At 39.6% G+C, this 68,516-nt stretch overlaps 9 protein-coding genes across 17 annotated transcripts; 5 read left to right on the forward strand and 4 right to left on the reverse strand.

Moving 5' to 3' along the window:
• Window positions 1–1,394: 1,394 nt before the first annotated feature.
• LOC126794676 (alcohol dehydrogenase-like 3) lies at window positions 1,395–9,154 on the forward strand. The gene is made up of 9 exons (XM_050521443.1): window positions 1,395–1,540; window positions 1,766–1,815; window positions 1,927–2,270; window positions 7,457–7,539; window positions 8,007–8,082; window positions 8,203–8,264; window positions 8,473–8,568; window positions 8,660–8,821; window positions 8,910–9,154. Exons 1-9 carry the CDS (start codon window positions 1,439–1,441, stop codon window positions 9,018–9,020), a joined length of 1,086 nt encoding a protein of 361 aa, XP_050377400.1. The 5' UTR covers window positions 1,395–1,438; the 3' UTR covers window positions 9,021–9,154.
• A 533-nt stretch (window positions 9,155–9,687) lies between these two features.
• Window positions 9,688–14,107, reverse strand: LOC126794670 (polyadenylate-binding protein-interacting protein 11). Of its 2 annotated transcripts, XM_050521436.1 has the most exons (11): window positions 13,908–14,107; window positions 13,186–13,739; window positions 12,915–13,016; window positions 12,784–12,828; window positions 12,625–12,697; window positions 12,413–12,525; window positions 12,241–12,300; window positions 12,110–12,157; window positions 11,924–11,992; window positions 10,098–10,159; window positions 9,688–9,985 (listed from the first exon to the last, which is right to left on the reverse strand). In XM_050521436.1, exons 2-11 carry the CDS (start codon window positions 13,708–13,710, stop codon window positions 9,928–9,930), a joined length of 1,155 nt encoding a protein of 384 aa, XP_050377393.1. In that variant the 5' UTR covers window positions 13,711–13,739; window positions 13,908–14,107; the 3' UTR covers window positions 9,688–9,927. The 2 variants fall into 2 exon arrangements, with proteins under 2 accessions (XP_050377393.1, XP_050377392.1); XM_050521435.1 differs by lacking the exon at window positions 13,908–14,107 and having other exon boundaries at window positions 13,186–13,853.
• A 2,215-nt stretch (window positions 14,108–16,322) lies between these two features.
• Window positions 16,323–22,255, forward strand: LOC126794666 (uncharacterized). Of its 2 annotated transcripts, none has more exons than XM_050521428.1 (8): window positions 16,323–17,584; window positions 18,160–18,509; window positions 19,102–20,160; window positions 20,242–20,400; window positions 20,500–20,848; window positions 20,933–21,003; window positions 21,135–21,257; window positions 21,648–22,255. In XM_050521428.1, the coding sequence occupies exons 1-8, from the start codon at window positions 16,693–16,695 to the stop codon at window positions 21,996–21,998; spliced, it is 3,354 nt and encodes a 1,117-aa protein (XP_050377385.1). In that variant the 5' UTR covers window positions 16,323–16,692; the 3' UTR covers window positions 21,999–22,255. The 2 variants fall into 2 exon arrangements, with proteins under 2 accessions (XP_050377385.1, XP_050377386.1); XM_050521429.1 differs by having other exon boundaries at window positions 21,710–21,881.
• A 791-nt stretch (window positions 22,256–23,046) lies between these two features.
• Window positions 23,047–29,305, forward strand: LOC126794667 (ubiquitin carboxyl-terminal hydrolase 9-like). The gene is made up of 14 exons (XM_050521430.1): window positions 23,047–23,200; window positions 23,333–23,510; window positions 23,890–24,132; window positions 24,239–24,383; window positions 24,802–24,861; window positions 24,994–25,089; window positions 25,491–25,895; window positions 25,973–26,113; window positions 26,304–26,474; window positions 26,944–27,201; window positions 27,278–27,423; window positions 27,549–28,079; window positions 28,198–28,468; window positions 28,651–29,305. Exons 2-14 carry the CDS (start codon window positions 23,359–23,361, stop codon window positions 28,807–28,809), a joined length of 2,778 nt encoding a protein of 925 aa, XP_050377387.1. The 5' UTR covers window positions 23,047–23,200; window positions 23,333–23,358; the 3' UTR covers window positions 28,810–29,305.
• Window positions 29,306–29,578: 273 nt separating this feature from the next.
• Window positions 29,579–31,998, reverse strand: LOC126794668 (glucan endo-1,3-beta-glucosidase 11). Of its 6 annotated transcripts, none has more exons than XR_007672177.1 (4): window positions 31,648–31,985; window positions 30,406–31,541; window positions 29,797–29,966; window positions 29,579–29,668 (listed from the first exon to the last, which is right to left on the reverse strand). XR_007672177.1 is itself a non-coding variant. In XM_050521432.1 (3 exons), the coding sequence occupies exons 1-3, from the start codon at window positions 31,700–31,702 to the stop codon at window positions 29,898–29,900; spliced, it is 1,260 nt and encodes a 419-aa protein (XP_050377389.1). In that variant the 5' UTR covers window positions 31,703–31,985; the 3' UTR covers window positions 29,579–29,897. The 6 variants fall into 6 exon arrangements, 2 of the variants coding, with proteins under 2 accessions (XP_050377389.1, XP_050377388.1); XR_007672176.1 differs by having other exon boundaries at window positions 29,579–29,671; window positions 31,648–31,977; XR_007672175.1 differs by having other exon boundaries at window positions 29,797–31,541; window positions 31,648–31,998.
• Window positions 31,999–45,683: 13,685 nt separating this feature from the next.
• Window positions 45,684–47,186, forward strand: LOC126795114 (ATP synthase subunit O, mitochondrial-like). Its single transcript, XM_050521936.1, has 3 exons — window positions 45,684–46,162; window positions 46,265–46,377; window positions 46,924–47,186. The coding sequence occupies exons 1-3, from the start codon at window positions 45,718–45,720 to the stop codon at window positions 47,143–47,145; spliced, it is 780 nt and encodes a 259-aa protein (XP_050377893.1). The 5' UTR covers window positions 45,684–45,717; the 3' UTR covers window positions 47,146–47,186.
• A 757-nt stretch (window positions 47,187–47,943) lies between these two features.
• On the forward strand, window positions 47,944–51,988 carry LOC126793310 (granule-bound starch synthase 1, chloroplastic/amyloplastic-like). Of its 2 annotated transcripts, none has more exons than XM_050519782.1 (14): window positions 47,944–48,123; window positions 48,593–48,953; window positions 49,047–49,127; window positions 49,234–49,332; window positions 49,423–49,512; window positions 49,690–49,753; window positions 49,835–49,935; window positions 50,024–50,133; window positions 50,241–50,484; window positions 50,563–50,739; window positions 50,823–51,014; window positions 51,107–51,193; window positions 51,303–51,431; window positions 51,557–51,988. In XM_050519782.1, exons 2-14 carry the CDS (start codon window positions 48,609–48,611, stop codon window positions 51,671–51,673), a joined length of 1,836 nt encoding a protein of 611 aa, XP_050375739.1. In that variant the 5' UTR covers window positions 47,944–48,123; window positions 48,593–48,608; the 3' UTR covers window positions 51,674–51,988. The 2 variants fall into 2 exon arrangements, with proteins under 2 accessions (XP_050375739.1, XP_050375740.1); XM_050519783.1 differs by lacking the exon at window positions 47,944–48,123 and adding an exon at window positions 48,159–48,394.
• Window positions 51,989–53,332: 1,344 nt separating this feature from the next.
• LOC126793311 (uncharacterized) lies at window positions 53,333–54,048 on the reverse strand. Its single transcript, XM_050519784.1, has 2 exons — window positions 53,807–54,048; window positions 53,333–53,701 (listed from the first exon to the last, which is right to left on the reverse strand). The coding sequence occupies exons 1-2, from the start codon at window positions 53,894–53,896 to the stop codon at window positions 53,597–53,599; spliced, it is 195 nt and encodes a 64-aa protein (XP_050375741.1). The 5' UTR covers window positions 53,897–54,048; the 3' UTR covers window positions 53,333–53,596.
• Window positions 54,049–62,467: 8,419 nt separating this feature from the next.
• Window positions 62,468–65,886, reverse strand: LOC126794190 (uncharacterized). Its single transcript, XM_050520849.1, has 6 exons — window positions 64,932–65,886; window positions 64,579–64,741; window positions 64,269–64,445; window positions 64,085–64,168; window positions 63,475–63,556; window positions 62,468–63,256 (listed from the first exon to the last, which is right to left on the reverse strand). The coding sequence occupies exons 1-6, from the start codon at window positions 65,300–65,302 to the stop codon at window positions 62,814–62,816; spliced, it is 1,320 nt and encodes a 439-aa protein (XP_050376806.1). The 5' UTR covers window positions 65,303–65,886; the 3' UTR covers window positions 62,468–62,813.
• Between the last annotated feature and the right edge of the window lie 2,630 nt (window positions 65,887–68,516).

Consider the following 68,516-nt stretch of genomic DNA (forward strand, 5'->3'; position numbering starts at 1 on the left):
TTCCCCAGTGCACCTATAAATAGGCTATCCAAACTACCTAAAAGAGGTAATGTATTCTTAAATCCTTAACTCTCGAAATTATTCTGCTTTGGATATTAACTTAAGCTTCGGAGGGTCGAAGGCCAGCGTACTGTTGACCATTTGACTTTGACTTGTTGTGTACAGGTCTCACTGACCTGACACACTGGAATACAAGGCTACGAGAAGCTCGGTCCCCCAGATTTAGCTCCCGTAACAATCACCTTCTTAACCACTTCTCTCCTATATCCTTTCACAAGCTTGGTCTCATCTATATTTGATCAATCACAATTTGTTTTCAATTAATTGATCAAGTCCTATATATGAAGTGGATTCTTCCAAATAAGTGAAATAACATCCTTCAAACATGGTTAGTTTTTTTCTGCCTTCGTAATCATGGATCAAAGAAGGTGGGTATTGGTTTGGGTATAGGATGTTTAGGGTTTCGTTCTCTCTCACCTCCTCCTTGATTTAACAATATCGATCTATTCAATCTAATTATGGTTTCTTTACAATTTCTCTTCCCATTCCAAAATCTCAAAGAATTAGCATGTTTGTGAAAGACAAAAAGTAATAGATCGAAATTGCATGAAATGAAATTAGGGTTTTTATGTGAAGGGACTATAATTAATAGCATTGAAATTGGTGCAAGCATTCTTAAATTAGTACCGCTCTGGATGGCTTGGTTTACTACTGTAGTCTATTGATTCCACTTGATTAATATCGATCAGTTCTTGAACAAGGAGGTGGAATGGTTGAGAGAGGACGGGGAAGAAGAAAATGTATGACGAAGATGTCCAAGTTTACAAAGCCAACAAAATTAGGATTCAAAAAGATAAATGCAAGGGAAAAAAATTTGTAATTAGGAAAATAAAAATATAAAAACCCAGTAATTATGATACGATGACGTGGTCATGCCACATCAATTATCACCTAAAATGGGCTCAGGGTGGTCTCCCAAATTTTGGGCTACCTAGCATTACTCGTCCTATATATATAATGGCATCACGTACCCTTGCACATTCGTAGCTCTTATCTACCATACCGGTAAATGTTAATAGCCTTGCTGATAGATAGAGCTGCCCTCTTGAATCCAACAAAACCCTGAGGTTGCTTTTATTGCTATCTTCCTTGTATCTTTCCCCTTCTCGGTATATAAGCACTGTTCTGTACAAAGCATACAGAAAGCACATACCACTATACATTTCTCTACCATCACAAGCATGCGCTTAAGATTAAGCACACACCAACAGATCGAGAGATGGAGAAGACAACCGGAAAGGTCATCAGTTGCAGAGGTATGAGCTACGTCTCACTGTTTTGCATATATGTTTCATCAAATACTTTATGAACTTACTTGGTACAAACGGTGGTCGATCACGAAGCTGCTGTTGTTTGGGGTCCGGGGGAGCCTTTTGTGATGGAACAAGTTCGAGTCGACCCTCCGCAGAAAAAGGAGGTCCGAATCAAGATCCTCTACACCTCAATCTGCCACACTGATCTCAGTGCTTGGAAAGGAGAGGTATATATTGAGTATTGACACTAATATACTGTTCAATTCCATAAGTCAACTTGCCAGGGACCGGCATCATAACAAAGCTTATATGTTCTGAATATTAGCCCACACATTATGCATGAAGAACTTAACGTGAGCTCCAGATTAACAATCTAAGTATTCAACAACGAAAGCCGAACTGTGTTGGAAGATTCTTAACACTAGCTTTTATTTTCTTATGTTTTGTTGAAGAACGAAGCTCAGCGGGCCTTTCCTCGAATTCTAGGCCATGAAGCCGCGGGGTAACTAATCGTAGTAGCTAGTACTTGTTCTTGATAATTTACTGAAAGTTCTATATCGGTCTCAACACATCCGAAATTCACAGCCTTTAATTTTTCTTGATTGATGAGCAGAATTGTTGAGAGCGTTGGTGAAGGTGTAACAGACATGAAAGAAGGGGATCATGTGATTCCTATCTTCAACGGGGAGTGTGGTGACTGCAACAGCTGCAAGCATCAGAAGACTAATATCTGCAACAACTTTGGAGTAAACCCGATGAAGAAGGTGATGAACAGTGATGGTAAAACTAGGTTCTCCATAATAGCCAAGGATGGTAGTGATATAAAACCTATATACCATTTTCTCAACACATCAACCTTCAGCGAGTACACAGTTCTTGAGTCCGCCTGTGTTGTTAAGATCGACTCGGAAGCTCCTCTCAAGAAGATGACGTTGCTCAGCTGTGGCGTTTCAACTGGTATGTCTGCATCAAAATTAATGCTTCCATGTGTCAACTCTCATACCGTTCCGTTCAGTTATTAATAAGACATCCCCAAACAATGTCAGGCGTTATTGACAAATTCATACACTTGTTCTGCCCGTAACCATATGCTATGTTATGGGTTGTTTATGGTGCACAGATGCACCTAAAATCTTGAATTTACTTCACTGACTTCATACTTAAATGCCATATTGCATAGCATGCATGAATATATTATAAACTTTTATAATTTTGAGATATTATTTTTTTTATGATCTGATTTGGATCATTTTGGTGGTGATATTTGTCTTGTTGCAAAGAGCCATGCCAAGCACTATCCATAATGTATGGAAGGGCTGCTTGTTCAAAATGTTTATCTATATTATCTAATTAAAGAAAAGTTCAACGACAATTTGCATCTGACATCAGTGGTAATATACTGATCTTTCTCTTCAAATTGATGATTTACATATACAGATTCAATGATATATATAGACTAATTTAGACTATATATTAATCTCTCAACTAATCACTCCACTACCGATTGTTTCATCCACTATCTCTTCATTCACCTACTACCATCCACTCACACTCCCCCTCAAGTTGGCGCATACATATCAACCATGCCCAACTTGCCAAGTGAGTCATAAAAAGCTTTCTTAGGTACTCCTTTTGTGAGCATATCGGCAAGTTGTTCTTCTGTAGGAACAAAAAGAAAACTGATGATTTTCGCGTCTAGCTTCTCCTTTATAAAGTGACGATCAACCTCCACATGTTTTGTACGATCATGTTGTACAGGATTCTGTGAAATATCAATAGCTGCTTTGTTGTCACAGTACAGATGCATAACACATTTAGGTTTAATACCCAAATCTTGTAGCAAATTCATAATCCACAATAACTCGCACACTCCCTGAGCCATACCGATGTATTCTGCTTCAGCACTAGATCGAGCTACCACATTTTGTTTCTTACTCCTCCACGTAACAAGGTTACCTCCAACAAAGGTAAAATACCCTGATGTGGACCTCCGATCTGTAATATTTCCAGCCCAGTCTGCATCTGTGAAGCCATAAACATCAAAGATATTGTTGTGATTAGAAAACATTACTCCTCTCCCCGGAGCTGACTTCAAGTACCTCAAGATCCTTACAACAGCATCCATGTGGTCTTCATTGGGGTTATGCATGAACTAACTTACTACACTTACTGCATACGCAACATCTGGTCTGGTATGTGATAGATAAATCAGGCGCCCGACTAGCCTCTGATAACGAGGTTTGTCAGTAGGGACTTGATCTGGATACTCTGCTAACCGATGGTTCTGCTCAATAGGAGTATCAATGGGAGTGCAGTCCAACATACATGTCTCTGTTAGTAGATCAAGGATGTACTTCCTTTGACACAGATAGATACCATCACTACCCCGGGCAACTTCAATGCCTAAGAAGTACTTGAGTGTACCTAGGTCCTTCATCTCAAACTCTGTGGCAAGCTGTTTCTGTAATCTATCCACCTCAACAGTATCATTCTCAGTAACTACCATATCATCAACATATATAATTAGGGTTGTTACCTTCCTTTGTTGATGTTTGAGAAATAACGTGTGGTCTGAATTACTTTGTTTGTAGCCAATATTCCTCATGAATTATGAGAATCTTCCAAACCAAGCACGAGGTGACTGTTTAAGACCATACAAAGATTTTCTCAATCTGCATACGGAGTTACTTGGAGAAGCGGCCACATATCCAGGCGGAAGATCCATGTATACTTCCTCCGTTAGTTCTCCATGAAGGAATGCATTCTTAACATCAAATTGCCTAAGTGGCCAGTTCAAGTTAGAAGCGACAGAAAGCAATACCCGGATAGTGTTTATTTTTGCAACAGGGGAAAATGTCTCATCATAGTCTATGCCATATGTTTGGGTGAACCCCTTCGCTACTAAGCGTGCTTTATACCGGCTTACTGACCCATCTGGATTATGCTTCACTGTAAACACTCAACGACATCCTACTGTCTTCTTGCCATATGGTGGAGGTACAAGCTCCCAAGTATTGTTCTTTTGTAATGCTTCCATCTCTTCCTCCATTGCTTTCCTCCATTTTGGATCTCCCAATGCATCCTGCACTTTGTTAGGTACTGATACAGTAGATATTTGATTCACAAATGACTCATATGACTTAGATAATCTTTTGGTAGATATAAAATTCGCTACCGGATACTTGGTTGTAGTCTGAAGGGTAGGTTCATATCTTTTTGTTGGTTGACCCCGAGTAGACCTATTTGGCAAAACATATTGTCTACTATTATCTCTAATAGAATGACTAATCTCAGGTGAGTGATCTTCTGTACCAGGAGAGCATTGGTCAGGTGTAGAAACAGTAGTATGAGGGGCAGTTGTGTTTTCATCTGCTGGTTCCTGAATCTCTGGAGTGACTACACCGCCGGAATCTTCCGGTGGCGCTTGTGTAGCTGTTACATTGATAATCTCAACTAAACCTGTCACCATATCTATTGCCTTACTTGTCTCTCCCTCTCCAAGATACAGCTCTTCAAAATAGGAATTCTCCCCCTGAAGAGCAGTATCAGAATGGGCAAAATAACTCATGTCCTCGAAGAAAGTAACATCCATAGTGACATAATACTGCTTGGTAGGTGGATGATAGCACCGGTACCCTTTTTGATGGCCTTCATACCCAACAAACACACATTTAACTGCCCGGGCATCCAATTTAGACCGCTGATGTGGTGGAAGATGGACAAAAGCAACACAACCGAAAACACGGGCAGGAAGATTATGAAAAGAGGGTAATGAGACATGAGATGCAAGTACCTCATATGGAACTTTGCCTTGAAGGACACGAGAAGGGAGACGATTAATGAGGTAGGCAGAAGTGATGACAACATCACCCCAAAGATACTTAGGCATATGGGCACTAAAAAGAATACACCGAGCCATTTCAAGTAAGTGACGATTTTTCTTTTCAGAAACGCCATTCTGCTCAGGTGTGTAAGGACACGTTGTTTGATGAACAATTCCGTGTGAGTTAAAGAACTCCTGAAAGATATGATTCACTATTTTCCCCCATTATTAGAACGAAGAACTCTAATTGTGGCATTATATTGTGTTTGCACAGTGGTATAGAAGGCTTGAAAAGCCGGGAAAACCTCATTTTTAGTTTTAAGAAGAACAATCCACGAAAGACGGGTGCAATCATCAATAAATGACACATAGTACCGCATTCCTGACACAGTAGACTCTTTAGAAGGTCCCCAAACATCAGAATGAATTAATTCAAAAGGAAGAGTACTTTGATTAGATTTACTAGGGGAATAAGTAGACCGATGACTCTTGCCCAAAACACATGTTTCACAATGTAAAGAAGGCTCATCCACACTAAAAAACAAAGTAGGCATAGATTTCTTCATAATACTAAAAGATGGATGCCCTAAGCGACGGTGCCATAACCAAATTTCACTTAGCTTATCAGAAGTAGAGATTAGAGCGGTCCGAGATTGTGCCCCTGGTTTCTCCCCCGCATATATATGATCCAGATGAAACAACCGGCCCCTCAGATACCCCCGACCAATTAACTCTCCGGTGAGAAGATCCTGAAATATCACATACATAGGAAAAAATGTCACAGAACACTGAGCGTCAGTGTTTAATTGGGGAACAAATATCAAATGATGAGATAAAGCAGGGACATAGAGCACATTGTGAAGCTCTATAGTGGGAGTAATATGAACAGACCCTTTTCCTAAGACGGAGAATGCCTCACCATTAGCATTAGTAACATAGGGTACTGATGCAGGAGACAAAACGGTAAAATAAGATTTGTCATAAGTCATATGATCAGACGCACCAGAATCAATAATCCATGTATCAAAACCAACAAAGTGACAGATATTTAAAGTCATACCAATTTTACCACGACCAGCGATGGATGCGGTAGGGATGAACATTTTGTGACGAATCAGAAGTTATATAGCGAAAGCAATGGAGAAGAATATGTTGCTGGTGCACTTGCACTGACGGTGCGTATGCACTGACAGTAAGAAAAAAAAGGGCTGCTAATTATTGCTGGGCTGGGTCAGAGCATGCGGGCCGGGTCGGACCAAGCGGGCCGGGTCGGAGCAAGTGGACCGGGTCGGATCAAGTGGACCGGGTCGGATCAAGCGGGCCGGGTCGGGCCGTACTTGTTTCTGGGCTGGGCCGGGTCGTGTGTGGGCCGGGCCGGGTGAATGAAAGCGGGTCGGGTTGAGTGGCTGATTTAGGATTTAGGTCGGAGAGTTAATTGGGTATGAGGAGCGATTTGGGTATGAGGAGCGGAGAGGAGAGGGGCAATCTTGAGGAGCGGCGAGTGACGTCGGGAAGGGGGAGACAGCAGCGGCAACTGAGGAGCGGGCGAGCGACGTCGGGGCGGGGAGAGACAGCAGCAGCAGCGGCGGAGAGAGCACCGAAGAGAGGCTTGGCTCAGGTGAGCAACGACGGATTGTCGAGAGCACCGAGGAGAGGCAGCTCTTGGAAACTGAGAGAGCACGACCGGAGGAGCAGCGGTGACTGCGGGTTGATGAGGAGCAGCGGCGGAGCGACTTCGGAGGGACAGCGGGCGATTAGCTCCGGGAAAAGTCGACGGCGACGTCGAGCGGCGAGTCCGAGTGCGGAGCGGCCAAGCAGACGCAGCGGAGAGACGCCGGAGGTCGACCTGCCGGAAAAAAGGAAAAGGAAAGAACAGAGCAGGAGGCTCTGATACCAAGTGGTAATATACTAATCTTTCTCTTCAAATTGATGATTTACATATACAGATTCAATGGTATATATAGACTAATTTAGACTATATACTAATCTCTCAACTAATCACTCCACTACCGATTGTTTCCTCAACTATCTCTTCATTCACCTACTACCATCCACTCACAACATCGGTTATTGTCCCAAAATTAGAGGGGAAAAAATGCTCCTCCCTTCTCAGGTCACGGGAACATGAACATCAATATATAATATTAACGAACGAAGTTTATAAATTTTTTGCACTAGATACTTAGCGAACTTATGCAACTTACATTCTTGTATCAAACAGTCAGCTAATATATGAGATGTCGTCTCTATTAGATTTTAATAATTGCAAAGCATTTTCAAGCTTGTACATGTGAGAATTGAATCTTATTGTGATATGTAGGAGTTGGTGCTGCATGGAATGTTGCCAATGTTCAACCCGGCTCAACCGTCGCCGTTTTCGGTTTAGGCGCTGTCGGACTTGCTGTAAGTTCATTTTTACTCGTTGATTATTGGATATGATTTTCATGTACAAGCAAATACTAATGTTGTGACCGATAGATCATATATAACTTTGTTAAAGAGGAAATGTATAATATGCATTCCTTATATTTGGTGAAACTGAGTGCATGAGGTGCATGCCATTAAATTAATTAAATGACATATACGTTGTTAATTTAGAAGTTTTGAGTTAACATAATACGCCAGCAGGTGCTTATGTCATTCTTAACGATGAATATATAATTCATGATTAAAGATAGAATACGTTTATGTTCTCATTTCTTGGTGCAGACATCCTTGACATAAAAGTATATATATACAATTATGAGATCTAACACACTTACTCTATCATTATTTCCACTAAATTATCAAATGCACCAGTCTTAATCAACTGGGGTTTTCCTTTTATTATCCTGTCATTAAACTAAATGCAAGTTGCGAACTGGGAACAGGTTGCTCAAGGAGCACGAGTCAGGGGAGCATCTAAAATAATCGGGGTCGACATTAACCCTAATAAATTCACTAAAGGTATGTATTTGTTGTTGTTGTTGTTGTTGTTGTTGTTGTTGTTGTTTAACTTTGATAATCAAAGGTATATATTTGGATTTCATTATACTTGTTTGGTACTCATTTTTGATGTAAATGAAGGCCAAGCAATGGGAATCACCGATTTCATAAACCCTACCGACCCTGGGAAGCCTTTGCATGAGGTCAGTTCTGTTATAATTGATAATTAATATTTAATAATGAATACTAAACCTGCTACTCCAGATTACTTGGTCTTTCAACATTTTGTGTGAATTCTATTTATATAGATAATTATCTTCTTGTTCTTCCGGACTGCAAGATCATGTTTTTCTTGTAATATGTGATATATTAATTACAAGTTTAAAACCTCATGGCCCGACATCGTTGCAGAGAATCAGGGAAATAACAGAAGGAGGTGTGGACTATAGCTTTGAGTGTATCGGAAACTCCGACGTTCTCCGGGAAGCCTTTCTTTCCACTCGCGAGGTACATCCCTATCGTTCACAGTTGCATCAGTTTTGCCTTAGATATTGTACATCCCTATCCTTGCACTGTGTTTAAATTATTAGTGTTGTAGGGATGGGGCTTTACTGTGATATTGGGAATTCATGCAACCCCAAAAATGCTTCCTCTCCATCCAATGGATCTGTTCCTTGGTCGAGGAATTGTTGGATCTGTGTTTGGAGGCTTCAAAGGGAAAAGCCAACTCCCCAGTTTTGCTAAAGAATGTATGAGAGGGGTTAGTATATAACATTCTACTATGTCTCTCGGTTTAATACAGTACATTTGTTCATTTCCAGCTCTGAACACATTTTTGATCTCATCAGGTGGTCCATTTAGACGAGTTCATAACACATGAGCTTCCATTCGAAAAGATAAACGATGCATTTCAGTTGCTTGTTGAAGGCCAGCCACTGAGATGCGTTCTGCATCTGTGAGTATCTGTTTCACTTTCAGGGTCCCTGATTGCATTGCATGCAGTAGTTTCGGAACGAAAGCCTTGAATGGGTAAATTAAATCAAAAGGTTTTTCCCTTTGTGAAGATTATTCGTTTGAATTAACTCATTGTGATGTATTTTATGTTTTACGAGTGACAATGATGTATTATATTAATGGTTGTATAGTGAGCGGCTTCAAGCATTACTATTCAATCACGGTTATTCTATATCTTCAAGAAATTTATTTACTTGTTTATTGGGATTAACTTTGGGGGTAAAAGGGGGATCAGAAGAATGACAATAAGAACCTCATATCAGAACCAGGGTATGAGGCTGACAACAGAAGCATAGTGCTGAGTGCAGACCATACCTCTCTGCTTGTAACTTGAATTCCAGCCTGATGCTGACGACTAACCCTGCTGTATTTCCTTATTGGCCCTCTTAACATTCTTACTGAGATAGGACAAAATGGGGGCAGAACCTTTCAAGTTTAAACACGTCTAACAATAATGTGCAGCCCAAGGAGATGAATAGTAAAAATGAACAAGCTTAAGAAACCACTGATTAACGAAAGAACCATTAAATTAACTTACAAAAGTACTGTTAAATGGTCTTCATATGTCAGGAGCTACTTTGAAGAGTATAGTCTTTGGAAAAGACCACAACCCAAAATGGACATATTACATGAAATTAAGTGAAGCCTCAAGTTTTTGTCCAACTCTATATTTAAGAGGACAACATAAAACACCTCTAAAGAGAACAAAAGATCCAAAGCTATATCAAGCCGAGGACAGGTATAAGATAAACCAGGAACAACCAGAGGCACGGAGAACATCTTTACATAGTTGTGTGTATTTAAATATATTTAAACCGGAACTGTAGATCAGTCATGAATGCCAAAGATGAATCAATGTATGGGAAGGCGTGGAGCGCGCGGACGAACAGGTGTCTTGGATGGACTTACCCTGTTTATACAAGACACCAGAGATTAGTGAACCAAAATCAATCTAGAACTTCCATACTTTACTTCTAGTTCCATTGGGTGGATAGAAAGATAAACCAGCATGGACATCTAACCTGATTGGCAATGATCCCAAAACCACACCGCTACAATTGAGAGCAGCAATTGCACTTTCAGCCTGCAGGATGAAGCACATTACCATTATATTCAAATTGCAGCAACCAGCGCTATTTCTTATTAAGTAGATCAGTTATAATCAAACAACAACCCAATTACTAAACATAGATTGGTAGGCATTCCAGTGAAACATTTATGGCTTGTATACAAGATCCATGCCTACTTCTACAGTATATCGGGATGCGCCAAAAATATGTGTTTCCCGACTCTTCCATTGAAACTTCAGTTTACCATATTACAACTTTCCCATGGGTACATGGGTCAAATATTTCAACACATGCCTTCCATGTGGTAATCAAACCATCTGATAGAGAAATACTGCTTAAAGGCAGCAAAATTCTTCCCTTCCCCATGCCTACTGCCCCAAAAGAAACCCGAATTAGGAACAAAAGATTATTAGATTTCACTTCACCCAACAGATATTCTGTCATGGGGACGAACCAGTAATCAGACTTCCCTTGTTCCAGATGACCAATAATTTCCATCATATGAGGGCTTCTAATATTGACGGGGCCTAAGTGTTCGCATAAATACCAAGGGATCCACTGTTGGAACTAGGCTGGAAACTCTAACACTTACAAAATAAGGATATTCCATAACACAGGCCTCTTGACACTGGCTAATTACTACTACCATAATAATAGTATTTTCCATGATGCACAAGACATACTATCTAAAAAGAATGAGCCTTACATGACCTTAAAAGACTTGCCTTTAAAAGAAGATATCATCTGAGGTGTAGGGTATAACTATGATTTCTGTATACAACACATCCATGGACAGGGGAGGCATGGAAAACAAAGTGATACAATGCTTTCACTGCTGTACCAACTATAGCAAAACAACAGAAGAAGAATTGGAGAAAAAAAGTTGAAAACACTGAGTAGATAATCTTCTTGAGGTAAATAAAAATGGATCCTGACTAATTCATGGCAATTGAGAGCTATGAATTTTCAAGCACAATTCAACTGTTGGATACTCCTATGTTCGGAAATGGAGAAACAGCTATCAATCATATCAAGTATTGGGTGCTGTCTAAGGACATATTGCAGTAAAGCTAATTGATCTCTATTTGTTCCCAATGTACCCAAAAACTTAAACTATTAAGATGTTGGCCAAATTGTTCGTATAGTGTCTAAAGCTCCCCAATACATGCTGGCTTTTCTCCACCAAACTAAACTACCTGAAGTGTTTAAGTTCACCTACATTTGAAGGCTGCAGGTGCAGGCATTAGAATCTAGAATATTTTTCTCTGATTCCTTATTATAACTAGTTGATTCGTAAGAGTCGCTACAAGCCAAGCTGTTAAGCGATAGGACAACCATTACCTCACAGTTTATCAACCAATCACCTTTCATCTACAAGACTAGAGAGGCTGCCCATCTAAGTATCATAGATATCTGTTGCAGTATGGATAAATGAACCTCAAACTGAATATAGGCAGGCTTAAAATAGAGTTTCAAAGCAACCCTGCTCCCTCTATCAGTCCCAACACATTTCCTGAATTCCTTCATATAATCCACAATGTCTACCTATTACATAATAGCTTCAAAATTAACACAAAAATCCCATCACTGAAACATAATAGGCACACTTGTCAAGGGAAATACAAGAATGTCCTAAACATCAGTTTTTGCTTCATGTATTACTATAATCACATAATAGCTAGCATGAACTAGTTTGAAGAAAATATTGAAAATTAATTATAAGAAATAAAAAGAAATGCAGCAAATACAAATGCAAGATAAGAGGAAAAGATATATACCATCACAAACTCAACAAATGCAATACGGGTGGAGTGGTGATAGTCTCCCAGCAGCCTCAGACGATAAACCTGCAGCAAATGAGGATATCTCATTAATTGAGCCCAATATAGTAGCAGTAGCACTGTCACAAACCAAAAAAATAAAGGAAAAACACAACACTTCAAATTTCTCGTGAAATCACAAACCTCTCCACAAACTGATTCAAAAAAGAGCTTAACATCAGCTTGAGAAACCTGCACAAATAAAGCCGAATAACAGTTACTTAAGAATTCTAAAAACCTAAGGGCCAAAAAATGACAAATCGTTCTAATAGTACCTTTTTGTCAATGTTTGTACAGTATATAGTTCTTGCACACATCTCACGTTCATCTTCAGTCTAAACCAAAGTACAAAAAATACCCACGTTATTACGAAAGAAGCTATTGATTTTGAGGATACTTTCAAGTTCAGAGATCTGCAACTGTCTTAGAAAAAAGAGGACCACTTACCCGAGGCAAGAATGTTGGGTTAACAGGTGCGATAGCTGTCTTAGAAGGCAACACCCTTACTGGATAGAATCCAAGCATGGTCCCAGCAAGACTCAAAGCAGCTCTTGCACCTTCTGCTTACATAAGAACCATGAACCAAATCAATAACACAGTGCAATAGCAGATCCAACTACAGTTCCATATAATCTCAGCATATGGCCAACCCACACTACCTTCATCAGTGAACTCGATAAAGGCAAAACGGAGTACAGAATTCGGGTCACCACAAATTCGGCAGTCAACAACCTTCATTCACACAAAACACCACTTGCTTAAAACCATAAAACATGATCAGAAAATGAAAAAACCTCTCCGATAGAAAACCACATTACCTGCCCACAAGTAACAAACAGCGCTGCGAGCTGCTCCTCAGTGACCTGTGTTCCCCAAAACCCACCACATCAGTTCATATAAAAATCGTAATCAGTGATATCAAAAACTATAAAGAAAGTGACTTTTATACCTGTTGATCAATGTCAGAGACATACACAGTCCTCCGAATTCTATCTTCTCGCTGCGCTAGACTTGTCCTGCTGTTCATTCTCCTCTTTCCCTGATTATTTCTCTGATCAAACAACACCAGTGCCATCAAAATTTACTATAAAGAACTACAAGCACATAAAAATTCGGTCTTTTTTTCCCGCACTTGTGTGCACAAACACATAAAAATCTGATCTTTTCCGCAATTCACACAAGCAATGAAAACAGAAATGAAGAGTGAATGATGGACATACCCGCCGGCCGGGATAACCAACACCACCGTTAACTTGTCCGACTCGGTTGCCATTCTGCATCATCAGCGCCGTGAAGTCAACAAACCCGCCGTTGATTCCGTGGTGGTTGTTGCTAGCATGTGAGGGCGGCACAAACTCCTCCGCCATGGGGTTGAGCTTAGAGAAGAGCTCCCTCAGCTCCCTCATGTCCCGATTGAAGCTCTCCCCGGCCACGTCGTGGTGATCCCCGCCGCCGTTCATCTCGCCGTTGGATCGCTGATCGTAGCTCAGCTGACCGTTGCCGTTGCTTTTACCGTTACCGTTAGCCATGGCGTACTGCTGCTGCTGCTGCTGCAGCGCCGCCTCAATCTGCTGGCGTACTTGCTTGGCGGATGCCGACTGATCCTGATCGTCGGATGACGTCACGGCACCGGCAGCAGGCGGCGGTGGCTGGTGGTGGTGGTGGTGGTGCTCCGCCGCGGCGTTGGCGGAGGCGGACCCCACGGTCTTGGCAGCAGCATTCTCGAGATTCTCAACCACTGCCATAATTCCGGCTCTCTCTTTCCCCTTTGAGACTTTGAGAAATAAAAAATATACAGAATAAAAACTAAGAAAAATAAAAATTAAAGATGAAAGCTTTGATCGGCGATCGACTCGGCGATCGACAGCGGGACAGGGCCTAAGAACAATCGCAGCCTCGAGATCACTACGGAGAAAACGAAATGGGGAAAAAATATATATACCTGGAAAATAAAATGAAAAAAAGGCGAAGAAATTCAAGTTTCTCTCGTCTATCTATCTCAGTGTTTAGGGGTTTTTGTTTCTATCTGGTTTTATTTCTGTTGAGGGAGTGCTAGAGAGAGCTCAAGCTTCACATGACATGTCGATGAGAGATAGAGTAAGAAGAAGGGGTTTGGGGCTCAGAATCTCATTCAGTCGTGATGTACATGGGGGAATAAGAGATGGTGGCTTTCATGGTGATGACGATCATAGGCGTAGGTCGTATGGGAACACGTGGCGCGATGGAAATGGTGGATGAGGAGGAAGGGCAGGCGAAGATTGATTGCGTTGAGTTGAATAATCAATCTTTTTGACCTTTACCACATGGTAACTCTATCCCCCTCTCTCTCTCTCTCTCTCTCTCTCTCTCTCCCTCTCTCTCTCTCTCTCTCTGCGTCACTGCTTGGATTTTACCGGAAAGCAGGAGACGACTAGAACAGAGTAAACAGTGCTGCTGCTACGACTGGTCGAGGGGTCTTTCCGTCATTTTCTATTTTCACATGAATTATGTTACCTTATAGAAATGTATTTAACTACCTCGTAAGAATATGCTCCCTTTGGAAATGAATATAGGAATATTTGTTGGAAATTTGTTTTTGGTTTGCTATTGCGGTCTGCGGACTGGACGGGTGGTCATGGTCATTATTGTGACATGACTAATGGGGATTAGTATCAAAGGAAAGTATAGTTGTTATGGTGAAGTAAATGATGGTTATGAAAACCCTGATATGAAAAATATGTTATATTTATCAATTTTATTCTTATTATTGAATAAAATTTTGATGCTTGACCAATTGATGGTAACTTAATAACAGATATTGAAATGGTGGTGCTGGTAGGTGAGAGTTTTGTCATACTATGATATGACATTAATGCATTTCCATGTTGTTGGAGATTAGATGTAAACATGGGACCTTTGGCTCTGAATTTTGGTTGTTAGCTCAATTGGCCGTGTTTGGCAGACCGGACTAGACTGGATTAGTATCCAACACTGACTTGGATTAGATTGGAAACATATTGGATTTAGAAAGTTCCTATTTTACTGGGTGTATAGAGAACCAAATATGAAGTCCAACTTCATTTCATTATTTCTATAATTAAAAACAAAACTCGTCCTCGGTGACGGCGTCGATCTCAATGGAACTGGAGGAGGCGTAGTTGGAAGGGGGAGAGGAGTCCAGAGGACGGCATAGGAAGAGATATTGTTGGCTGAGACTAGAACAAATGGAATTAGTTCGGTGACGGAGGATTTGACCGTGAAGGCATAAAAGGTGGTGGTAGTAAGATGGATACAATGGTTGGGAGTGGATAAGTGGAAGTGGGGGCTCGGGATTGGGGAAGGTTAAGGGGTTGGGGTTACTGAGAGACAAGGTTGTGGTTCTAGCCTTTTTTTTTTTTTTGAATAATGAAGAAAGGCAAATCCCAAACTGAGCCAAAAAAAAAACTTGTACTCACTTGAAAAACTGGTTATGGCCTTCTTCTGAGTTGTAGTTTAGTTTGTGGGGACTAGCTACTTTGACTATTTATTTATGGTTGAGTCTTAATCTTGAGTGGACAACTTAAATCCTACCATTTTAGCAGGATTTCAAATGAAGGTATGACAAGATAAAACTTTTCCGACAACAAGGTACCTCAACCTCCAAAAAGACTGATTAGCCGGATTGAATTTATATTTGTCTATCCAGTCCCTATATCATGGCAAACAAACATGGCCAATAGGTATTGTCTTGTATAATATCATAATATGAGATACTCGACTAGCATGAGCATGATATCGCACAATTCAAACCTTTTATTAAAGCTTGTTACGCTAGCTACAAATTAAGCACAAATCTTTTACTCAATATTTCACTGAATTCTTATCATTTCAATGCGCAACCGTGTCTTCATTTTTAACGAAAGAGTAGCAATGTTTTCGCAACTTGAACAGAATGTGCACTTAACTGAACAAAATTATACAGTCCATAATGCAAAGAACTGCTTTTATTTGTCTATTTATTGTCTTAATTTAAATTTTGAGTTGAATGAAAATTTGATCTTCCAGAAAGGACCTCCTTGGTAAACTGTGGCCAATTGTCACTAAACGTTAAACTCAATTGGGTTGGACCTTGATTAATGGATAGATCGAAACTCAAAGCCCAATGAGCCTCAATTTAAGACCAAATTAGTCAACTAATTCCCTTTTGCTATTCCCTAGGCAACACCCAACCGACGTCGTTTTCAGTTCCCTCCAAAGTCTGAACGCGCTCCGGCTTGTCTTTTCACGCATCGCGATATTATCTTCGAGCCGAGCCGAACCGAACCGAACCTGCGCCGTAAGTTAAAGAAAACTTAACGGACGCCAAAACCAAAACAAAATGTGATCCCCCCCACTGCTTCTATCTCTTTCAGTTCCGCTGAATCCCCAAACTTCCCCAGCGCTCCGACCCCAAATTCTCCTCTTAAAAATCCCAAACTCTTCCTCTAAACGGCGCCGCTTGCCACCAAACGCCGGGCACCTCCAAGAGTCGATCTCCGCCACCGCTACAGAAGAGGTCAGAGGTTTCCGGATTCTCCAGGTACTTCAAATTCTAAATGGTTGGGAAGTCAATTCCGGTTTATTTAAGGTAGTTAGGGTTATGCTAGAAGTTTCGAAAACAATGCGTGTTAATTATAGTTATGTGAATTCGGGTTTTTAGAATTAGGATTAGGAACTTAGGGTGGGGCATTAGGGTTTCGTAGAGTTGTGGGGGAGATAAGATTAGAGAGATGAAAGGCCGATCGCACCGGCTGCAGAGTTCGGACCCGCCGGACGACTGGGTGGATGAGTCGTGGACGGTGGATTGTTTGTGTGGTGTGACTTTCGACGATGGGGAAGAGATGGTGAATTGCGACGAGTGTGGTGTTTGGGTACACACTCGGTGTTCTAGGTATGTGAAGGGAGATGATAATTTTGTTTGTGATAAATGTAAGAGCAGGAATAGTAGGAATGATAGTGAGGAAACCGAGGTTGCACAGTTGTTGGTTGAGCTGCCTACCAAGCCTGTCAGGATGGAGAGCTCGTTTCCACCGCCGCCGAGTATGCCAACTCGGAGGCCGCTTAGGCTTTGGACTGATATACCGATGGAGGAGAGGGTGCATGTGCAGGGGATTCCAGGGGGTGATTCTGCTATATTCGGTGGGTTGTCATCGGTTTTTACTCCAGAGCTGTGGAAGTCTACGGGATATGTGCCTAAGAAGTTCAATTTTCAGTACAGGGAGTTCCCTTGTTGGGATAAGGAGGAGGCTGATAATAAGTTTGATGAAGACAGTGAGAATGCCGTGGATAAAGGGGCTGGTGTTTTGTTCTCTTTGTTGAATGAGAGGGTCTTGGCAAACCCAGTGGCTGCTATGGTTGGAATGAGGAGCCGAGAAGGTGGGTATGACAGGAGGGTGTCTTTGAAAGAGACAAAAAGGTGGGATAAGGAGGTTCATGATCTTAAAAGTGCTCAGAGTGGTGTGAAGAAGGAGAGGAGTTTACTTCGGCCCATGGTATTACATACAGGAAAGCGTAAGAAAGACGATCTGGGGACATCCAAAGATCGGAATGCCAAGAAGAGGGCTAGAGCTGCAGAGAGAGAGGCTGATGCAAGGAAGATGGGGGCTCAATCTTCTAGATCAGGTGAGTTGTTGTACTTTGGAATTTTGGAATCTTTAACTGGTTGCTGTGTTAATTTTCCTTCCATGAGAGAAAAATTATATATATATATATATATATATATATATATATATATATATACAACGGTGATCAGGTGCGGACGTCCGTACCTTACGTAATATTCCGGCGACGGCGAGCCGCAACAGCGTGGCGGACCACGACAGCTGCACTCCCGGGAGGTTCCCCACCTCCCGTCGGTCTTGTATGTGCCGGCCGGAGCTCCATCGGCGACCCACGACGGCCGGAATAGCAAAATCGCCGGAATCTGCCCAGGAACTTGATTTTTGCAGATTCTGGCCACCGTGGATCGCCGATGGAGCTCCGTCCAGCACAGACGAGATCGCCGGGAGGTGGGTAGTGCGGCTGTGCCGCGCCGTTGCGGCTCGCCGTCGTTGGAATCGGCGAATCCGCACAGTACGGATGTCCGTACCTGAAAAGCCTTGTAGTGAGTCAGATCTTGCACAAGTAGTGGGTCAAATCTTGCACAAGTAGACATGCTTCTGTTGACTCCAGTTTTTTGTGTTTAATTTTATTACTAGTGTTTACACCCTCAAGTGATGCAAAACAATTGGAATCTTCTGAGGACAGAGGTCTGAAGATTTCTACGGCTGATGTTCAGAGTATGAAGTGCAAGAAGTCAAGCAACTCTGTGGTTAGAGAACCTGTGACAGATGTTTCTCTTGTGACAGACAATACTGTTGAAAAGCACTCTTCAGAAGCCATACTTTCTGGTGGGTCTAAAACAATTGATGATGGACTGAAGGAAGACAAAGTAGAACACCAAATTTCTGCAGTGCCCGGGCACATGACTGTCACCAAAATGGATGATGCTGCCGTTGCATCATTGTTAGAACTAAATGATGTTAGGACTGATTGTCTACAAGAACTGGTATGCTTTATCACTTTCAGCTGAGTTTGTACATTATGATTTTCTAAATTCAATACTCACCTTCGCAGTGCTACAATTTTTATTATTGCCTTATTCATATTTATTTGCAAGAAGGTTTAATTCATATATATTAACTTTGTGAGGTTAAGTAACTTTGTTTTGATAGATTGCTCATGTATCATTTTGTCCTTAAATTTAAAGGTCCTGGTTTCTTAAGTTTGAATGTAGAGCACATTGTATGCATTTTTCAAAATTAATATTAATAGTTGGATGGTTATAACAGCACGCACCATGTAATGGCAATAATGCACATACTACTTAGATTGGCTCTAGAAAGTAATATAGGCACACACAACCCTCATTTCAATTCTTTATGCAAGCTTAAATTTTGTGTTTCAGAATTACTGGGCTGGGTAGTGGGGCAGTACCTAATGCTAGTTTTTTGGCATTCATGGATGTTGTGATTTTTGTTGGGCTAAGTTTATTTAAAAGTGTTTCCTTGATAGCTTCTTCTTTCTTCCTTTTTTATGGGGTTTATATGTTTTTAGATAAACGAATATAATTATTATGACATTTCCTGTATTTAAAATAGGGAGATAGCACTGAAGATGATAATTTGAATGTGAAACCACCCATCGAAAATGTTAGTACACCACCGGAGGTTGAAGATCAGAATGACTCTCCTACTGGTGACAGGCCCATACAACGTTCTCCCAATGGGAAAACTGAAGACCATGAGGACAATTCTCAAAGCTTGTTGAATGCACAGTCTTCTCTACATGGTGATGCAAAAGACCTTGACAAATCTTCAGATCAAGTGTCTGAAAGTCCGAAACTTAATGCTGCAGCAGTAAGCATCGCTCGGCCCAGTGACCTTAAGGTCCAAAGTGCTGACAAAAATTCTGAAGTTGTTAGTAATTCTCATACAGACAGGGGTGATGACAGATCTGGCGATTGTCAGCCCAAACAGGAATTGGAAGGTTTGGCAGATTCAAATACTTTGCAAAAAAATTCATCAGATGTCAAACATGGTTCAAAAATTTCAGAAGATCTTTCAAAACCAGGTGGGATAAGTAACTCTGCAGCAGCGCCTGGTCAGCTTAAAACAGCTTTAAGTGCTGGGAAGTCTTTAACTGTTCCATCCACCAGCTTGACCCCTAAATCATCCACTCCTCAGAACTTAAAATCTGGAGATGTACAGAATTCTAATCCATTTACTAAGCAACGATTAGTGGCTGAAAGTAAAGTTAGCATTAAGAAAGATCGTCCTGAAGCTGCAGATGTGGTTCACGATAAGGACAATATACCAAGGAAATCAGGAAAAGAGCAGTTAAGATCCCCTACAAGTTCTGCTCTGAAAACCTCACACTTTAGCAGAAATTCACATGATACTGTATCCAAGCGGACCACATCACAATCAAAAGATTCATTGCCTCACTCATCTTCCAAGATATTGTCAGAAGGAGAGACTGCAGTTCCTTTAGGTTCTAGTGAGAAGATACATGCGCAGAACAAAAGTTCAGCTTCAAGTGCATTGCAGAGAGGTGAAAAGTTGAACCAGACAACTTCTTCCAAGACTAGCCAGAGTCATGGACCTCCTGCTTGTCCACCTGCACCATCTAGTGCTCAGGCAAAACTAAGTGATGAGGAAGTAAGCAAGTTTCATTTTGTTTTGATATGTATTGTTTCTGGTAGGATGTTATCTCAGTAAGTTTTTGGAATTTTTTTGCAGCTTGCTTTACTTTTACATCAAGAACTCAACAGTTCTCCAAGAGTACCTCGTGTACCACGTGCACGTCAGGCTTCTAGCTTACCTCAGCTGGCTTCTCCAACTGCAACAAGCATGTTAATGAAGCGTACATCTTCTTCTAGCGGAAAGGATCACAACTCGGTAATATGTTAATTCTTTTACTTTCCAAACTAGGCTACTTCTTATGACTAGTAATTTTAGGTTGTGGACCTGCTAACAAATGTGACCAATACACTACAGGGTTCTAGAAGAAAAGTGAGGGATGCGTATAAAGATGGGGTTCGAAGTTCCCGTGAACTGGATGATGAAACTAAGAGGATGGACAGAGTCCGATCTTCTCCGGATCGTAGAAGACAAGACGCAGCAAGTACAGTGGATGCTGCTACTAAGAGGGAGGAAAATACATCTTCAACTACCTCACATTCGTACAAGAAGTCCATCCCTTCTACTTCCATTCAGACTGCAAACAGTGGCCCATCTTCATCCGCTGAGGCTAATGAACGCAATGTGCCATCTGTACGCAGTTCACCGAGGAATGTGTCTGACGATGATTCGGGGGCAGTTGGTCCTGTTCATCATACTTTACCAGGTACAGGCAATGTCTTTGTAAGGTTTCCTTATTTTACATAGTTTTTTCTGTTCATTGTAGCTTATCCTCCTTTTCCCCATGCAGGCTTGATAAATGAGATTATGAGTAAAGGCAGACGAATGACGTATGAGGAGCTCTGCAATGCTGTGATGCCGGTATGGTTGCCTTTATAAAAAAATTCCATGCTTTTGCTGCAATTTTTTGTTTCTTAACATTATGGGTGCCTGGGTGGTGGGGCAAATTAAACTTGTCATGTTTTCATTTGTTTTTTTGTTTCTATGTTCAGCACTGGCGTAACCTTAGAAAGCACAATGGAGAGCGTTATGCGTATACAAGTCCTTCGCAGGCTGTTCTTGATTGCCTTCGGAATCGACATGAATGGGCTCGATTAGTTGATCGTGGTCCGAAGGTATTCTCCCGATACCATATTATGGTTTGTTAATATTCGCTGCATGCATCTGTGTTTCATCAAACAGTGTCAAATATACTTTAATGCATCCTTCCAGTACTAATACAAAACTGGAATGGGGACTTGAGCACTTGTTAATTGTGATGCAAATGAAATGTGGCGAGGGGACTTCATATATTGGAGAAGCTGAATTAGTATCCTTGGTACTTTAAACTGTCTCTTAGATTGTTGCACATTGAACTGTTTTTATTACTGCTGAACAGGGATCCTCTTCAAACAGGAACTTGTAAAATTATGCATGTTCACATGTTTTGTACATAGGGCTTGAGGTTCTTAATTTATATGATGCTTCCATGATGTAATTCTAATTTCAAAATCATCCTGTGGCAGACAAACCCTAGGAAAAAGCGAAAACCTGATGCTGACGATTCCGAGGATAATGAATATGGCAGGGTCAGCAATCCCAAGGAGTCGGAAGGTAAAAGCATCGATACCCAGCGAGAGGACTTTCCAAAGGGCAAGAGAAAAGCTCGAAAACGCAGAAGACTGGCTCTTCAAGGTCGAGGAATAAAGGATGCCAGGGAGAAACGGAAGGGAGATTTGCTCACTGACGAGGATGTAGGGCCCTCATTTTCTAATTCCACAGAGGAAACTGTGTCAGAGGATGATATTCAGGGAGGTGGAGCAGGTACAGTCGGAAGTGAGGCCTCTTCTAGTTCAGAGGAGGTGGGGACAAGTTGATTGTCCATCGTCTGGTCTAACGTTGAGGGTTCTGGAAGAGCAACGGCTCTCTCTCACGGCTTGGAAGGTCGAATGAGTCGAGAGTCATACTAGTGTGTACATATTAATGTATATTTATGGGTCAGAAATCCTTGTTTGCGTAGGCAGAAATTCAATTTGATGTAAAACATTAGGCAGAGGCTGCACTTGAGCACTACAAAACTTTGTAGACTTCATCTTAATTTGCGAGGTAGAGTCTAACTTTTAGATTTTGTTCCTGGTACTTGTATAATTTATGATCGATTACTGGTCCTTCCTTCACCGCATGTGAACTAAAAACCTTCAACGTGTTTGAACTAGATTCTGAAAAATGACGATCACATTTACAAATGCACTACCAGTAATCCTGCTCGATCACATTTGCAAACTTGTAACCTACAACCATTCACTGACCACAATTCAGATGCTATGACTAGTTTTCTCGAGTTGATCTCGGAAGTGTGGCGGGACATCTTTCTTACCTATACATTTACATGGACCGTGACTGAGTAATCTTCTCCGCAATCAAACTCATAAAGACCTAATACTTACAAAGAAGAGACGACACTCAAAAACGCTATGATTAGTCTTCTTCTGAGTCAAAACTCATAAAGTCCCAAACTCGCATTCACACCAAGAGAGACGACACTCAAATGCTATATAGTCTTCTCATGAGTCGAACTCATAAGTTTCGACAAAATTATCATAGATTTAACTGCGACTTTTAATGGTGACTTGGTGAGTTTACAAGTATTTTAATTTTCACTCCAAACTTTCTCTTCAGTTTGGTGATTGGACTTGAGGCATCTATCTATGAAGTGAAGGAAATAGAGAAGAAGGGATATATGTTCCTTTACAAGGAAGAAAAGAAGACTCCATTGAGACAAGGCCGGGTTGGGCCTTTGTTCTTCTTCACCCGCTGAATGTGTGGGACGCTATAAAACCCGGGGTGATTCAGACTATTGTAGTTAAAATTTAAAAAAAAAATAATAATAATAATAATAATAAAGAGAAAGAAGAAGGTCCAGATCGTTGAAAACGACGGTGAGAGATTTCTCTGGCCTTTCTTCATCGTCTCCCTAACCATCATCATTACTTAACCTACCGGCCATCTCCAACCATCTAGGGTTTGCATTTCTCTCTTCTCTGCTCCGCGATCTCTCTCTCTCTCTCTCTCCTTCCAGGTTCGTCCCCTATGTCAATTTTCGCTCTACTTCTCTATTTTGCTTGATTAGGTTTGGTGTTGAATTCGTTAGGATTTTGAATTTCAGATCGTCGATTTGTTGAATTTGTGGAATTAATGTGTTGTCCTTTAGGTTTTTCTGAATCGTCGTCCGAAATCATGACGATTCCGGATTCAGGCTTCATGACGGAGAACGAGCCGAACTGCCTACCGCATACACCGGAGGAGGAGAAGAAGATCATTGACGAATTGACTCGGCAATCCGAAGCCAATGTCAAAGAAGGCAGCTTGTTCTATGTAATTTCCAAAAGGTTTAGCTCTCTGCTCTAATTTTGATCACTGAATTAGGTTAATACTATCCTCTAATTGATGCTTTTTTTTTTACCTTGGAAATCGTGTTGGAAGCTTCATTCCTTGCTTCTTCTTTTTTATATGGGAATTCATCTTCTAGAATGCTCTAAGTACTTTAGAAGTGGATTAGATGCATTTGGTGTAGTATGATTCCGTTGCGGAAACACAAGTATCTGTACTTTTCTTGTTAAGACGGTAATCTATGTGCATTCTGATTTTAGTGTACGCCAGATAACTGTGATCGTTAAGTGAAGATGGCCTTCTTTATTGTTCTACTGCATTGTTGGCACCTATTCCTTTTGCGTGTTTGATAAGTAGGTTTTTCTGCAAATTGGTCAGGTGGTATTCAAGCTGGAGGAGGTATGTTGAACAAGGCTCTGGAGAGAATGATGAGTGGGATTCTGAATCCCAACATAAGGATCTGCTCCCTTCGAAAATTGTCAATAGACCCGGACCAATTGATAATTCTGATATAGTTGAAAAAGAATGCGAGGGAAGGGATCTACAGCTTCGTAGAATGCTGCTGGAAGAGGATGATTATGTCTTAGTTTCTCAAGAAGTTTGGGAAATGCTTCTCAATTGGTAAGCAATCAGCAATACACTATTTCTTTTATGATCACACAATAAAAGATAGGTGCAAGTTTGAGTTCTTTTCACCATCACTTTCTCATAGTTGATGTCTCTACAGGTATAAAGGAGGTCCATCATTACCAAGAAAGATGATTACTCAGGGAGACCTTGTTAAGAACTTGATGGTGGAGGTTTACCCACTGTGTCTGAAGATTATCGATTCTCGAGATGACAGCCAGGCAGTTATTTGGTTAAGCAAAAAGGTAAAACAGTCTGCCTTTTGTAATTTTTTCCTTCTGTAAATTTATTTTCATTAAAACATTTAAGAGATATTTCCAAATATCAAAATTGCTTGGTTTCTTTGTTTGGGCCCAAGTATCTTTCATTTAAGTGTCCGCTGTTTCTATATTTCTCAGCTGATATATTTAGAAACATCAGGTTCAAGTAAGTAGTTAAGATGCTGTCTTTGCTTTTATTGTTCTCAATTTGGTGTCTGGTTTCTTGGAAATCCATTTCACCCCACTCAAGATGTTTATGACATATACTGAACTCATTAAAATATTTTCGGGGTTTTCCATCCTCAAAAATGTGTAAGGTTGTGGTTGTCAGATAATGAAAGCACCCTTGATTGATTTTGACCATATGTAGATACTGTATTCTGACAATATGAATCTGTTTCAGGCTTCTGTTCAGGAGCTTTACGAGAAGGTGCGCACAATCAGAGGAATTGAGCAGCATAAGGTATATCACTTCTGTCTATCTTGTGTTTCATAATTGTTTTTTCTTCTGATTTTAGTATTTGAGAAGTTAAAGTGAACTTAGACCTCTCTCTCTCTCTCTCTCTCTCTCTCTCTCTCACATCTTCAATCACAGGTCTGTCTCTGGGATTACTTCAACAAGCGGAAGGAGTCATTACCGAATGCTTTGGGGCAAACATTGGAGCAGCTGAACTTACAGATGGATCAAGAAGTGAGTTCTTTGATTTACACCATAAACCCTTTTCACCTACCTGTTGAGCAGTAGATTCATGGCCGCCCACTCTTAGATGTGATCTCTTGGTTATTTATTATTAACCCGTGATATTAAATCTAAGGGCTGGTGACCATGATTTTTTGGTGACATGATTAAACAACTTGCAATTAATACTTTATCATCTGCTAGGTAAAGAGTAGCAAAGAAATTGAAACTTTTCATAGAATTTATATATCATAGATATTGAGACTCATAATATTTTAAAGAATTCAGTTGGATATTCGTTTGTATCTCTAATGGGAGTGTGGAGTTGAAAAACTTTCACTTTTTATATCTTAAAATTGGGGAGATATCTGCTTTATGTGTAGTAATTCCATTAATCAATCTTTTCTATGCAGGTTCTTCTTGAGGTACAAGCTGATGGAAACTATGCCCCTGAAATTTCCATGGATTCAACTGGAAATGAGTTAGCACTGGTAACTGTAGAACCATCAAGGTCATCGATGACAATTGCTGGGGGTCCTACTTTGTCGAATGGTCATGCAGTGGGTTATAATAATAATAATGTGCTTCGGGGAAGCACCTTTGGTGGCTCAGCATCAACAGACACAGATGATAGATCTTATATTTATAATCCAATGAAAAAAGGAGATAACGGAGGTTTGGCAGGATTGCAGAATCTCGGAAATACTTGCTTTATGAATAGTTCGCTCCAGTGCTTGGTCCATACACCCCCTCTTGTTGATTATTTTTTGCAAGATTACTCTGATGAGATCAACACAGACAATCCCTTAGGGATGCATGTAGGTGTCATCTCTAATTTCCCTTTGCTTCTGTATTTGTTTACCTGATAGTTCTAACATATGATGTTTCTGTGCAGGGTGAGCTTGCTCTTGCCTTTGGTGAATTGTTAAGGAAATTGTGGTCCTCTGGGAGAACAGCAATCGCTCCACGTGCATTCAAGGGAAAGCTTGCCCGATTTGCTCCTCAGTTTAGTGGCTATAATCAGCATGACTCTCAGGTTAGTGCTGTATTCTTTTAAACATTTAATTTTTTTATGCATTTTGTTTAACATAAATATGTAATAGTGCGGTTAGACCTTAGATAGATCTCCCCGGTGGATTACTCAACCTTACTGGTTGGTTTGAGTTATATATAGATTAATTACTGTGTTATAAAAGATTACATGCTTATTTGTGTTCTTTGGGTAGGAACTTCTTGCTTTCTTACTGGATGGTTTGCATGAAGATTTGAATCGTGTAAAAAATAAGCCCTATATTGAAACAAAGGATTCAGATGGTCGTCCGGATGAGGAAGTTGCAGATGAGTGTTGGAAAAATCACAAGGCCCGAAATGATTCATTGATTGTGGATGTTTGCCAAGTAAGCAGTACTTGTATCACTGTAATTGTTTTTATTAATTTGTAGTTTTCTAGAGCATCAGCTTTCTGTTTGTGTTTTTATCTCATTTGCATGGAAGGAGGTACCAAGTTTTATGTAAAACTCTTGCCAATATTTGTTTTAGATAGACACACTCACTCCTTAAAGTCATGTAGGGAAGATTCATATTGTAGGTGTATACAGGAGTTAAAGGTGAAGTCGTATATAGTTGCTGAATAATGTGGAATCAAATAATATATTTAGACTTAAACTTACAATGCATGAAGGATATAGCTACCTTAAACTAAGATCTTACTATCAATTCTGTGTGACTTACTTGCATTTATGTAAGGCATATCAGTATTTGCTTGCTTTCAGTAGTATTTCTTATTAAACTTGCTGAAATTTTACTTTTAAGATTGAATTTCTTTTTAATGATAATGAAATTTATCTTTTGCTGGATAATGAGCAGGGTCAATATAAGTCAACTTTAGTGTGCCCCGTTTGTGAAAAGGTTTCAATTACTTTTGATCCTTTTATGTACTTATCGGTGCCACTGCCCTCAACTGTCACTCGGTCAATGACGGTGACTGTCCTTTATGGTGACGGACGGGGTCTTCCAATACCGTACACTGTAAACCTGATAAAAGATCGGTGTGTTAGAGATCTTATTGAAGCATTGGGGACTGCATGCTGCTTGAAGAGTGATGAAAACCTTCTGCTTGCTGAGGTAATATGGTTTTCCCTTAGCTCAAGTTTTTCTGTCGGTTTGTGGGTAAAACAGTAGCTAACACCTTTATTGTCAGATCTACGAGCATCGAATCTATCGATATTTTGAGAACCCTTCTGAATACTTGTCTTCACTTAAGCCTGATGAACGTATTGTGGCTTATCGGTATTCTAAAGGAGCTGGAACAACCAGACTTGAAATAATGCATCGGTGGCAGGAAAAGTAAGTTCTCTTTATTCTTTTAATCTCACAAATTTTCTCTTTCCATCTGATGTACACAGCGGCAGCTGTGTGATGTCGCATAATCTATACAGTGCTTGTTTTGACCAAAGATTGCCAAATTTCAGATGTTTATTGGATCCTTTCAAGGGTCAGAGAAAGCTTTTTGGAACACCTTTGGTTACTTATCTAGGAGAAGACCAGATAAATGGAGTGGATATTGAAAGAGCTGTTTCTACATCCCTGTCCCCTTTGAGGAGAGCCGTTAAGCTTCATAGTACAAAAGAAAATGGCTCAACTTCAGAAGCTGTTGATGAACCATCAGACAGCAACGATGTGAGGTCCATGGACAATGGAGAAATAGAGGAAGTATCAAGCAGGGAGTTATCTTTTCGCCTATTTCTAGCCCTTGATGAAAGGGGTAACACATGCAAGCCGCTGGAGAAGTTCTCGTCCTTAAAGTCTGGTAAAAATATTAAGGTTTTCCTGGACTGGACGGAGAAAGAAGATGAATCATATGATGCTAGTTACCTTAAGGATCTACCTGAGGTATACAAGCCTGGTAATACTGCGAAGAAAACTCGACAAGAAGCTATTTCCTTATTTACTTGCTTAGAAGCATTCCTTAAGGAAGAACCTTTGGGTCCCTCGGATATGTGGTATGGCTTTTAATTATTTTCAATGGCTTCTATGACATTATTTTAAATTTTTAGGCCATCTAATGTTTCCATGGCAATATTCATGCCTTGACCTATGCTCTTGGGTTTTGTATTTCAGGTACTGCCCAAGGTGCAAGGAGCATAGACAGGCTACCAAGAAGCTGGACTTGTGGATGCTACCAGAGGTTCTGGTTTTTCACTTGAAACGATTCTCATATAGTAGATACTCAAAGAATAAACTCGACAGTTTTGTGACTTTTCCAATTCATCATCTTGATTTGAGTAAATATGTGAAGAGCAAGGACGGGAAACCTTATTTGTACGAGCTATACGCTGTTAGCAACCATTATGGTGGTCTAGGTGGTGGGCACTACACTGCATATGCAAAGGTATGGCAAAATTCTACTGTATGCTACCAGGTGACTTTGTTAGCTTCATAAATTCAAATTTGGTGTGTTCATCTTTGGTTCTCTGTAAATGGTGAATCAGCCTTATTTCATAGCCTCTTTCGTACACTATCAAATATGTGAAATAAATGGTATCTAAGGCATCTCATTTTCCTATCTTGCAGTTGATTGATGAGAACAAATGGTACCATTTCGATGATGGTCATGTTTCTCCAGTTAGTGAAAGCGATATCAAAACTTCGGCTGCCTATGTGCTATTTTATCGAAGAATCAAAGGTGGACCAAATGCAGGAGATGATTCAGAGACTCATATGGCTTCTTGAGTACTTGAATCGTGTATTTTGCTATTTCAAGGTTTTGGAGGCTTCCTTACGAGGTTAAGCTGACTTGGTCCAAGAGTGGTACAGATATCTTTTGCACGGAACGTTGAGACGAGAATGCAGAACAGGCTGGTCGCCTTGTCGGTACAAGCAGCGTGTCTAGCTCTATTTTTATTTTTCGAGAAAAGAAAATTTTGGTCGAAGTGATATCTCATGATCAATACATCTTGTGAAGGTTACTGTAAACATCCACATGACTGCTTATTCATCGAGAAAAGTAGCAAATCATATGAGAAGTTCTACGTTTAGCCTTGGCCACTCCTATCATGTTAGGTTAGGGCAGTGCCCCAGTCGGACAGGGGTTCTGTACTTGCCTGGAGATAATATTTTGAAGTTGAATCTGGTCGAAATTATGTACCCCTTAATGAGGTTGAAACTTTTGAACGCAAGTGCATAATAGTGATAAACTAAGCATTCAAAATTATATCCTCCTTCCTGATATTTGGTTAATTCCAGGCGCAGAATAGTGATTTTTCAGACCAGTTAAGAATCTGAAAGGATGGAAGGCTTTTCAACCCAGGTAGGTAGGTGTCGGTAAGAATCTGAATATATGAGATGGAAGGTAAAAACAATGTTCATACAGAAACGCCATCCAGAACTCAAAGATGGAAAATAGAGATGCACAGAACTCAAAGATGGAAAAATAGAGATGCACAGAACTCAAAGATGGAAAAAAAAGAGATGCAGCAAATACAAGGAAGGGAAACAAATAGAGATCTAATCTTCTAAATAAATGGTGGTCCTCTCCTGCCTCCTTCACAAACCCTACCGACTAGGAGTTATTGAGATAGATGAAATAATTCTGCTGCAACAGCCAAAAACAGAATAAAAAGTTAAAGCCCCCTCTAGCTAAAGGACGGTAGGCAGCAATTGCTTTGCCAACTAGAAAGCAAGTAGAGTCATTGATTAGGAGAGGAGCCATGTATTCACCTTTGCCTAGTTCTCAAGTTGCCTCTTTCTATTTTTCCTCACTTTCTCTACCATTCATTCACAATGAGCACTTGGGATTGCTCTCACCTTTCACCTCAACTTCAAATGACTTTTATCAACAATAGAACCAACCACAACATCGAAATCGAACCGATCAAATGGTATTTCACCTGTAGAGAAAGGAAGCATCATACACTCTCATCAGAACTAAGCCAAAGATGAAAGCAACTATAAACAGAACAAATTTGATGGTAGTAACACATTTTAATGGGTAGAGTAAACAATAGTGTGTGTAGCCGAGAAGCATATTTTGGTGCTTTTTCAAGAAGCACTTTCCAAAATGTGGCTTCCAGCACCTACAAAAAACCATGTGAAGCTGACGACAAAGGTAAACGACACGGCGTCGCAGCATTTACGTTAGTGCCAAATGACAACGACGTCGTTTTCTAGGCACCGTCCACTCCAACAAAACCATCGGGACCGGAATCTTCTCTCTGATCAAAAATTTTCAGCGGCCAATAATTGGACAGACATTTGTCCCACAAACATAGCCAAGTAAAAAAAAAGAATAACTGTAAAAAATATCAGTAAAAAGTTAGTGGAACTCACAGTGGCGGAGGCAGATGAGATGGACAGGTAGCCGTTACTGGAAGAACCCGGCGGCGACGAGCCTATAGTAATCGGGTTAATCCCACCCTGACCCGACCCGGACGAGCTGCTACTACTGTTCCCGCCGCTACTCGAACTCCCTTTCAAGTTAAACCCAAGCGAGTACGCCGCCGTGCCGTCGGGTTTCAAAAGCCCGAAGTTCCTCTCGGAGCTCGGGCCGGGTTTCATGTTCTCATTGAACAGAGCAAACACGTAGATGTTCAGATCCGAGTTTGGCCTCAACGGAGTTCCCTTATTCTGGCAAATGAGCTTGATCAGGTTCCCGTTGTACTTCTTCGCGTTCTCCGGCGTCGCTCCGGCCTCGTCCTCGTCGCCTTTCGAGGGCCAGCCGGTCTCGGAGATGTGCACCGGGAGCTTCTTGTAGCCGAGCGACCCCAGGGCGGCGTAGACGGCGTCGATCTGAGCGAAGAGCATGTTGTCGTAGTGGAGATTCGTCGCCGAATCTAGGTTTCCGGCGTTCGGCTGGAACAGAACGTAGTCCAGTGACACTTGTTTGGGATTCGATTTGTACGCGAAGTAAGGATAAGCGTTGATCAGGAACGGAGATCCGGTTTTGGCGTGGAAATCGAGGATCGGAGCTATGCAGTTCTTCAGATCCCGGCGGAAAGTTCCGGCCGACGGCGGGAAGGAGTTTTCGAGGATGGAGAGGGAGTGGGCCGTGGTGACGGTGACCTGCTTGTCCAGGCCCATGTTGACGAGGGCGGTGTGGACGCTGACCATAGCCGGGAGGAGGTTGCCGGTCAACGACGAGTCGTTGAACGTGAGGACTTCGTTGCCGACGAAGATGCAGGCGATTTTGGTGGCGGGAAGGTAAGCTTGGACGTTGGACTTGACCCATTCCTGGGCTTTTCCCGGATCTTGGACCTTGGCGAGGTACTCGTTCCCCAGGCCCACTATGAACTCTACTCCGGTGTTGGCGAATGCTTTCAGGACTTTGGGGTCGGCGTCGTAGAGCTTGATTCTGGTGACTCCGATGGACTTCGCTATCGGCACCACCGCTTCCGGCGATGGTAAGTTGTTGGCGATTTGGCCGTAGTTTATTCCGATTGAGTTCACCACTACAGAGGACATGATAACTTCAACAGAGAAAGAGTGAAAGATTAGAGCTTGCTTTGAAACAAAATGGGATTAAAAAGATTAGAGCTTTGAAACGAAATGGGAGTATAAAGAATTTGGTACCACCTGAAATTAGCAGAAGGAGCAAGAACATTGGAGAACAGTGGCTAAAGAGCTCCATTTTTGTGAAGGTGTAAAGTGAAAGAAATGGGCTGCAGTTCCAAACTGAGCTCAAGTAAAGACTTGTGGAGCTCAGTTTCAGTGTCTTTTAGTCTGAGGTAAGAGAATGACTAACGTCAATGTTTCAGTGTCTGCAGGGAACTGTAAAAATGGGGGGAATGGTTGATATTTTTGTGCAGTCAGTGCAGTGAGATTCTGAGAGAGGGTGAGAAGTTGAAGAAGGGGGACCAAAGGAATATGAGGGTAAAATAAGAAAATGAAATTAGAGTGATTTGGATTCTTGGGTTTGATTTTATTACTGTGAATGATGGATTGGGGAGATTGGCCTTTTGCGGTGGCGATAGGGTTGTGGGTCCGGCGGAGTTGTATTGGCCTGACAAGGTTCACATGGTCGTCATTCCTAACCCACTCAACCAGGAAAGCTTTCTTCTTTTTAGAGGTTTGTTGGAAAACTTTCTTCTTTTTCAGGAAGAAGGACAAGCAGCTCTCTACTAATATTAATTTTCCGATTGACCTTTTTCTTTCTTTTCAATTTTTAGGAGGAGCCGTTGGTTCCTGGTGAGGCCGTTAGTGTTGAAAAACGACACAGATTTTATGAACCAGTATGAGATACGTGCCATGCATGCGAAGCAAAGTGTGTAGGCAACTTTCACCGTTATATCACTTATATGGCCCGGGAATAGTAGAATCTCGGCTCTTTGCTTGTGTTTCAATCAACTTATTCCTAGTGAAAAGCCACGATTATAGTTCCGTTTTAAGCATCCGGAGCTTTTCTTTTGGGTAAATTATTCATGAACCTATATGATCCAATTGCGTATTGATTGGTAAGTTGACTAGTTGGGCAAATTCTTTATTGTGTTTATGAGCATCTTGATTCTTTTGTCCGTTTGATAAGAAAATGTCACCAGAAGCATCATGATGTTTGTTGCTATTATCACTTCAAAAAGCAAATGAATCGAATATTTATTTACTACCCTTGCTCTACGTTTACGGAGCCCCTATAGTTAAAGAAAAAAAATTACCATCGTTAATCAAACTCTTGTGGTAAGATTAATATAATACTCATATTCTGAGTTGTATCAATGTAGCACTTAATTTTATAAATAAGAGGTCTCACGCCAAATTGTGTCACGGCTCTGTTTTCTGGATCATATGTCCCATGAGTTATCACAAAAAAAGGTAAAATTGACAATTCCCACTAAGGAGTGTTGTCACCGTAATAACAATCCAAGATTCTCTCTCTCTCTCTCTCTTTCTCTCCCTCTCTCTCTCTCTCTCTCATGGATCCACCACCTCTCTCACCACTTCTGGCCACCACCACCGCCGCTTCCATGCAGCTCAGCTACCCCGACTCACTCGAATCCTCCTCCACTTCTTGGGACGTCGAGCCTCACCCTCATGTCCCTGTCGCCAAGCTCTGCCTCATGTGCAGCTAAGACGACCACATCATCATCTGGCTGCACGACAAGTCACTCTGCTACGTCGGCGGCGAGACTCGCATTGTCGTCGCCAACCACCACTCCTCTCTCTCCGACCTCCGCTCCCGCCTCTCTCGGACGCTCCTCAATGAATGGTCGTTCACGCTCAAGTACCAGCTTCCGATGGAGGACCTCGACTCACTCATCTCCGTCACCACCGACGAGGATCTCGACAACATGGTGGAGGAGTACGACCGCACCACCTCGTATGCGTCGCCGCTTAAGCCGTATATGTTATATGTGTCCGAACCAGTTATCTTCGTCCTCGCGATGTAGTCAAGCAAGCCAGTAATACCGATGGTTGTGGCAAAACTAGTCCAAAAGGCTAAGACATCACACTTGCACAACGGCCACACTAGTACGATGATGACCATCGTGGTGAACACTCCAAGAGCATAGACGAACATCATCTCCTCGATCGAGCTCAGACGACCGCTGCGGTGCGCCGGAGATGGCACGGAGTAAGGAGAAGGTGAGGCGGCCTCCTCATAGCTCCGATCACAACTCTCTAAGGCATAGATAGGAGGAGTGTAGTTGTTCATCGGCGCCGAGGTCGGAGAACACCGTGTCGACGCGGAGGCGGTGGCGGTGCGGTGATCATCGGAGTGACGGTGGTTAAGAGAAGCATGAACATGAGAGTGGAGGACAAAAGAGTAGCCATGAGAGAGAATCGAGTTTTGAAAACGAGAGTAACAAAAAATGGAGTGAAAAAAAAAGGATGGAGGTAGAATAAGAGGTTATCATTTATGGGAGGTAATGAAGATACTCGAGGCCAGTAGAAAATTTCAGCAATGCGCTTTCATTGAGAACAACACTCCTTAGGGGGAATGTTCAATTATATTTTTTTTTATGGTCACGTACGGCAATGTGGGACACATGACCTAGAAAACGGAACCGTGACAGAATTTGGCGTCAGACCCCTCATCAATAGCGAATAACGAGTTTGGGTACTACATTGACCTTACTATAAGAGTTTGAGTACGATGATGAAATTTTTTCATAGTTAAAATAGAAACTATATTTTCAAATTAGAGTAGCACCAACGTACCAAACGCACCTACTTTTCTTGTCAGACCTCCAAACGTAAAGTTACTACTGTGAATAGAGGTGGCAAATGGGCCCAAAAGTTGGAGCCCGGCCCGGACCCGACACGTTAATAATCAATCCAGCACGGCCCGAGCCCGTTATTATAATGAGTCGGGTCGGGCCGAGATATTTTGGCCCATGGGCCTGGCACGGTCCGAGCCCTTTTTAGCCCGGCACGACCCAAGCACAATTAATTCATGGCCCAGCCCGTTAAACACATAATTTTATATTATTTATATCAATATTTAAATCATTATTATTATTAAACTTGAATATTATACTTTTTAAATTAAAATATATTGATTATTTCATTATTTTAACTACAATATTTCACAAATATTATCAAAATACTGAATAAAACTTCATTATTTTGAGATACGTAACGTTTTAAAAATAAGATTATGAAATGTGTTGTAGTATTTTATTTATTTTATTACTCTAAATAGTTATATAAAACAAATATTCAAAGTACATAATATTTTTTATTTTAATTGTTTCATATAATGCTAATGGGCCAAGCTGGCCCGCTTCTTGGCCCCGACACGGGCCTGGGCCTAGTTCAACATAGGCTTGGGCCGTGGGCCGGGCCGAGTTTAATATTTAAACAAATGGTTCGGCCCGAGCACGGCACGATAAATAAATTGACCGGCCCGAACACGGCACGAGCACAGTTTTGACCCGTTTAAATAGACCGACCCGGCCCGTTTGCCACCTCTCACTGTGAACTAGCTCTTGCCTACAGTTAGACCTGCTTAGTGCCGAACTGCCGATAACAAAGGCTAACTAAGAGAATTGACATTTTCTTCTATGAGCACTCATTTTTAGTTAGATATGCAACATCAATGAGCACGGAATGTATCATCTTACATCAGGTTGGTAAGATTCTCTCACTCTATGTATGGAATCCCCCTAACCGCATTGGATGTTACTGCCGTTGGGTGAACTGTGAACATAAAATTCAATATATTCATGATCATAACATTATGACGAGATCATCTGTCATATATCGGTCTTAATTAATCCAATAGCCTTTATGAACTGCCTTTCACCTAATTTCGGTATTGCCCTTGTTTGATAAAGTGCTTATTCGCAAGATTTTATTACTTCATGGACAGAAGTGTAAATTTACAAGTTGTAAACAAAAGAATAGAAGATGGCAGTTCAGATTCAATACAACACAAACATACGCACGGTTACAAAATTTCATCACTTTCACATTTACGTTCAATTGTGGATCATCATCCAAACTCCTCCTTCACTGTGTTGATCAACCTCACTGAGTAATGATTGAATTTTTCATATACAACCAGTGTGGATAGAGGAAAGGAAAAGAGAGAAATTTTCCAATTCTAGGCGAGTAGATCATGGTTAGACTATTTTCATTCCTCTTTGTTTTGTATTTGGATTTTCGATACAAATCGTAAGTTACGATCATGTTCTCACTTACCAGGGCACGAAGTTGGATAACCATATGGTAAGCAGTTGAGGCATATATGAACATCTTATTTCAAGCACGGACTTACCTACATGTCAGGTTCTTTTGCATAATTGTATATCATGCTTTTAATCAGTTTTTTTTTTGCATTATCATGCCTTACCAAGTCAATTCATTTTTCTGTCTGGGATCTAGGTGCAATTAGGTATTGGATATTCATAGGGAATAACTCTTATTGTCAACCCTCATGGATGTGTTATTCTTTGTACTGTTTACTGAGTTAATACATTTCTTGACTTCGTATCTCAAAAAAAAATCAATTAAGTTTTCTTTGGAGTGAATTATCTATCAAAGAGATGAAAATTGTGGCTCGGTCTTTACAGATTATTTACAATATGCAATGCTAATAATGAAGGGACTCTTTAGAGAGGTATAACTGACATACCAATCAATGAAAAATATTGTTTTTAATTTGTTATTACCCTAAACAAAAATGGAGAATGAAATGTTTACATGTGTTGTAGGAAATATGGAATTGGTCTACTCATTTCATTGATACTCCTCTTTATATATGGGTCAGAATTACAATAGAAATAAATGGTAATTACAATAGTAATTAATACTACATAATAGTGATTTATCTGTTACGTCTATTGACCATAAATGTTATTAACTCATTCCGTTATTTACTTTAATGAAGACACATTAATGGTGTTTTTTCTTCAACACACCCCTTGTGCCGAGTTGAAGATATAATGGTACATAAGGTGTTGTCTCATTAAAAACCTTGTCAAGTAACAAAACTCAATGAGAGAAAATAAAACCTTGATCGAAGGGGAAAAGAGCACAACACACCTATTACATTTAAGATTAAAATATATGTGCTAAACTCCCCTGATCTTTACATTAATCGTGAGAGCTTTGATAACTTTTACATATTTACTTTAAGCATATTTGGTGACAACGTAGATAGTGTTCATCCTTACCATGTCATTTTCTCTTTTCTGTATATGGACTAAATAAGCCTAAACTTTTAGGTATTGTTGTTGTGTGGGTGCAAAGCTATACAACGAATGAGATGTCAAGTCTTGCATATTGTGTTAAGTACAATGATGCGTCTTTGCACTTGTATAGAGAATCTCATTTCTCAACACATACTCGTCATCTTCCATTTAGACGAAAATGGATATATCTTCAAAGACTTCGATTGATCATCAAAGTTATAGAAGCCTCACTTTTAATCTTTAGAGTGTCTGAAACTGATTGATGGTTAATCATCAATATTACAATCCTCAATATCTATTTTGAGACTGTGTCTTCCCAGGGATCTCTTTCACTCTCGACTTAAGATTTGCAATAGTGACATTTTTTAGTTCATTAAAAGATTGTGCAAATCTATTTTGAATATGCAATTACATAATTCTTCTAATCCCTATTCCAAATCAAGTATTTACTCCGTGCACGTTTCAATTCCTTTTATAGCGTAACGTGGTCGAGTACAATTTCTTGAGTGAATAAAGTATGTTCTATGACTTTCATGTATATCTCTTAATTTTGATCTCACATCGAGATATCTTGTTACAACATTCATAAGCTACATTTGTTAGTTTTTCAGAAACTACCAAACTGATAAAGTAGTGGAGTGCAATGACATCTATTACGAGAATATCTCACTGTGGTCCATTACAAATGAATATTTTATTGTAGTCGATTCCAATGCGTTTAGTGAGATACCTCACGCCATAAGGTGAGTCTATATTCTTAATTCTCATACGCATCCTAACAAAAATATATGATAGGATTTACACTTGCGGTGTCGGCTTCACCTGCCCAAATGCATATCTCTTTGTTAGTGAACTTTAGTTCATGCTGTATCGCTTCTTTCCATTAAGCCAAAATTATTACGTTGGTATTCCTCAACGAAGTGTGGTTTGATATCAAGACTCGATATCCTACATCCTTATGTGGTTTGTATTTTTATAGAGATATCTTTATTTTCAAGGATTTGTTATAACATTTGAGGCGTCCCGTAGTGATAACCAAAATCTAGGAATTCTCATATGGCATATTTGAGATTATGAATCACTATATCCGATTGTGCCAAACTCGCTTTATTCATTAAATCGAGTATACATCGAACTTATGGTGGTCTACCCCTCTTCCTTGGAGAGCCACGGCCTGTGACACTATTTATGTCACTTTATGACGTCACCATGCCACCATCTATGGTGGCGGCGCAATGCCCAATTCATTTCGGGTGGCGTCATGTCCTCTTCTTAGCGCATTGATCTCATCACTTTGTGTAATTGTGGAGATCAAGATGAGACACAGTAGGGACAAGCCACGACAATTTATGTCATTCAATTCTTTGTTCTTATCTCCCCCTAACAACGGTAGACTGTCTCATCAAAGTGATATTCCACATATCTAGCGGAAAAAGAGATCGTTTTTTAAGGTTGCAATATAGCAGACTATCTGGATACTCGTCTCCAATAAGAACACTTATTCACATTAATTGGCTTCACCATTATACGATGTAGCGTCGCAATTTGGCACGTAAGTTAATCTAGTTGAGCTCAAGAATTGTAGATCCATGCAATCTTGGCGAGCTCAAGTATTTCAATCATTCATGTCATGAATTGTAATTCTTTTTACAATGATGATGGTGATGGTCGGGGAGTAGTGAATAAGAGGATGTATATGCAAAAATTATATTACCCTAAACGGAAATTTTAGTGCGCATTTACCACTATTAAGACTATTATTGTAGTCATTTTACGTGAGACCAAATTGGTTTGTAATTAGCATTAGTTTGAGTAGTACATAGTGTGATGACAGGTGACTAGCGTGTCGACACATCAACCAACACCATAAAATATTTAAAGTGTCTGCAAGTTGGTTGAATTAATCCACATAATTTTCGTTGGATTTAATGTTTGAACATAATGAGAATACATATGTCCTTTGCATATGATGATCTAAATCCGAATTTCTTGAAGTGATAGGCTTTGAATGATTACATTTACACATGTAATCACAATGGACATAAGAAGCATAATATAGACTTAGTGCATATACTTGTGCATCAAACATTTCACGGTTCGGCCTGGGGGGCGACGAAATATGTGAATGAAATCACATTTTCAATGCCTCTATAAAATTATATTTTAAGGATTTTTACAATTCTTTGTTTCTTTTTTTCTTGCTTCTATTTATCTAAAACATGAGTGTTTATATGTAATTCTTTTAATATATAGACGTACATATCACAACCTGAGTATCCTAGTGAATCGTGTCAAAGCCCAAATATGTCAAAATCCCGAAGGTTAATTTCTTTTGACGTTGTTGGATTCAATTTAGCAATTACATATATACTTGCTAAATAGACATATAAACTTCTCTAATACTCAGTTGCATCCGCAATCATTAGAGATAATACAAAGGAAGTCAATTATAATCTCACTAATTCTTTTCACATGAAATAGTTGTTGACATAAATATTTAAAACGTATGAGGGTTCGATTGTCTTTTGTTGGCTCTTGGTACGTAAAGTGTCAATGAGTTATATAGTTGTAGACACTTCACCATAAAGCTCAATGTCTTTTGATTTGGCATCATTCTCCCTAACTTTAGCTGTTTTCCCCGTAGAGGGCACTCCGGCCGGAATGACTTCTTTCATTGACTCCTCATCTGTGTAGAATTTAGAATCCGCAAAGTATGATTCAACTTCTGTAAATGGTTTGGTATCTCCTACCACATTTTTCACACCTCTGTGATAGAACTTGAAGCATTGGTGTAAAGTGGATGGCACGATGCCATTTTCATGTACCCATGGTCGTCCCAACAACAAGTTGTACGAGGTCTTTGCATCGATGACATGAAACAAGGTGTTTGATTTTAGCTCTTTGATGTCCATGTCTAGTCTGATCATCCCTATCGTTTTTTGTCCCCCTTGGTTGAAACCTTGGATCATGAGACGACTCCTTGATAACTCATCAACGTTGATGCCGAGTTGAGATATGGTTGACTTGGGCATGATATTTACTGCTGACCATCCGTCTATGAGCATGCGATTCAACTTCCGCTCTCGCATCTACCCTGTCACCAAAAGAGACCGATTATGTGGCTTAGAGCCCAATTGGAGGTCATCATATGTGAAATGAATGTTATTACAATATGCATCACACGTGCCACATTCCTTCATGATTTTGGAGTGTTTTCCTTCGTTAATGAGCAACTCAACAAGTGCGCATCTCGTTGATTTTGGCAAATGCATCAAGTCAGAGGGGCTCAGTTGGAAAGGTAGACTCTTCAATTGTCTCAACACCTCATTTTTCTTTAACACTTGATTTGCACCTATTTCTTTTGCTTCAGAATTTTCGTCTCCTTTGGAGCTAACTTCACAACTTATGCCCATTGAAGTGACATTCGGTTATTTTGTAGGCAAGTGCTCTATTGACAAGTTTGGCGAAGAGGCTTCCACAAATATGGAACGACTTTCGTCTTAACGCGTCCTCGTCCGTTCTCCTTCCGTCGTGGAGGTGATTTCTTATGACTTAGTTCGGCAATCGGTAAATTTGATATCATACCTTTGCGAGTTCTTATTCGGGTGACCAATATACATCCTTCATCATCGGCATTAGAGGCAACTTGTAGGATATGCATGGAAGCAAGACATTCTTTAACTTCTTTGGTCTTCTTATGTTCGTGTGCCTCCTTTGTGAAACAGAACGGTGCTTTCATCGAGTGAAAATGGAGTGGAACTGGCTCGAACGATCCGAATGTTACAGTAATGCAATTGATTTCAGCAACGTCGTCAACGTCCAACTCAATCTTTCCTTATTTGGCGAGATTCATTATCAAATCTTTGAGAACAAAGCACTTCTCTATAAGGTGACTAACGAGGCGATGATATTTGTAATACTTTGGATCGCTAACATGATGCATTTCTTCTGGACGCTTGCACTCCGGAAGATCTATCATTTTGTTTTCGAGAAGATCTTCTAACATGTCCGCCACATCAGAGTCTGGGAACGGGTACGTCTTTCGCTCAATCTCCTTCAACGTGTGTTTACTCCTATCGTAGGTTTGAGGAGGTTCTCCACCTTATTGAACTCCTTCCTATCCCGTGTAGAGATCTTAACAGGTGCAGTATTGATGACCATTGATTCTTTGGAAGGATTCTTCACAACCTTGTCAAATCTGCTTCCGAAGACTTTGTCTTTTCGTTGGTCAACCAGGGGCTCATTCTTTCCCTTATGACTTGCCAAGCTTAGCTTTATGTCATGGGCTCGAGTAGCCAACTCTTCAAAAGAACGAGGTTTAATTTCTTGCAAGATGTATAACAAATCAAAATGCATGACTTGGATGCACATTTCAACGGCTGACACATCTGATAGTCGGTCCTTGCAATCAAGGCTAAGTAAGCGCCATCTATTGATGCAGTCGACTGCGGGTTTATCCTTCCGTTGCTTCGTGCTAGTTAGCTCCATCATGCTTATCGTCCGCCTTGTACTATATAATTGATTGAGGAACTCGTGCTCCATCTGGTCCCAGCTGTCAATATACTCCGGCTCTAAGTCTGTATACCACTCAAAGGTGTTTCCCTTCAACGAGCGAAAAAAATGGTTGACAATGTGATCGCCTTCTGTCCCGGCGTTACTGCAAGTTTCCACAAAGTGAGCGACGTGTTGCTTCGGGTTCCCTTTACCTTCAAATTGTTGGAACTTTGGTGGTTGATATCCTAGCGACATCCTTAAGTTGTCGATCCTCTTAGTGTAAGGTTTGGAGTAACTGAGGGAGTCACGATAAGGACCTCCATATTGAGCCCGAATCGAGTTGGTGATGATGTCCTGCAATTGCTGGAGTGACAAGGAACCAAGCGAGTCGTCATTGTTCTTAGACGTTTCTCCCTTTTCGTTTATTTTGCTCCTGCCAGGCGACCCTTTGGTGGAGCTCTCATCATCGTGATCTCCCAACTTGCTATAAAGCTCAACAATTTTCATGTTCTTTTCTTCAACTGTTCGGGTGAGCTTTTCAACCATCTCCAACAGATTGGAGAGGTTCTCCTCGATTGTGGATGTCCCCGTCACCAATACCTGCACATTGTCAGAATAGGACTCATGCGCCATAGAATGAAAGTTGTCGCCATCTTCTTTGAGACTTCTATGGTATGATGCCATGTTTGATTCGTCATAAGAGAAAACGTCTTCCAGGATAGGGCCATCACCATGAACGGATATAGGATATTGCACTTTTGGCTCCTTCTCTTTTGACACTTGCTTCTTCCCACTCTGAGAGGCATGCTCTATTGCTCCCAAGCTCTCCAAGGTGATGACTGGTTGACGAGGCTTACTAGAAACTGCCATAAATGTCATGGGTTGAGCTCTAGCCACGCTCCGGGTGACAAGGGCAATCAATTCACTCTTTGATTTGGAGAATGTTTGTTTGGATTTCTTGACCGGCTCGGCCTCTCCGCTTGACCTCGCGGTTGTGGACTTGGATTTTTTCGATAGAACGGCTTGGTTGTTCTTAGAAGCCATCGCACAAATGAAATATTTCTTCGGAGAAGGAGATGAGAGGCCAAAAATGTCCCACTGGGCGTGCCAATTTGTAGAACGAGAATCTGAAAATAAATAAGAGTGCAGACACGTGTACAAATAAAATGTAATTTATTGATAATCAAGCGCGAGGTTACAATCTTTGTGAACTCCTCTAATTTTATCTCCGTATGTAGCTTGGCTAAAGGGTGACATGCACTTGATCTTGATAATTTGAGTTTAGATTTAGATTTGATGAAGAACGAGCGATTTGGTAGCTTGACGATTCTTCATGGACTTGAGTTTGAATTTGGATTTGATGAAGAACGAGCGATTTGGTAGCTTGACGATTCTTCGTGGACTTGAGTTTGAATTTGGATTTGATGAAGAACGAGCGATTTGGTAGCTTGACGATTCTTCGTGGACTTGAGTTTGGATTTGGATTTGATGAAGAACGAGCGATTTGGTAGCTTGACGATTCTTCGTGGACTTGAGTTTGGATTTGGACTTGATGAAGAACGAGCGATTTGATAGGTTGACGATTCTTCATGGACTTGAATTTGGATTTGGATTTGATGAAGAACGAGCGATTTGATAGCTTGACGATTCTTCATGGACTTGGGAGACTTCGGGATTTCTCGAGAGTGATCTTGCTTAAGTGATTTTCTCTCTTCTTCTCCAACAAAAATCCCCCATTTCTTTATGTTGGAAGGGGGTATTTATAGTGTCAAAGTTTTTTTTAATAGAATATTTTAATGACACTAAAATAATAAATTTCTTTAATTGTATAATTAAATCAATATATATTTTCTGATTAATTTAAAATTAGTTCTAATAACTGAATTAAACATATTCAAATAATTGATTTAATTATAATTGTTAAAGAATTTATTAATTTAATCAAATATCCGATTACCATTTTGAATCGTCAATGACATTCAATTTTCGATTTAAGTCGGAATCACGTAGTTTCGATTTAAGTCGGAATCACGTAGTTTCGATTACGATCATCTATTTATGTGCTGACGCGAGTTTTATTAGGATCCGTACTGATTTTGTTGACTTTTGGGCCACGTGTGCAATTTTGTCGGGTTTTTGGTTGATTTAATTAATTAATGAAGATGATTTACTTCATTAAATTTCTTGTGTCTACAATAGTTAAAACACAAAAATGAAATATAAACTCAAATTATTTGGAGTAATATGATAGAATCGCAAAACGATACTTGCATCTCATAAGTTATGAACATTGTGAATCCCAAAGAAGTAGATATAATACTATTGTTCTTCATTACTATTACTGTTGAGATCGCATGTTGTTTTTCTTTGCATTTAGTTATTTATGTCATACTAATATTTTGTGAAGTAACTGTACTTTATGCAGTACTTCGCAAAGTCAAAACTATCAAAAATCGAACCACGTACTTCGTGCTAATAACGTGTTGTAGGAAATATGGAATTGGTCTACTCATTTCATTTATACTCCCCTTTATATATGGGTCAGAATTACAATAGAAATAAAATAGTAATTAATGCTACATAATGGTGATTGATATGTTACGTCCGTTGATCATAAATTTCATTAACTCATTCCGTTATTTACTTTAACGAATACACACTAATGATGTTTTTCCTTCAACAATATGAACATATTTTTATATTTATTACTTATGTATTTTTTCCATCTATTGAATTGCTTGTCTTGTTTTTGCATTTTGTAGATAATCAAAATGTATAAAAAATCAATCCGTAAAATAAATATTCAATGGCCATCAACATGATAAATGACAACAATAATAATTGTGCATCACAACTTCACAAGATCTTTTTGACAGGCGCATCACGCATGTATAAAAGCTAGTTAGCCCTTAAGCATCTTACATTTGTTAAAATATTAAATAATTCAATATTGCTCCTTAAGGAATAAGGAAAATAATATATGTGAAATATAAACACTTTATTTTTTTGAATATAAATATATACATTTACTATATATTAATTTGGAAAACACTATTTATGATACTGTTCATAAGCTTTGTGTGAAATTACAATTTTATCCTTATTTTGATTTTAATCACGTACTTGCCACTAACCTATGTTTAAAATTCGGTGGTGATGAACATGCGTCATAAATTTTTTCGGCTCTTGCTCTCACTGCTTCGCTCTCCATTCTGGAACTTTCATGTTAATCTGGGTTTTTTCTTCAGCCATCTACTTCATTTGGAACAGTGTATTTTCCATTTTATCTCTGCTATTAGTTATCAAATTTGGTGTCCAATTACAGTTTCACCTTTCTTTTATTTACTTTGACGTTGCAGTGAAGTTTTGGTTCTCTGCTCCGTTCTTGCATACTCTTAAATATATACATAATAGATCAAAATCATCAAATATGAAACTGATGTGTATTGAGTGTTGCATCTCTACTCTCTGTTTTTTTAAAGGATGTCGCGGTCATTTTCTCTGTTTAATTATGGTTCAAAAAGTAAAGAATGTATGTTTCAAGTTACCGCAGAGTTATATTTACTGGAATCGAATATCAATGCTTATTACGTACTTCATTTATATATATATTTCTGGTAAAATATGTATGAAGCTTAATTTTACAATTTCAAAAACTCCGCTCCAACTTGCATGCTTTTTATCTAACAACGCATTTCAATATGAACATTGACATTAACACAAAGCCGCAGCAATGCGCGGTCTCAATTTCTAGTTGTATAGCATTACGCGATAGGGCGATAGAGAGAAACTGTTGGGATCAATTTGTAAGAAACTAATTAAACTAAGGATTCTACAAGACAACTATATCATTCTTCATAGCTACCCATTTTAGTTTAATTACAGAGTTTTTTTTTAATTTCTAATTCTAAGACATTTCCTATGTGAGGCCCGAAGGCAAATCCAGTGGAGGAAAACCCACAATGCTCCACAATGGTACACCGTTACATACCGAAGCGGAATGACCTGTCTAGAAATCAGACATCAGGGTATCCCCACGACCGAAAGTAATTCCTCAGACATAAAACTAATCCATGTCGGGACCCAAATGAAATAGTTTAATACATATGATTCTACAACAGTACAACTGCACAATAACTGCTAGATTTTGTTTTTGTTTTTTTATTATCATCTTAATTTTAAGTTTTATGTCCATTAATCTCCCGGTTCATTGCATAGGTTAGTGCCCAAATGTCCACAGTCCAATTCGCATGCATAGGTCATCAGTCATCCCAGAGCATATGTGTTCTGTGTACCCCAAAGGGTACATAATAAATGCATGGTTTAGCACAATAACTGCTAGATGATGATAACTGCCTACTAATCTGGGCCATAAGACCTTATTAATACTACTAATATGGGCTCAGCCCTACAGAGAAGCCTACTGCAATTATATATACGGAAGTAGAGATTAATATCCTAACAGAATCGTAAAGAAAAATAAAATTAGGGTTTTGGTGATAGATCATAGATCTACAGTATGGCCTTCGCTAATCGACTCCGATCTACCCTCCCTCTCCAAGTCCTCGTCAGCAAGGTTCTCAGATCGGAACCGCTCTCCGCCGCTGCACAGCGGGCTGTCGTTTCCCCTACTTTGTCCCAAAACAATAACAAATCCGATGAGTTGTCCAGGAACTTCAATTCTATTTCCTCTGAGAATAACAAGGATAAGAAGGTGAAGTTGCCTCTGGTTTTGTTTGGAGGTTATGGGAAATATGCCTCTGCTTTGTACATTGCTGCAACAAAAACCAATTCATTGGACAAAGTCGAGTCTGAGATTCTCGATTTTGTTCATTCTATCAAGAACACCCCAGAGCTTTCTCAGTTCACCAAGGATCCGTCAGTGCCTGCTCATTCTAGAGTGAAGGCGATGGAGGCGATTTCTGCTCAGGCTGAACATTCAGATATTACAACGAACTTTTTGGGTATGATATGCATTATTGGATCATATATGGTGCTCGATTATGTTGTACTTAAACAGTGTCTATGATCATGTAAGGTCATTTTTTGTTTCTTTTCGTTTGTAGCTGTGTTGGCTGAACATGGAGGATTAAATCACGTTGAAGGCATCGCCAAGAAATTTGTGGAGTTGACTATGGCACATAAGGGAATAGTGGAAGTTAATGTGACTTCCGTGATTGTAAGTTGTAATTTTTAGATTTTATAGTAAGCTTCATATTATATGAATATCAGTATATCTCAGTACCACATCCTCCATAAACATTGCGCCTTACCGGCTGGTACTCGCTACTCCTTGATAATAATGTTAATATTTAAAGAAATTGAGATTATGGTATATTTCAAAGTAATGGTATATTTCAAACTTTAGTTTCGATATTCAGAGGATTGACAAGTGCAGAAAATAATATCGTATTATATGTTTACCCGGCCCAGCTGTGGTGTTGATCATAGTATTTAAGAGTTTACAATTCGTTTTATTATGATTGCCCCTACGTACGATTTAAGTTTTGGTTCGTTCACCAGATGATGTTGACACTAATATGTTAATGTTTTCTTATTACAGTATGGTTCTTAACTTCTGGCCGGGCCTTGTTAGATTATGAAACACATTTAGAAGAAATTTGTATGATAAATATTGGTGTTACCATACATTTTAGATAGTTAGATGTATATATGTATATCACAAGACCCGTGTATGATATATTGTTATGTCTGTGATTACCAGCCCCTCCCAGCTGACGAAGAGAAAGAATTGAAGGAGACGATGCAGGAGATACTTGGACAAGGGAAGACAGTGAAGCTCCAACAGAAAATCAATCCGGGGATCCTAGGAGGGCTTGTGGTAGAGTTCCAGCAGAAGATGGTGGACATGTCCATCAGGACTAGGGCACGCCAGATGGAGAGGTACTTGCGGGATCCCAGACACTGGGGCGACCTCCTCGTCTAAATGGTGCGTATCAGTTATTGTCGCAGCCTAGCTATGAAGGGAATAAGTATTGTTCGTTCTTATGCATGCTTTGCACACTGTTAAATTTCATGGTAAAACTATTTTTCTTTCAAGTTTTCAGGCTGAATTTTACTTCCAGGATCTATCCATTTAATTTCAATAAAAGGTTCTTGTTTCTTATAGAGAATAGATAGAAAATGCGAGAGGACACCTACTGTTTCAGTTGGGTTATAACATTTGAACTAGTGGCTTATTGAGCTATTTGATACACGAAGTACTCGCACGTTCAATACTGGCGTACGTAGTGAGCTTGTAATATATACTTTGGCATTCTTGGCGATATACTTGTAGTACGTACAAATTGATACCGTAGTACCGTATAGGCCCTGACGGTCTACGGAGAGATATTTTTGCGGTAATATGATTGAAGGAGCTCAATTTAGGTGCATGCATGTCAAATTTACTATGAAACATATATAATAAATTCGTCCTTGTTTAATATATACAACGAAAGCAATATTGTGCTACGAACTCTACCGTCTATTTCCACCAACTGGCCCCCAGGTCATATTAGATACAATATCAGAGAAAGCAACTTGAACATACACAGTTCTAACTAGCATTACAAAATTCAAGTTCTCGTTTTATTATATCTTGTTGCTTCCTCTCTAGGAACAACCCTGGCCCCGCCGGCGCGGCCACGAGCTCTAAACCCAAGTAAACTACAATAATTCCGGTGTTGATTTTGCTTCTACGGTGTGCACCGTGTGACAAGTCCCCATACACATGTTGCACAGATGAAATCCAATACAACCAGGACCGTTGCTTCGCGCCACTTGGCGGGCGTGGAAATTCTGGGCAGCAAGTACAAATCTCCCACCAAATCCTGAAAGCGAAACACACTCGGAGACCTGATAGAGTTGCGAGTGTGAGTCGGAAACTGACAAGGATCTGAGTTCATTAGTGAACTAGTAATAAGTAAGTGAATTTCGTCAATTAAATTTAATTTCTTGGCTCAACATTTTTGGTGGCATCAGCTCCGATCTTTGCTCACTTCTTGTTAACTAAACGCAGTGATTTTCTCGATCAGTTATGGTTTCTTTTCTTGGTATAAATGAAATAGCTTTAGTTCGTAGTTTAGTTGATGTTCGTTTCTCCAAGTCTATGATCCTTCACTGATCTGTTACGCTCATGAGCCTCGGACTCTTCGATATTGCTTGATCATCATATCTGAGTCTTTGTTCATCGAGTAATCCCTGAATCTTTTGGCTTTTGCAGTCTTTGAATTTTTTGATCTTCTTGTTTAGATTCATGTCACGCACTATTAGTGGTTTATGAAATCATTTTGATATATAGCTGAAACCCTTAAACATGTAACCTTTCTTCAATTCTATATTCATCAGTTCATGCATTATGGTTGTACCTTCATTTTGACTATGTGTTTCAGAGCAAGGATTTCGGAGATGGCAACTTTGATAGCCTCAAACTTTTTACCAAGCACCTCACATGTGAATGGAGCTTCAGGCTCAGAAACCAGGACAAACTTGGGACAGATAGCTCTGTGGAACCAACCAATGACTCACAATGGCTTAAGATCTTTGTATAACTTGGATCTGCTTCGGATTCGAACCCGTACTAGTGCATTTTCTCTGCAAGTCATGAGAAAAGCTGCGAGTGATATTGGATCTGTGGGAAGGATCGTCTGTCGTCAAGGAATGAACTTGGTCTTTGTTGCAGCTGAAGTTGGTCCATGGAGCAAAACCGGTGGCCTTGGTGATGTTCTTGGAGGGCTCCCACCAGCTATGGCGGTACGTTAGTCAGTTTCTTGAATTTACTATGAGATTTAATCTTCTCATGTCTTTATATTGGCTGATTCTACATCCTGATTTAATAATGCCTAGGCTAATGGCCACCGAGTCATGACGGTGTCTCCTCGCTATGATCAATACAAAGATGCTTGGGACACTAGTGTACTGGTTGAGGTAAGTTTTGCAAATATTACATCTTTCATGTTTTAGACTGTAATTTACTGATGTTTGCTTTGTAGATTTTCCTCAAACTGATCATCAGTAGCTTTATGTTTCATAGATAGAAGTTGGCGGCAATGTTGAAACTGTTCGGTTCTTCCACTGCTACAAACGTGGAGTTGATCGTGTTTTTGTGGATCATCCATGGTTCCTTGAGAAGGTAGGAATTCTTTTTGGTGTCTTCAGATAATATAGTAAATTTATTGGTCATCTAGCTATGGCTGATTCAATTGCCTTTTTCACTATGAAGGTACGGGGTAAAACAGGATCCAAGATATATGGGCCTAAGGCAGGAGTTGATTACAACGACAACCAATTGCGCTTCAGCTTGTTGTGCCAGGCATGTCATGCTATTTGACTTAATTTTCCTTTTTTAGAACTTGAAAATGTTTTCCAGTTGAAAGATCAGAAATGAAAGCATTGTATTTGTTGCTTGGATTGGTCTGTAACAATGGAGCTATAGATTACTCTCTTATAAATATGCGTAAATTTCAATTGTGACCCTTTTGAACTTCAGGCTGCGCTGGAGGCACCAAGGGTTCTCAATTTGAACAGCAACGAATACTTCTCTGGACCTTATGGTGTGTATCCGTCCCTTTTTTCTGTTCATATAACATCTTTGAAGATAGACTTACTGAGGATGTGTGCTTGTTTCATTGCAGGAGAGGATGTTGTGTTCATTTGCAATGATTGGCACACTGCTCTTGTTCCTTGCTACTTAAAAACCATCTACAAACCAATGGGGCTTTATAAAAGTGCCAAAGTAATGAGTCCTTGCTGAACATAATATTATAGAGTCCGGCTAATTCATTTACATAAAAGCTCAGATGGTGTTTGATGAATGTTGGCAGGTTGCATTTTGCATCCACAATATAGCTTACCAAGGACGATTTAGTGTTGATGACTTTCAACAACTTAGTTTACCTGACCAACTTAAGGGTTCTTTCGACTTCATTGACGGGTATACTCTACAGAATACAGATTGTGATGTGGTCACTGTGATGAGGAATTTGAAATGTACTTGTAAGTATGAAAAGCTATACCTATTCTGGATGTATGATATTGCAGGTATAACAAACCTGTGAAGGGAAGAAAAATCAACTGGATGAAAGCCGGAATATTGGAATCGGACAGGGTTGTTACTGTGAGCCCTTACTATGCCCAGGAACTTATTTCTGGAGAAGACAAAGGTGTAGAATTAGATAACACTATTCGCAATACTGGAATCACTGGAATTGTGAATGGCATGGATGTTCAAGAGTGGAATCCAGCCACAGACAAACACTTGAATGTCAACTATGATGAAACAACTGTAAGTAGCTCATAAGGATTGTTGACTCGATAACATAACTAGTAGAAAAAGTTTGTACTGATCGGCTTGTATGTGCAGGTACTGGATGCAAAGCCTCTTTTGAAGGAGGCCCTTCAAGCAGAAGTTGGGCTGCCAGTTGACAGGAACATCCCATTGATCGGCTTCATTGGTAGGCTAGAGGAGCAAAAAGGTTCGGATATTCTAGTGGAAGCTATTCCAGAACTAGCTAGAGAGAATTTGCAGATAATAGTCCTTGTAAGTAAAAGTTGCGTTTTACTTTCTTTAGTACATACATGCTGTTGGTTGTTTGATTGTTTTGGTATGTTCTTTTGTGTTAGGGAACTGGCAAAAAGGACCTGGAGAAGCAGATTAAACAGCTCGAGACAAAATATCCGGGCAAGGCTGTAGGGGTGCTGAAATTCAATGTTCCATTAGCCCACATGATTACTGGTGGTGCTGATTTTATGTTGATCCCAAGTAGATTTGAACCATGCGGTCTCATTCAGTTGCATGCTATGAGATACGGAACAGTAATGAGCTATATCATTATCCTTGATTATACCTTTGCCTTAAACTGATAGTTACCTCCACTGATGGCGTGCAACGCAATATATGACTGTAGGTTCCCATTGTTGCTTCAACCGGTGGACTTGTGGACACTGTCAAAGAAGGTTTCACAGGATTTCAAATGGGAGGTTTCAATGTTGATGTAAGTCGATGACTTGGCTCTGCATCCGTGACAATGCTGCATCTTTTTTTCCCCCCTTTTTCTACTAATCTTCAAATATAATGAATCATATGCGGTGGATTCTTGATAGTGCGATGAAGTTGATCCGGCCGATGTACTAGCAATATCTACTACGGTGAAGAGAGCTGTTACAAGCTATGGTTCAGCTGCCTCGAAAGAAATGATCCAGAATTGCATGGCACAAGATCTTTCCTGGAAGGTCAGTAAGATACCAAGATACTCCAGAAAACAATTGTTTGACTTGTAAACGTACTGCTCCTTAGAATGTTTCTGAAACTCATAATAGAGCTAGACATATAATGAAGCACAATGTATTTGATACAGGAACCTTCGAAACAATGGGAAAAGATGCTGTTGAGCCTGGAAGTAGCTGGCGGCGAACCTGGCTTTGAAGGGGAAGAGATTGCTCCTCTTGCCATGGAAAATGTTGCCACCCCTTGAGCATTAGTATCCAATAGTGGTGGAGCTATGAATTGGTTGCGAGTAAGCGAGTGATGTCTGATGGTGGGAATATCTCAGCTTATATATCTAAAATGGATTATGGCTGAAGGTGAACGATGTTTGAGGTGTAAAGTAATGAATCGGATGCGTCCTTGTTGCGATCATGGGAGCTGAAGAACAAGATTTTCAGATCCTGCTTGTTTTCATATAGGAGTGTGCTGATAAATAATGTAATAATCATATGAGGTGCTTGGCTTCTTGCCATGGTATTTGGAGCTGTTAACCATTGAAATATTCTACAGTGCACGGACTTAATTTGGCCTACTATAGCATACCATAATCTTCAGCAACCCTTATAAATTTGACCTAAATTCGGAAGAGAACTGTGCGTACTTTTACGCCATCATATAAGGTGGCTGGCTAGTGGCTACAGAGCAATTCTGATGATGAACGCTCTACAGGTGAGGAATTTATGATTGAAACGCGTTCCGGTCCAGGCCTTCATGCCAATCCACATATTAAATGAGACCTTCAGTATTACAAGTAGTCCGTGATTACAGACCATTTATTCGCTATGTGGCTGCAAACAAAACAAGATGGAATGGGTAACTTGATATCAAACGCTTCGTTGTTTTTATGTTTACCATGTTCAACTTTTCGCCTAATATGACACTACCTATGACACATTTGGGGCCTATTAACTTGTGACAATCTCAAACACAAGAATATAAGAGGTTGGAGCCATCAAATTATTATTCCCTCGCAGATTTTACACAGATTTTTTTTTTTGAAGGGTCTTTATCATCACGACGCTTGCCACAACGAAGTGGTTTTCATCAGCAAAAGTTTGTGGTATCGAGTCATTTTGGATTTAAAATCGAAGCGTTGCGAAACAGCATGGAGTTCCTAATTAATTTTTTTAATGTTTCCTCACCTAAGTGACGTTCTATGGATTTGTTGTCCTAGTTGACGATGTAGGACAAAATTGGGTCGGCCGTCGGCGGTGTTGAGATCCATCCTCAAGTATGGGTTACCATGCTTCTCCAAATTCTAAGGATCATATGTTACAAGGAAACGAGATGAAAACCCGATATGATTTATAAGCAAGAGTTTTTGTGTTTTGAGATACTATACTCGGTCTCAAACTGACATCACATAACTTCATTTACGCACGCTCCATAAACATGCTTGCCATTTCATTTGATATACAAATGTGAGGAGTATAGTATAAGATAATCAACCTCTAAGCATCACCAAGCAGTCAAAGCAGGCATACCCTGATACCCATTTGGCATGTTGTTCTTGTTTGTGCATATAAGCCAAGTCATCTTCCTTGAGGTTTCCTACACATTTTAATAACCAAAAGACAAACCGCACATAGTTTACTCCTTTTGTTCAAGTCTGTCCAACTCATCAATCTTAGTTTACTTCCCCCACAAATAAACTCCTTATTTTTGACTTGTGCCCAGAATCCTCATGTTACAGCCAACCCCAGTTTTTTTTTTAAATTCAAGCATGGCAAACCCGACACGATTGGGTGCTTTGAATCATAATTTGCAGAGTCTGCTTAGCTGGGTAGCCTAATAGAACCTTTCTCCTTAATCAAACAAAGAACTCAGAAGTTGGCAGATCCCAATTTCCCAAATTCACAACTGGAAACAGCATATAACTAACAGTTGGCATAACAATGTTTATACAAACTTAATCCCAACACTACAAATGACCATAAGAAACACCCAAAAAAGGCTTTCTTAGTTAGAGATTATGAGATTGAGAACATACCAAACACAAAAACCGACCCAATCACATCACCAAAAAAAAAAAAAGAGAGCAGTTTCTCTCTGAATTCCAATTTGCGGATTTCACAAACCAACCAAGTCCTCCTCAACATAAAATAAGGGATCTGCAGTCCTCCTACTTTCATCATCTATGCGCTGTCACCAACGTCTCAATGAACCTAAGCCCATCGAATCTCGGCTCAAACTGCGAACTCTGTCCTCCTTTCTTTCCCCCCGCGCGGGTGAAGACCTAAATCAAACCAAACAATTCTTCTCAAAAACCGATTTTTATGAACCAACACAGCTCCAATTAGAAACTGACACAATTCAACATAATCGGCATTTATGAGCTTACCGGAGCGGAGGGAGTGGGAGACGAGGAGGAGGAGAGAGCCATGGTGGAGGCGGCGACCATGGAGGCGACGAGAGTACCGGAGCCCTTCATTGCGAAAAGCGGCGAGGAGGAGGAATTTCTTCTTGAAAGGTCGGAAGCGAATACAGGCGGACGAAACCCGACGACGGAGGACGACGTCGGCTCTCGACCGGTGAAGCTCTTCTCTTTTCCTGATTTTCCGGCGAGAGAAGCGCTACCTGGCGGTCTGGTGCGCAGGGAGGGGGCTATTTATACAAGAGGACTAGGCGGGTATTTACTTAACCGGATTAAATTTTTTGTTTTAGGTCCGCGAAGATTCTTCTTGCCTCGCTGTCGCGTTTTGAGCGGTTCAGGGGCTCAGGGCCGTTGATTGAAGGGTAAGTGAATCCGTGATTCTTGAAGTGGTGGGGTCCTGATGAGGTGATTTGAGTGTAGTGGTTGGTGCACGGTTAGGTTGGTGGGGGAGAAAGTAGGTTAGAGAAGCTTGGGTGTATAGTTTGTGAGGTTGACCGAGGAAGATGCTTTGATTGGGCCGAAAGGTACCGACTAACAAGGGCTTTCGGGCCCCACTTGCGGAATAGTTTTGTTTTTCTTTGTTCCATATCGACGCCGTTTTGGGCTGTCAGTCTGCTCTTCTCGACGCCGATTATTTTTGACTTTTTAGTTTTTACTTTTTTTTCCCTTATATTTTTATTATTTATAAAATGACATTGTTATTAATAATTTTAAATTAGAATTTCGAATTTTAGAGTTTAGAATTTAGGATATAGGGTTTTAGACTATATGGTTTAAGGTTTTAGAATGTATGGTGTAGGGTTTTAGAGTGTAAGTGTATGGTTTTAGAAAGAAACTCAAAATAATCTTTGATAAAATAATTTAAATATAATTTTTTTAAAAAAATAAATCATAAGTGTCAAATAGTGATTAGAAGAGAGTACCACTAGATATTATCACGTGGTTATCTGAGAAGATTGAAAAAAATTTCCACCATACATTGCAGCTCTACTGCATGGACCACGTAGCTTTGATGAAATTCAAAATCTGATGAATAACGTTGCGGCAATAAATTAGAGTAGCTCCATGGTTGTACTGCCTTAATCGACGCCATACAAACTTAGGCACAACGTCGTCGCGGGTGAAACCCACCAAAACGTAAAACTGTGCCAACATGGTTCAAACAACCAGGGATCCAACTCATCCAAGCTGCCAACCCCCTAGATGATTTCGAGACCAAAACAACAAGCAGAGCCAGAAAAGCCAAGTGCACCTGTGCACGTCGTCCAGATCCAAGGTTGCCAGGATGAGCCATAATTCTTCCTTGTCCCGCAACAAACCACGAGATATTGGCATAGCCGACATACCAGCAAAGAAAGCAGGTGCCCTTGAATGCAAAATGTTGCTAGGATAGTGGGCGCCGCTCTTCTGGTGTTCTCTCTCAAGAGAGAAATGAAGTTTGGCACATAGTAAGGAAGAATGGGATGGTAAATCATTTGTTGTCACATACTAAGTCTCCAACAACTTCTCCATATTTTCTCTACTTCTCTATTTTTCAAAAAATTATGTTCCCTCTAATAGTTTCTTTATTTTACAAATTTCTGTATTTATTATAATAATTAAATATTATATAATCTTATTTATTATAACCATAAAATATTTCATAATTTAATATTGTTGACTTGGAATAAATTATTCATATTTTTTATTAATTACGATCTAAGTTTGAGTTATTGGAGAAAATATAAGCAGTTAATATTTTGTTATGCAAAATTTTGCTAAAAATCATGTAAATTTAGATAATCAACTTTTCTCTTTTATTCTTTTATCTATTTTAGAGAATGTGACGGAAAAATATTTGAGTGAAAATTTAATTTTTTTCTTCAAAATCTCATTTCTTTCTAAAGTGCGTGCTCTGTTATTAGAGATGCTAAGTCCTTTGTACCTTAGGCACCACTACTTATTGGGAAACTTCAATTATTAAAGATGAGATATTCGAATATATATGGTCAAATATTCTGCAGATGGATCACTCAGTTTAGCTTTTGACATGCCATTATAAATTTATAATGCTTTGGTCAATTTGGAGTCTCAGTGTCAACTGAGCACATCAAAAGTTCTGGGCAATAGTATCTACAAAAGAGAAATTAAGCACTATTTGTGATTATGAAGAATAGCCTAGGCCGCTTAGTGGGATCTTGTCTATCTGCAACTGGGAAAAGTGTATCGGTCAGTTGCAGATTAAAGATAAGTACAAGCATGCATGATAAGTATAAGCACGCATCATCAGTGACATTAACATTTCTGTTTACGATAAAACAGTATTCCGGTGTGGATTAGGAATAGTTGGTTTTCAAATTGTTCGTACCCCACATCCAGAGCACCTTGATTCTAAGATTTCCCACACATAATTGATATGAATGATATCCTTGTAATCAAGTTGATTCTCTTCAAATTTCTCGATATCTTTGTTTCGGATTGTTATAGAAGTTGGCCGGCCATATCCGACAAGGTCGAATTTTGGTGAATTTGAGAGATGCATATGTAAGTTGTACGGTCATGAAGATAGTTTGCCTTTGCTTTCCAAATTTGCTAGAGATGTAAATAGTTCATCCTGCGGCTACAAATGATTATAATCATCTGATTATAAACTTAGTTCATTTGATAAATACCTTGTGGGCTGAAAGTAATTGATGTTTTTTATGTATATTTTGTTCTATTAATTCGTGTTTAAAAACATAAATATTTTGTCTTTGTTTATGCTTTGCTGTTAATGATCTTTTAAAACAATGACGCTTTTATATGGTTTCATCTGACGAAAAACTTTAACTTTTTAAATTTATTTATATACCTTAAATTAAAACCATAAAAGATGTTCATACAATCTTTCAGAGGGCGATCTATCAATTATTATGAAGTTGTAACTTGTAAGTGGGTGAACAGGATGTGATCATGCGTGCATTATGAGTAGGGTTATAAGTAGACTTGAGTCGTTCGTGTTCGATTCATGTTCGACTTGATTTTAGCCTGTTTGGCTCGAACTCGTAAAGTTAAACAAGACAAGCTTGAGCTCAATATTAAGCTTCACCTTAAAAATGAGCCGAACTTGAACAATAAGTATTTGGCTCGTTCGGCTCCGACTTGTTTAGCTCGCGAGCCAGCTCGGGCTCGTTTATTAAAGTTGACTTATTAACTTTTATAATATATATAAAGTATAATTTTTATATGAGAAATAATATTAAAAATGTATTATAAATAATAATTAAATGAAACCATAATCTTATTGTACACTATATAAATAGTGTTTACAATGAGCCATAATTCGATAAGTTCCATAAACTTTTCACCACCCCAAACGGCCAAGTCCTAAAGATACAAACAACTCCATTGTCAATTCATCATGGAGTCACAAACATGTACTTTATTTTCTTATTTCTTAATTAGCTTTATTTATAGACCAAAGGTCTTTTATATATCTTGTTATATGTATTAATTAATCTCCATATGTTGTTAGAGAGATTACAAGATTTTCATTCATGCAAGTTCTTTGTAGATACAACTCATTATAAGATTTTATTTTTACTAATCTTGTTTCTTTATATTCTTTTTCCTAAATTAGGATAATAAGGACTCAGTGGAAGAAATTCCATTGGAATAAAGGTATATTAACGCGCGTCTCCTTCTATCAAATATCTGAACAATCTTCTTTAGTTACTAATACTTGTATAAATGTATAATTGTTTATTTGTTTTCATATATATAGATGGTGAAGAGTCAGTGGAGTTTGCTTGGAGCTACTGATGAAGATACATGCAATACAATCTTGAGATAAAGTTTGAAGGTTTTTTTTTCTAAAATAATGAGTTTAATTTGTTATTTAAGTTTCCCACAAATAGAAGGAATTTTGTATGATGCTATGACATCATATTTTTAATTTTATTTTTAATTTCTTAATTTTAATTTTTTTATTTCAAATGATTTAAGCCGGCCCAAGCACAGTTCGAGTTTTTTCAAGTCGTGCCGAGCTTGAAATGAATGAAAAAAAAATTAAATTTTAGTCCGGCTCAAACTCGATCATATGAAAACGAGCTTAATATAAACAACTTAGTATTCAGCTCGCCTCAGCTCGGTCCATTTACACCCTAATTATGAGAGACAGCCAGTTAAATCTAAACCGAAACTTGTAAATTGTGACAGCCAGTCATGCAATTCGGGCTTATATAGAAATAGGAAAGCAATAGCAACAGCTCGTTCATCATTGCAAATGAGTGAACAAAACTCTACAACTTTGTAAAGTCTATATGGGTTTATAAAATTATAATTTGAATTTAATAAATTAAACATTTATGAATGTCTAAAATAGATTATCTGAGGAGGTGTAATCCTTAATGAGACAGGAAAAGGAATACCCTTGACCCACCATTGAGATCTTCCCTCAATTCACTAGGAATGAAGAAAAAGCCCTTATATAAGCTGATTTTCCACACAGAACTGCTTATCTATGTTAAATTTTCAGGCTGTTTCTGGTTCATTGATATCCAAGAATTCAAAATTGTGAAGATCATGTCTGTTTTCGCTGGATTTGGTGGTGGTGTATATGCTGACTTCTTTGGTGATGAATATGGATTGGCCCTGCCTCTGCCTCCCATAGTTGGAACCAAAAGCACCAAATCGATGGGGGTTCAAAACTCATCTCTAAGAAGTGAAGTTGTGACAAAGATAAACAATGCAGGCAGCGATTCATCTTCATCAAAAGCATGGGCTGCGCAATGCCAACCCTCAGTGTGTTTCTTCCCTGCGTTGGATGGATTGTTCTGGTTTGAGACCCTAGGTTTCCATTAATTTTGTTTTGTCAGTAGTTAGTAGAGATTGTATAACTTTGTTTTTAGCTTGGTTGATACAACACTTTAGTTAGAAACGATCAAGATCTGTCCTATGTCACAACACTTTATTCTATGAGTACCCTTCTGCTATACGTTATTTTTGTTATTGTTTTCTGTGTTAATGGTAGGGGTCGTGTATGATTAAATTCTTATACTTCGATTCAATTTCTATGAACAGACTTCTTACTTTCTCTTTGGTCAAGAAACTTTAAAAGAAAGGAAATATCAATCTGACTCTGATTTTGTAAAATCAAACATTGAATTGTCCCATTACTCAACTAGGAAATAACTGCGAGTAGAGTTGACACCTTAAGGGTTTAAGTGTTGATCACAATACCAGCTTTTCCCCAATTCTATACATATGAATATGGTCCTTCAGTCCTGAAATTTGCATCATTCCATTTGTAAAACCTCCAAACAGGGAACTGGTCATTCATCTTTATATATCCATGAAAAAATCTGACAGCTCCTTTTTCCCAGGTAAACAACTGTCTTTGTCTCTTTGCAAAGAAAATTCAATGTCATTGGAGCTGAAACCAACCTACCTCAACTCCAATAAAGATATATACACACCCACATCATATTTATATTCCAACAATGAATACCAAGGTTGATATTTGAACAAATACGAACTAAACAACTCAATATCATATAATTTTAGTTGTTAAGATTTTTGTGTACTATAATTTGTGGATGTGAGTTGAACAAGCAATAGAAAACTGAAAAAAAGCTCGTGGATATGAGCTTTATCTCAACTCTAACACAGTACGGGAGCTTATATACAAATCTCATAATACATGACGGTTTCGTGATAACATTTTGGATAACACTTTCTCATCATACATTAGAAATAATAAAAAAATTCAAACACAACTAACAATATCGTAATTATTCTCTTATACTGTAAGTCGATTATGTTAATTTTTAACACAATAGGAAACTAATGTTGACCGGTGTGTTTTAAACTAAAACATATGTAAACGTCTTCGTTCAAAATTTCACTCTTAACAATGAAATAATAAGCGACACCTACACGATCAACATTGGATAAAAATCATAATATGAACAAAAGTAGAAAATGTGTAAGGTCAGTGTTAAGAAGTTTTAAATACACACCTATAAACTTTTGATACACACCCATATCATTCAATAATTCAAATAACATTTTGCATGTCTGTTGAATGACCAAAATAGGTATATGTGATAATTCAGAGAATTAAAAAACAAATTAAATTATCAAAAACAATAATTTATTTTTAGAAACAATTAAATTAAAAAAATTTACAGGAAAGTTTAAATTAATATATATTTTGATGAAAAATTAAGTGGGAGATTCACACAATCAATTCATTCCTTAATTTTCACGAAAAAAAAATCATTTCTATTTTTAGAGTCCCAAACAAAGTAATTCATGAAAAAGAATTATGATTTTTCATCTTTCATTAAATTTCATCTTCATACATTTTTAACAAAGAAATGTTCATCTTTTTCAAACAATCAATTCATCCATTTCTCTTATATATATATATATATTCTTCATGTTTTTTTAATCATTTTTATGGTTAAAAAATTTGAAAAAAAATAATTGCTAAAATTTATAATGATTCGTAAGAACAAACAAGAATTGATATGAACACATATACAATGTTAATATATATATATATATATATTAATATATTAATCACTGTAAAAAGTAGTCTTGTATATCATGTCATTATTGATTTTGTGATTTTTTAATTTAAAGGTATTTTAGATTTTTTATGTGGTGTATTTAGTAAAAATATTAGAATGAGAATTAAAATAGATAATATTAAGAGATTTAGGGTTTGTATTTAAAATCTCTTCAAGTCAAAATAGGCAAAATAAGGACTACGAATTTACAAGTGGACCAAACAAGGAAAAGGTCCGAAATTGGAATGTGTAATGTACTAAATGTTTGGTCGTGGTCGTGGTCGTGGTCTTTAACGCGGTCACTCCAGAGCATCCTCGCTGTTTCTTCTCATCCTAATCCAACTAGAACTAGGACACCCTTCCTCCCTCTCGAAGTTTCCTTCCTTCACCCACCAGTACTATATATTCAAACCCTTTCTTCTACCAAATCAAATCAGATCATCTAAAGCCAATTACCAACTACGTACCTTGATTACCATCTCTCATTCTCTCTTCTGTGCTTCTTGAAATCCAAGATTTGGGTTTTCGTGTTTCGTTGCAGTAGACGCATCCTAAGTAGCGATCATGAATTCCATGTTCAGTTCTTTCGATGCTTTGTGCGCCGAGGTCTTGGGCCAAACTGTCAAGGCCTCCTTCCCTGTTTCCCAGCAGCAGAAGAATACCGGTAGCGTGTTTGGTATGTACAAGAAGAAAGAGTCTTTGCCGGAAGCCGCCCAGGTTAAGAAGCAGGACCAGCAGAAGACGGCACCACCACCACCGCGACGGTTTGCGGTCGAGTTGGATGGTCTCCACTGTTTTGAAACCCTTGTCTAGTTGCTTCTAATGGGTTTTGAACTTTTGATCCTAGATATTCTTATATTGCTCAGGAAAGAAAATTACAAAAAAAAAAAATCCAGAGATTCAGATTGTTTTGTAACCAAAGCAATATTTTTTGTTGTACATGTACAAAGTAACCATACAATTAATACGAAATTCTATGATTCTTTTACCAGAAATGCATGTGTTGAGTAAAAAATCTTGAACTTTGATGATGTCTTTTATAACTTCATCAGCTGCCAATATGTTCTATATGGCTTGAAAGAAAACAAAAAAATGTTTTCAGGAACACACAAATCGTAGGATCTAAAGGCTGCATTCAAGAACCCTATGCATTTATGCTAAATCTGGAACTGTTTCAGGCACAAAATTTTTCTGCAGTTTCAAAATTATTCTCAACACGGAGAACTCCCAGATATCTCAAGTTCTTAACTGGTTACAAACTTGGTAATAACTGGGTTTTGTCCACGTACTCCTCAAAAACATGATAAATAAAAAAATAAAAAGGAAAAGAAAGCTGGATTTGGCTTCTGAAATGTGTTCAACTTGGACTTGCAACCTATTAAGCACTGTGATCCACATGCTTTGGAGTTTGGATGGCCAATTAGTCCTCACAATTGTTATAGATGACTCATAGTGATTGTCAACTACGCCAACGAAATCCATGTCAACCATCAAGTCTATTGACACTGACTTCTTCACTCTCCAGCCTCAACTTCAAAGCCAAATAAAGGGTTACGATAACTCGAAAATTTAATATAATCAGATACTGAAACCTATGTCAAACTTTCCTTGCCCCTCAGATGAGTTGTGAGAATGTTTGGTATTGTTTCACAGCTATCAGTAGCCTTAAAGCCATGTCTACAGGCTTTAGGATGTGAAGGTTCCATTTTGCTTCAATTCTAGTTTAAGGACCATTGAGCCAACTGCAAAGGTTAGGCTGTCTTGAATAACGGGGGCCAAGAGAATTATATTTTGATTGCTTGTTAAGTTGCTATACAGTGATTCCCAACTCATAACACAGATCCGTCAATGACGATAGGAATCAAAAGCCGACTTTCTTGAGTCAGAGGCCTCGTATGAAATGCTGCTGTGAAACAGTGAAACTGTGTATGCCAAGTGCTCAGCCACGTGAACATATAATCCGAGTCATCTTTTGAGGTCTCAAATTGCTACGCACAGTGCAACTTCCCCAGCCTCCCATCCGCTATGTGGTGCAAAGTGAATGAGCTAGCATTTATTGAAAACTGGTTCTTTTCGAGTAAATGTCATCATATGCTATGTACAACAATTGGTTATGAAGATCCATATACTGAAGAAAGAAAATGAACATTAAAGAACCTGAACATTTCTGTTTATTCTTGCAGAACAAGATCATTCATGGGCATTTCCAACATTAAATGAATACAGCTATACTCTCTCGTCTTGGTTTCCTCTCTTTTGGCCTGGGGGTACTTATACAATTTAAGCTATATTCATAGCTAAAACAAAAAGGAGAAAGAATGTGACACCTCCAATCCTGTCAAAAAGGCACAAGCTCGAATATTCATCACATGGCAATTCCTCACTTCTCTTGACAGACATTAGCTAGGCATCATCTGGGATGAAGCAATAATCATGTTAGATCACAACCTCCTCCCAATTTTGGCAAATCTTCGGGCTACTCCGAATATAACTGCCTTAGTCAAGAGCCCTCGATCAAGACTGCAAGCAAGAACTATTGCCCCTCCGACAACTAGAGCTTTAGGTATGTTTCTCCCAACTGGTTTCTCAGGTGGATCTGAATTTTCAACCTCCATGGAATCCTTGGAGCTGTTTTCCACCAATCTCAGGTAATCTGCACTGACTTTCGTGTTGATCTGAGCCATTTTAGCACACCGCGAAAGTGGGGCTTTAGCGGCTCTCTCTTTCTGATATAAACGTAGGCCTGGTTCAATCTTTTTAACAGCTCCCCACATACCCTGACGAACACCAAGTTTCGCAATCTCCCAAGGAATACCCATATCTTCATGGTGAAACAGCAGAACCTCACATGCAGTAAGCTGGCCGTCCCCTCTTTTTGATTCAACTGTTCATATACAACGGATGTAATTATAATCAGTAGGTGTTCTGAAAACCACTATTATGACACAAAATCAATGTGACATTTACAAATCATTAAAAGAATAAAGTAGTCATCCCGCTCAGGTAGTCACAGGAGATGTTTTTTTTTCTCCCTTACTTCGGTTTCAGGGAAATCAAAACCACTTTGCTTTAGAGAAATTTAATATTATAACACGCCGTTACCTGCACGAATGCACCAACTTGAATAGTACAAATCAACGCGTCTAGGTTTTTCACGCCTTGGCACAGCAGAGGAGGGCACTCCCTGAAACATATTAATAACAACATTATTTCCTGACTCAGAATTGAAGTACTTAGAAAAATATCTCTTCAAAACCTCAAACTAGCTCAAAGTTCAATTGAATTCCTATTCTGGTCTACAATTGGTAAACAAGTTTTCTTTAGGAATCCATTTATTAGCACCAGAAACCTAACAATAACTAGTTTTTCTTATTATTGACCGATAACTCAAACTGCTTGAGCCATGAAACCATTGCAATTACCTATAAGAATTTCAAATCCAAAACTGTTATTTTACAAAATTATTAGAGTTTGAAACTAGCTTCCTGAGAAAAGATGCATCAACTGGAACACATATCTAAGTAGTTATATCTAGCTAGTTCAGCTTTTTCCTAGCCAGAACAAACTACAGCTTATCATTTGTAACTATTACATTCTCTGATTCTAGTTATGTTGCCAGAGCAAGAAAAAGTGAACCTTTCAACAAAGTAAGCTATACAATGATATGTGCTTTTGTCTGTGAGGCTGAATTATAAGCTTTTCATTCTCTTACCTTAGTAACACAGTAGTACGATCGCCCTGATTCCCAAATGCGACGACCTATCATGTAATCTCTGTCGCTACAAAAGAATGGAAACTGTGTCCATGCAAAATGAAAAACGAACAAAGTCAGTTCCAAACCAATGCTGCCAGGAAAATTCAAGACTACATAAATCACCAACAGACGCATTTCTTACCTTGCGGACCCAGTGCACTAGCATGGTTCCAGTAGTTGGGCATTCCTCCAAAGTAGAAGCCTCGAGAAGCATGTCATCCCACTTTGCCCGAAATTCATCATCCCAAAAAAAATCCCTCACCGTCTCAGGTGATGCATCTTCAAACACAGTCCTACTCCGGTACTGTGGAGGTCCAGTCTACAACACACCAAAAGAACAAAATTCATTTAACCTCACAAACAAAATACATATAAGCAAAAACAGCACTGCATCAATCCACCAATTGAAGACCTCAACTCAATAGAAACCAGAGCTCAAGACAGCTAGCTACCTGAGGATCTCTACGCCAAGCTTGGTAGCCCATAGTTGGAGTTGACTTATTCATCATATGAATCCAAGCAGGACCCCCATCTTTCTCCTCAACCAGCTGACATATGTGGCGTAAATCGTCATCAGAGACATTACAAGATTCATCATTTTCAATCTGTGAGGAACTGCCACCGCAAAAACAATAGGATTCATCAGCCCAAAAGCTCTCCAAAAGTCAAAACTACCCAACTCCCTAACCAAAACCCAAGTTCCACAACTTGTTGACATCAACAGAAACTAAAGTAGTAATCTCTGACATCAATCCAATTTAAAGTCACGAAATCTGTCGAATTACTAAGGCCAAGTCAAACAAACCTGCAATCAGTATTGGTGGTAGGTGGCAAAGCTAGAGCCTGGTCCTGACTGCCGTCGTCAGCTGCCCAAGGAATGTAATTTGGCAGCAACGAACTCAAATTCAAACTCAAACTCGGAATCGAAATCCCACACGTGGATGCTGCTGGTGGCGATGAAGAAGAAGAGGAAGAAGAAGCAGAGTCCTTTCGTGAGGAGCTATCCAACAATTCTCGACCAACCACGGCGACCCATTTGGGCCGCCACGCCCAGCCAACACAAACCCCAACAATCACAGCAATCCATAGAGGAGTGATGAACTTGACAAGCTCCCCCAGCACTTCTACAAACGTGGGTCTGCTCAGAATCTCCACCAAAGCCGACGCAACAGCCATGTTTCAATACCGAGACTCACCACAAAAAGAAAACCCTCGGTTGAATCGGATAGAGGTGTGCGTTGAGCGAGCAACGACTCGAGGGGTTTTGAGAGATGGGGTGTACGTGTTAGAACCAAAGCTCCCAAGAAGGGTTAAGACCCAACAAGGAGATTGGGTTTTGGAGGATATATATTGTAAGATATAAAATTTAACGAGTGAGAGGAGGAGAGGGAAGGAGAAAGAGAAGAGGAGATTTATTAATATGGGGTTTGTTATTGCAGCAGAGGAGGTGACGATGATGATGATGATGAAGAGGGAGAAGACAAAGCGGTGTGGATAAGATGGAAAAGATAAGCGGTAGAGAGACGCTTGTTGAGATTTTGCAGCTCTGAGGCTCTTACTGTTTGGCCCCAACCAGAGAGAGAGAGAGAGAGAGAGAGAGAGCTGCTTTGTTTTCTTTTGGTTTATAATTGTATTGTTGAGTTTGGCCGATAGAAGAGCCAAGTTGATATGCTGCTGCCGAGGTAAAATTTAAGACCGGCAAGAGTGAAACGAAGAATGTGTTTGTGGTTTGGGCGGGTTTGGGGTTTGTTGTTGAAGACAAAGCCTTTGGTTTGGGTTTGATTCAATGGCCGCTCTTGATTGTTATATACCATCCCTATCATGGGGGATTTGGCTCTATTATGGAGTCTGTGTGCCGCGTTCTCGTTTTTCACGTTCCCCTTGACTTGGATTTTTATGTGCTTTGAAATAGATTTTCTGTGTTGGCTAGCAGAAAACATCGGTAATTACTATATATGTTTTGAACATGGCCGGTATGAACGAAACTAAACGCATGTAATGTGTGCTTACGGGGAGAATGATCCAATCTTATTATACAACCGTACGTAACGAAAAGAAGGAATAGTGTAAACTACATCTTCTAAGCTGAAGTTTAGTCTCTCAATTTTTTTAACGCGTGTAATGTGTTTGATTTTTGTTTGTTAGACACTTACGGAAGAGTCTATATTTTGAATCTTTTCAGAAAAAAAGTCGAAATATTAATAATATACTGTACTCCTAATTGTAGTTGTAGAGTGCTTATACCATTTGCATTTGACTGATTGCTTATTCTTGGTCGTGGTTGTTTCCTAACACGCATCCAAAGAGTGGTCATAAGTGTTTTCCTACAAAAAGTAAAATAGATTCTAAGCAATGTATCAGAAAAATTAGAAGGCTAAATGGGAATTACCTTGAAGAGACTTCAAATGACCCTATGCTAGAACACGATGCCACCAGTGATTAAAGTGCGTCTTCGCCACCGGCGTCCTACAAGATCAACTTGATCTCCTTTAGTTTTCTACCAAACTCATGGACTAAGTTGGTCATAGTTATCACCTCAAAACTAAATTAAACACATCATCCATCGTTACTTAAATTAAGCAATTAAAGAGAATAATTCCATCCTCGATCGCACTAAGCAAAAGGGAGGGAATTCTGGTGGAATTAAAAAACCTGTCATCTGAAATAGCAACTACTGTATCAAAACAAAACCCTAACAGATCCCTTTGGTGATGGTAACCCTAATCATTTGAGGTTGACAGAATGAAGCTAGTTTCATATCCGTCGTCGAAAACAACCACTAAAATTCTAACATATTCAAAGCTAGTGGTATCCATAAAATAATGCAGCATTGCTTTGCTTAGCAAATCAGACCTTAATTCCAGCATTTGACTCGCTCGAGTTGATCCAATGCACGCGCTCAACTCTGTTGCCCCTTTCTGACTATAGATCGAGTCGAGTTTGCATAATTCGTTTGCAATGGTCAACTTGATGAATCTTTCAACATTTTTTGGTCCTGAAACTCTTATGAAAAATAAATAGGATTGAATTTAAATATATGCAAGGTCTCTCTGACCCCGAAATTTTCCTCTAATTGCCAAACTATTTGACCTGACCCTTCTCTTATGGTCATTTTAAAGTCGAGTTCCACAACTAGTCTGGTCAGCTTAAAATGTTTGAATCTAGTAAAAGAAGTATACCAACATCAACATTATGCGGAGATAATTACTACATATTTGAATTTACAACAGCCTACAAGTATGAAATAAGCGAAAACAATAGTTGTTCTTCTAATTTGATGGTTTAAAGATGTTAGGCACCAAACATTTAACTTGTCAACACATACAAATGGAATGAGACGATATAGAAAAATTAACTCGGTGCGTAACATATTCCACGAATTACTAGACTAAGATTGTAATAACCCGATTTTTTCAGAACAATTTATTATTATTTTTTAAAATTTATAAGTTTGTGAAATTCATTAAATGTGTTTGTTTCGCTTTGCGACGTCGGAAATCGAAAACGGAAACGTTATCGGAACTTTTAATTAGAAAAACGTTACGTTTCCGCGACGTGAGAATCGACTTTTGCTCCGTCGCTCGTTTGAGAAACTTCCTTCACGAAAGTCGTAGAACTCGTCGATACGAGTTCGTGGACATGTCACGCGTTCTAATCGGAAGTCGTACGTGAAAGTTATTAACGACGGAAGTTAGTTTCCGATTTTGGAAACGTGTATAAAAAAGAGAATTTTTGAGATTAGAGTTTCCATTTCTGGAAACCCCTCTCTCTCCTCACTCTGCCTCCCTCTTCTCTCTCCTCGATCTCCGTCCCTGGGCTGCCGTGGCTCTCACCGCCTCGCCCAAAAGCACCGCACGGCCGACCGCAGCAACCCTCGAGCTCGCCGCACCTTGCCTCGCCGCCGGGCAGCCGCACGACGTCTCCAAAGCTTATGCGTTTCCTCCGCCATGATCCTCCGCCGACGCCGTGCTCTAGGCAAGCTCGCCTCCACCTCTCCTCACCTCAGGAGCCATTCACGACAAGGTTTGGACCTCAATTCGCCGCGCGCCCTCGCCTCTGCTCAAATCGACATTGCTAGCCTCTCAAGCTTCTTCGGCGACGATCCGACGGTCCCAAGGTCCGATCGAGGTGAGGGTTAGCTTAGTTTGATGATTGTGATTGTTTGTGGTTGTTTTGGTAGAATTTTGGGGAAGATCGAAGTAGGAGGAGAGGAGGGGGGATACCGCCGCCTTAGGCGGCGCGTGGGGTAGCGTGGAGGAGGCTAGGGGCGGCGTGAGGCCGTGGGAAGGGTGGAGGAGGTGAAACAATTGGTTTAGGGGCGGCGGTGGCGTCCTACGCGCCGGTTTCAGAGTCAGCGCGTGGGGCCCACGCGCTGCCACAGTGAGTGACG

This window comes from Argentina anserina, chromosome 5 (assembly GCF_933775445.1).
Source record: "Argentina anserina chromosome 5, drPotAnse1.1, whole genome shotgun sequence".
NCBI classification, from domain to species: Eukaryota; Viridiplantae; Streptophyta; class Magnoliopsida; order Rosales; family Rosaceae; genus Argentina; species Argentina anserina.

Bases quoted from the DNA above. Each gene is read 5' to 3' on its own strand.
- LOC126794676 (XM_050521443.1), top strand. From the start codon at position 1,439: ATGGAACAAGTTCGAGTCGACCCTCCGCAGAAAAAGGAGGTCCGAATC. The intron at 8,083-8,202 runs GTATGTATTTGT...ATGTAAATGAAG, and splicing joins CCCTAATAAATTCACTAAAG to GCCAAGCAATGGGAATCACC. The intron at 8,265-8,472 runs GTCAGTTCTGTT...ACATCGTTGCAG, and splicing joins CTGGGAAGCCTTTGCATGAG to AGAATCAGGGAAATAACAGA.
- LOC126794670 (XM_050521436.1), bottom strand. From the start codon at position 13,710: ATGGCAGTGGTTGAGAATCTCGAGAATGCTGCTGCCAAGACCGTGGGG. The intron at 11,993-12,109 runs GTTTGTGATTTC...CATTTGCTGCAG, and splicing joins TTGAATCAGTTTGTGGAGAG to GTTTATCGTCTGAGGCTGCT. The intron at 10,160-11,923 runs GTATATATCTTT...TTCATCCTGCAG, and splicing joins CATTTGTTGAGTTTGTGATG to GCTGAAAGTGCAATTGCTGC.
- LOC126794666 (XM_050521428.1), top strand. From the start codon at position 16,693: ATGAAAGGCCGATCGCACCGGCTGCAGAGTTCGGACCCGCCGGACGAC. The intron at 20,401-20,499 runs GTAATATGTTAA...AATACACTACAG, and splicing joins GCGGAAAGGATCACAACTCG to GGTTCTAGAAGAAAAGTGAG. The intron at 21,004-21,134 runs GTATGGTTGCCT...TTCTATGTTCAG, and splicing joins TCTGCAATGCTGTGATGCCG to CACTGGCGTAACCTTAGAAA.
- LOC126794667 (XM_050521430.1), top strand. From the start codon at position 23,359: ATGACGATTCCGGATTCAGGCTTCATGACGGAGAACGAGCCGAACTGC. The intron at 23,511-23,889 runs GTTTAGCTCTCT...CAAATTGGTCAG, and splicing joins TTCTATGTAATTTCCAAAAG to GTGGTATTCAAGCTGGAGGA. The intron at 26,114-26,303 runs GTTAGTGCTGTA...TTCTTTGGGTAG, and splicing joins ATAATCAGCATGACTCTCAG to GAACTTCTTGCTTTCTTACT.
- LOC126794668 (XM_050521431.1), bottom strand. From the start codon at position 31,702: ATGGAGCTCTTTAGCCACTGTTCTCCAATGTTCTTGCTCCTTCTGCTA. The intron at 31,542-31,647 runs GTGGTACCAAAT...TCTCTGTTGAAG, and splicing joins GCTCCTTCTGCTAATTTCAG to TTATCATGTCCTCTGTAGTG.
- LOC126795114 (XM_050521936.1), top strand. From the start codon at position 45,718: ATGGCCTTCGCTAATCGACTCCGATCTACCCTCCCTCTCCAAGTCCTC. The intron at 46,163-46,264 runs GTATGATATGCA...TTTCGTTTGTAG, and splicing joins TATTACAACGAACTTTTTGG to CTGTGTTGGCTGAACATGGA. The intron at 46,378-46,923 runs GTAAGTTGTAAT...TGTGATTACCAG, and splicing joins TTAATGTGACTTCCGTGATT to CCCCTCCCAGCTGACGAAGA.
- LOC126793310 (XM_050519782.1), top strand. From the start codon at position 48,609: ATGGCAACTTTGATAGCCTCAAACTTTTTACCAAGCACCTCACATGTG. The intron at 50,485-50,562 runs GTAAGTAGCTCA...TTGTATGTGCAG, and splicing joins TCAACTATGATGAAACAACT to GTACTGGATGCAAAGCCTCT. The intron at 51,432-51,556 runs GTCAGTAAGATA...TATTTGATACAG, and splicing joins CACAAGATCTTTCCTGGAAG to GAACCTTCGAAACAATGGGA.
- LOC126793311 (XM_050519784.1), bottom strand. From the start codon at position 53,896: ATGAAGGGCTCCGGTACTCTCGTCGCCTCCATGGTCGCCGCCTCCACC. The intron at 53,702-53,806 runs GTAAGCTCATAA...GGTTTGATTTAG, and splicing joins CTCCCACTCCCTCCGCTCCG to GTCTTCACCCGCGCGGGGGG.
- LOC126794190 (XM_050520849.1), bottom strand. From the start codon at position 65,302: ATGGCTGTTGCGTCGGCTTTGGTGGAGATTCTGAGCAGACCCACGTTT. The intron at 64,742-64,931 runs GTTTGTTTGACT...TTGCGGTGGCAG, and splicing joins ACCACCAATACTGATTGCAG to TTCCTCACAGATTGAAAATG. The intron at 64,169-64,268 runs GTAAGAAATGCG...GCATGGACACAG, and splicing joins TAGTGCACTGGGTCCGCAAG to TTTCCATTCTTTTGTAGCGA.